We start from the raw sequence: 70,835 nt of genomic DNA, 5'->3' as shown, positions 1-70,835 counted from the left end.
TGGAAACATTTTGAATTTAATTTAGGGCTTTCTTTTTTTTTTGCAAGTCTGGTCAAGGATGGAAAAAGGAAATAGAGTGTTTTCTTTTTTATCCTTTTCTCACTCTTACTTCTTTACTTCTTTTTCTGTTTCTTTTCTTTCTTTTCTATTTTTATCTGTTTTCCTTATCTATTTCCATTTTTCCCTCCTTTCTTCCTTCCATTTTCCTTCCTTCCTTATTTTCTTTGCTTTTCCTTCTTCCCTTTATTCTTATATCTATAGAAAATGAATAATGGACTTTTGTAATAGATCAGAAATTAATTGGGAAATATACTAATGCTAATATCAGTATGGAAAAATGAGAAATGTGTACTTACAAAATGAGTAGAAGCCCAGATAGCTCTGTTCAGATAGCTCAGAACAGAGTTATCGGCTCTGTTCTGTCGTAGCTGCTTAGTATGTCATATTTCTCTGTTAATACGTATAAATAAATCCCGAACGTGAAGTCTGGGGTTTGAGATTTTTATGTCGACTGAATAAATTATGTTCCTGGCCACTTCTGTCTGGGATTCAAAAGCAGAGAAATCTGTTGAACCTTCCAAGAGCTGTATACTCAGTCTCGGCACAGATTGGCACAGAGGTGAGCTTTTTTTTCCCCCATTAACAGGTTGGACTCCCTCTGTGTTTCCTCTTGTCACCAGTCCAGTTTGTAGTATTCACGGACAGGATCTCAAGGCAGAGCAGGGAAGAGGAGGGCGTCTGGTCTTGGAAGGTCAGGGTCTCATCTTGGCTTTCTGTAAATGACGTTCACTCAGGCATCTTAAAACAGTGACCTTCTGTATGGGCTGGAGTGGTTCTCAACTGAGCCTGAAGCATGCGAGGTGAAAGTCAGCTCTTCTAAGTCTAAGGCCAAGGTTCTCGACCAGAAAAATGAAGTCTGGTTAAGTGGAGGTTCAGAGTTGACTGAATAAGTCAACTCTGATCTCCTGTAGCAGGAGATCCTGCTACATCGTGATCTCGTCTGAGGCTAAACAAGGGCTACTCTGATCTGTTGTGGTAAAGAGAGAGCTCTTTATCTCTCTTTATCATAGATGATAAAGAGAGAGCTCTTTATCATCTATGTTACAACCTTAATAAATGGTCAACACTGATTGCCCGACCGCAACTGGCTCAGATTAACTTCCTCTGGAGTTCAGTCTTAGGGATATCAAGGAGCTCCTTCATCCATAAGAAGCTCAAAGTAAAGCTGTTTATCCTCCACATTGAAAAGAGTCATATGAAGTGGTTCGGGCTTTTGGTTAAGGATGTGTTCTGATTGCTTCTTTTGGAGGTTTTAGATTTAAAGACCCCAGTGTAGACCCACATGTCCTGGAAGAACTATATATTCCATCTGGTCTAGGAAAACTTTGGGATCCTTTGGAGTCATCTGGACCTCTTGGACCTGTTGCTCCAATGACTAAATCTAGGGTAACCAGAAGACAGTGGATACATTGGCAGATGAAGGGTTTACTACCAAAATAGTTCAGATACAAGATCAGAGTTCAAGGTTTCCCCTAGAAAACTTGCTAAGCCCGGTGGTTGGGCCTCTAGGGCAGTCATTCATCCAGCGGTCCATCATGATTTTGAGCTAAAAATCACAGGACATTTGACAGGACATTTGATAATATCACTTGATAATTATGTATTATTGAAAGATTGGAAGATTAATACCTGAGCACCAACTATAAAGTGTGAAAAAATGCAAACATTTTAAAAAGACTTAAATAAATATGCAATGCTTAGCCTGGTGGGGGCACAAGTAAAGCCTGGTGGCCCACCAGGCTTATAGCACACTGAGGGAAACCCTGGGGTTGTTGCTCGAGCTGGATTCTAACAGGTTCTATTTGAAAAAAGTTAGGAACGGGTTTCGTTTCACTTCGGGACAGCCTCATTCTAAGTTTCTGTTGTCGTGGAGGAAGACAGTTCACACAAATCTCGATATTAGCAAGAGCAGAATCATATAGTTTATAAAGACAGTTTTTAAGCAAATGTCTGTGTTTATAACTTCCGTTTACAGCCAGATCAAGATCTGGACCATAGGTTTCAGCACAAGACATGTCAATGCAAAGGCTGATACTATAAGAATTGTCAATAAAGATCGATGGACAAACTGCCGTGCAAAGGCATTCAGCATTGTAGATGTGATATTTGCTCTTATTTTTAGATATCAAGCTATAAACTTTAATCAGCGACTAAGCTTCTAATCTTCATCTGGGAACTGTGTGCAAGAATGTTCTTGGGTTAACTTTGTTCAGCATGTTTCTGAAGTGGAAATTGATGTCACAAACCAGGATGCAACACAGAGCTGAGTAAATCTGCAAAGTGAGGTACTTTTTATTCATGGGTTTTTCACAAGTGGTCCTTTGTACATTGAATGAACACATGCTACTAAAATATATAGGGAGGCCCTCATTCTTATAGTCGGACTGAAAATTGTCCAAAGACACGTTTATCTAATATTTCAGCGTTTGGGTGAAATACTGGAGAGACATTAGAGTTGCATATTTTTAATCTGTCACCTGAAACCAGGGGCTCCTGTCCCTCTGCTGAACTTCTGGAGTCAGCGATGTCCCACCCAGCCAGCTGTGGAGACTTTTTGCAACATTATTTGAAGCTTTTAATTAGGTTCCCTCAACTAGTTGTATTTGGGGGAAGTTATGAGTGAGCACCAAACAGATGGCACCTGGGAGCACTACTGCACTTTCAACATGACATAAATGAGGCATGGAACATTATCAAAATGTTGAACATTGTCCTTCCTTTTTTTTTTTTTTTTCTTAACGTAATACTAGAATAAGATAAGATATGTTATTAATAATGATGTCTCAGAGTTCACTTTTATTGGGAAAAAGGTTTTATACAAAAAATAATTTTCTGGATTTGAAACAAATCCAATCAATAATTTGCATCTTTGTCTCATTCTATCAATGAAGATGCAAATGTAGTGGGGAGTTTGGTTTCGGTAGTGCCATCCTGCTATTTGTGTTCCTTAATGACTTTCTAATTCCTCATCAGTGGGTAGCTAGCCTCCACAGCAGGCAGACAGAGATCAATGGCAGGGTGCCATGCAGGAACAGGTGCTCCTCCATGTCCTGCTTATGGTGTCCGTAGGCCTCAATTACATCCTTTAGGATGCCTACAAATTAGGTGCATCCTCCGTTTCACATGTCTTCCTCCTTTAATTTTGTTTGTATTGTACGACAGGATCAGAAATGTGATTTTAAGACAACAGAAACCATGGCACATCATATAAAATGTCGACCTTTAGCCAGTAGATGTAATCTCAGTTTGAGTATTTGGTCATTTCTGTCCAAAATCATCAGTGTTACATCATTTGTGCTATATGAGACACACCTGCAGTTAATTAGTGTGCTCATTTCTCAAAGAATTTTCATTTTTTAATCTTTTTCTGGCTTAGCTTTACCGCTATAAGCTTTTGTTATTTGCTAAGCTGATGGGCTGTGGTTGATTTAGAAATTAGTTCGAACACCTGTTACTGGCTGCCATCATGTTAACTTGGTAGAATAATTTTTTGCAGATATCTTTTAAAATAGAGTCTGAATGTATTTCATGTACATTTATATAAGAAAAAATGTTTGCGAATAAAAACCAAGACAGAATTATGCATACAAAATCATAGATATCCTTGTCTTGAAAATGGAGAGCATTTTTATTTTGGAAACTGGAAATCTATTGTTCAGTTTTGCCCAGAGACATCGTCTAACATAAACTTCTACAACTTGGTCACGTTTCCATGTATAAAATTTTGCACACTAACAGAAAAAAATCAAGATGTTATTTTTTTTTTTTTTTTAAAGAGGAAATAAAAGACATAGACAGTGAATTATGGTAATTTGAAATGCTACGGCTGCGATGGACTGGCGACCTGTCCAGGGTGACCCCGCCTCTCACCCGAAACGTTAGCTGGAGATAGGCACCAGCACCCCTCCTGACCCCACTTGGGACAAGGGTGTAAGAAAATGGATGGATGAATTGTTCTGACTTTTTACTTACAAACAGTAAGCAATGAACATAAAGGGGACAGAGAACGTTGCCAAAAGCTCGTCAGAGAAAAAGGCTGAAGATGCTGGATCCAAACGCGTTTTTGTCTCCCTGAATAAGCTGTTACTGTGGAAGTAGCAAATATGTAAATCACTGTTAGATTTTGGCTTCTGAAATATAAAATTATTAACCCAGTCAAGGCTCTAAGCATTATATTCATCAGTGTTGGATTTCTGAAAGAAGGAGCTAAATATTCTTCCTCTGAAATCCTCTATGCAAAGATAAAACACTAATTTTAAAAGGTATTCGGCATTAGGTTATTCCTATTACTTCCATTTTGATCAAGCAAGTTACGTTATAAATGTAATGTTCAGTAGTTAAATTCTATCAACATTAGCTACCCACTGAAACATTTTGAAAACGTTTAGCTCATGTCACTTGTGTGCAGAGAACAGTGTGGCTGATATGTTAAAATTATTCATATTTTCAATCAATATAAAACTTAGTAAAGGTTATGAAGTGTCATAAGGGTTGTGGTTGAGAAAGTGTGGGAACAAGAATTTAGGTTGCAGCATTAGCTAGCTTAGCAACTCACTGCGCTAATGCCAAGGTTGTTAGCAAGCAGAGCTGAACTTCTGTATCAGGTTGTCATGGAAACAATTTACATGCCACATTGTTTAATCTGGTTTCAAAAGTGCATTTTTTTTTTTTTACCTAATGCTTTCTTTCTTCATCCTAAAGCAGCTCTTTTTTTAACATGTAGCCATATAAACTGGGATAAATTAATAGAGCAAAGTGGATTTATTAATTAGTTTGCTTTTATTTATTACTTTTTATAGAAACTACATCTGGTCTAGCCAGATGTCCCCCTCCACCTTTCAGGAGGGAGAAATCAGCTGAGCTACTGCTGTTGTATATCAGTTGTTACACAATTTCTACTCAGAAATAAATAGAAGTAACATCCATGCTAACACATGCAAACTGTTACACCAGATTAGTTAAATTCTAAGAGTTCGTTTAGCATTACATTCGCTTTTGAGGAAAACAGCTTGACTCTTTTGCACTTGCATTGTGATAAATCTCAGCAAGGACAAACTGATAGACACACACGTGTGGTGAAAGGGAATTACGATTCTCTCCCGCCACACTGGTCAGATCAGACTGCTGAGCGTCTGCCGGGCCTCCTCTGATCTCACCCAGGAAGAAGACAACACTTTCACATCAACAGCCTGTCATCTCTCAATGTGCCATCTTCCCCTTTGAAGGTGCGGCAGCATTGTTGCAGTCGCTCAGATGTGAAACTCCAGCTTTTATCATCCCTGTTTTCAGCAAGGAGAAGAGAAGCAGGAGATGAAGGAAGCGATTTCTTTTTAACCCGGGCCCACCAAAGTGGAGGGAAACAGCGTGTTGACAGGTGTGTGAAGGCAGTCCTGCTGGGTCAACTGGGATGCTTCAGAAACCGGCTTACAAGGCTTCATGATTCATCCCTGAAAAGGGGAACAATAGACTCTCCGGCAGCGGAGCAACTATTAGCGCTGGTTTACACTGATGGTGGGTTTCACTGCTCATCATTGTTTTCAATCTGAGCAGAACACTGAAAGGCTGCTCTATGTACTGCTTCCTTCACAATGACTCTCAGGACAGAAGCCAGAGAGATTAACTCCTTGTCCTAAATTACCAGCCAGCTGTAAACTACAAGTCCCATTCGACTGCAGGAGGATCATTCCTCCCATTAGCCCTGGCACAGAGCCGACTACAAATGGGAGGTTAGTCGTCGTAGTCGTCATGGAGGCCCGGCTGGGATGGGACCCTCTGTCACTCACCGCTACACGTGTCATAAACTCATTGTCTTGCCATCAATCGGAGGACCTAAGCACCTCCACAGCAGATGGAGGCCCAGCAGGACGACAGGAGGCCACGCCCGGAGCCCCCGCCCCACACAGAGAACACACGCCAGGAGGAAGAGGGGCCACAACTTTAGGGGTGCCCCATGGCCCAGACTGGCCCTCCTGTGGATACACCTCTGGATGAAGTCCTAATGTCTTCCATGATTAATCGGAGGCAAATATGAGTGAGCCTGTACTGTAAGACATCAGCTGGTTATGATCTGGAATCAGTAGCGTTTAGATCAAAACTAAAACTTTTAAGAAAGTCTCACTAAGCACTGAGACATCTCTGAGCTGTTTCTTTGGATTGCAGCTGAATTTGTCAGCGAATGCTCAGACTCTGCCCCTAAAACTAGGAGTGAAAACACTGATATACATGTTCTGCTAGGGATAAAGGTGTCTCGTCTCCTCTGAATGGGGCTATGTAATGATATTCATAAAGAAACCCCCCTACTGGGGGATGCAGGAGGAACAGTTCCTTAGCAACAACATACACACGCTTACAAGCCTCATCTTGGGAAATTTTGACCAACTTGGGATGCAAACAACAGGAACCCTTTAACTAGGCCATGTTATGAGGCTGCTCCCTATGGCGGGGTATCAGGGAGTCTCGTCTGGCACAAATCTCCTCCTAATGAAACATATTGCGCATTCATAAGGCACAATAAAGAGAACAATAGCCAGCTTGGTTTGGTTATCCAAACAGCAAAACTGTTTTTGTATTTTTTTTATTTTTTTTAGAATGATTACAGTTGAAGATGACAAATCAGGGAATAAATGCTTTAATGTTGCCCATCATTTAAATGTAAATTGCAACAATTTGAGTGTAAAAAAATGTAGCTGTAAATAATAATTGAACTACAATACATTAAATGACACAGTACAGAAAAACATTCAGGAGAATCCTACAATGAGGGCAGAATCAATACGCAATCAAATCATATGCATGAAATTTGATGCTTATTTTTGTAAATGATCAAAACTTGTTGCTTATGATTAAATGTGGCAGAATCCATGACGCGGCTAATCTTAATCCAGACCCATTAATTCTGTTATGCTATCTTTCTAGGGTGTTACTAATACCCTTTAAAAATTCATTTTTGAGTATATTAATTATTAATCATTAGAATAAATTATTTAAACATAATAGTGTGTAAGGGCAAAAGTCACTAGTGGTTAAATTATACCAACGTTAGCCACTTTACTTTGTCTTATTTTGATAAGAATTACTCATGTTGTTTCAATCAAATGTTAGCTAATCTCTCTTGTTCAGAAAACAGGAAGGCTGAAATTTTTACAAAGGTTGTGTGATAATAAACCAGTGTGTCATTTTGGAGCAAGGATTTAAATTTGTATCAAGCTTTAGCTAGCTTAGCAACAGCGCTAACGCTAAGGTAAATCTTCCTTACTAGTTTAGCCTCTTAACCCCAATGAATGGCACATTTCAGCGGTGATTGTCAGAAACAAGTCACCTTAAAAAAATAAACATCAACATTTTATTACTTTTGTAGTGCCTTAATCACAACTTGATTTTCTTTTTTTCTTTTTTCTTTTTTTGCTTCTTTTTAACCTGAGAGGACAAACATGAGACGGTACATGATCTTAATAATTAGCAAGTATTTTGCTAGTGAGTTTGTTTATTTTGGTTGTTAAATTTACATAGCTTCAACCCCAAAAAATAATGACAAAAATAGTTTTTATTAATGAAATTCCAACTGTTGTTTTAAAAGTGTGGGGATCCCAGTGGTATTTGAGTTCAGGCTGGAATTAATTTCAGAAAGCTAGAGAAAAAAGCTCATGAAAAAAAACTGCATACAGCAAAAAGGCTCAAAGAGTTCAGCAAACAATTAGCATCATCAACATGCTTCCAGGAAAATCAAAGAACAATGATGCGCTTATTCTTTAAAGAAATTTTATTTATACTGCGCTTTTGAAGACAGATCACAATGTGCTGCACAAAAACAAAACTAAAAACATTAATAATTATAACATATCAGTTATAAAAAGCAAAAAAAAGCAGTGAAAAATACTAAGATTATGTCATCATTTAGCGTTAACATTTAACAGCAGATAAAAATTGTTAGAATCAATTTAAATCAACCCATTTTTCCTACTTCCAAGACCAGAATGTATTTGTAAAAAGGATCCATGAACATAAAGGTTCTCCAGCACCTCTAAACCACACCAGTTTCTCACTGTCACCAAAGTGACAAGTCCTTGAACAATGTGTGTTTGGACCAAATACCAGTATGACTGAGCAGAAAGGCTTCATTGCCCTCTTGTGGTGGAAATATCATATTTGTCCCAATGAAGCCACAAACCTTCAGGGAATGTCATGTGTGTTGTCTGTGAGGAAGACAAAACAAGGTGGGAGAATACCTTCCTGCAGAGGAACAGAAAAATTTCTGTTTGTGATCTAAGGGGAATAAGGTACATCTCAGAAGAGGAGTGGGTTCGCTCAGGATTCAAGGAACATCGATTAGTTAGACTGAAGGTGAGACCTTTCAGGTAAACATTAAACGTTTAAAGGAAGTTAATACAGTTCAAGAAGTTTCAGCATACCTGAAGTCACAAGGACTAAGGACTCTTAAGGAATGTTAGCGACAGCCAGTACATTTCTGTTTAGTAGTTGAAGCCTTCAGAAGGGGACAGCAAGGTCTTTCAGTTCTGCGATGGACTGGAAACCTTTCCCAATGACCAACCCCCACAACCCCCCGCTCAGGATCATCAAGTCTTTTGACCTAGCTGGACGCCTGTGGACGATTTTCGAGAGGCTGGGTCATTACCAACGTTGAGTTTATTACGTGATCTCCGGATTAGGAAAGAGATTCTGCTGTGAAGACCTTATGGAGGGAGAAAACTAGGAATCAGACGCAGATTCCTGTAGTAACTGAAGGGGGAAAACATGTAGAGATTACGCTAATCAAAATGAAAAAACCTGTATGAAACTTCTTTCCAAAATGTCCAGAAAACAGTTTGAAGCCTGTACTAAGTACAGATTGCAAAAAATTAAACCAGAGTGTTAAGAAACAGAGCTTCACGACTACTGAAAGTAGCTTTTATTCTCTTCTAAATAATAGAAGAGAATATTCTATTATTCTACAATAGAATAGAGTTATTCTATTATAGAATAATTCTGTCCTAAATTCTGGTAATTTAGGACAAGGAGCTAATCTCTCTGGCTTCTACAGTCAGTCTTTCACATAAATAAAAGAAAAGAGGAAGACAATAAGAAATAAGCTAAAAGAAGCTCAAAGTATCTTCAAATAAATTTACAAGAGGGAGGTTTCCATTTTAGTCATTTCTTGCACATGGTAACATTAGATCTTCTTCAGATGTGCAAGAACATTTATGAAATCCCCCAAAGTAGAGCATCATCAACATGACATCAGAATTCTTAATGTAATGGCAAACCTCAACGTGTTTGAGTTAGTTTTTTGTCTTGTTGTTTTCATGCACTGGACATAAATGGTCGTATGTCCTATTCATACAAAGAATTGGTTTCAACCATGATGTAAAAGACAAAAATTACAAACATAGAGCAGAAATTGAATTTCTGAATTTAGTTATTAAATTGATTTAAAAAAACACTACAAGACATAGTGACAATTAGTAATTTCTTCAAATATGCTTTTAGAAAAGCATATTTGAAGAAATTACCCATCACCCACATTGTTCTTGTGTTTATTTCTGAAGCAGGCAGGGTCACATGCCAAATATTGTAGGTAACCTGATGAATTACAGCCACGAAGATGGGCATAATTGACCTTTGACCCCATGGGACTGTATTCCTGGCAAAGTAATTAAAACTCCCTTTTTCAGAAAGGTGAACTCAGTGCGGTGGGTGAAAATCACATATTAAACCGAAGAGAATTAGTCCAAAAGGAGTAGTTTAGGAGTATTCCTAAACTAATACTCCAAAAGGAGTATTAGTTTAGGAAATAATTTATTAAGCTGTCTAATAATACGCTAATTAAACTCTTGAAAGTGGTTATTACTCATATTTCAAGCTGCTTCTTCTCATCAGCCCAAGAGGCCTCCAGCATAATGTAACACCTGCAAATGTGAGAGAGGAAAAAAAACACAGGAAATAACTTCTGTTCACTAAAAGTATTTTTTCTCTAATGAATTTTTTTTTAAGAATTATCTCAACTTCAAACCATTATTTGATTTGTATTTAAGTAAGAAAGTTGAATAAATGCACAGTGATGGTTGATGGATAAATCAGCTGAAAATGGTGGGAAGTTTTAGTTTTGATGTATTTAATGAATAATTGAATATATATAGATTTTTCAGTTATTCAGCCATTGATCACCAACAAGTGCAGATCAAAGAAAATTCAGCTTGAGTTGGTTGATTTATATCTTAAATCAACCAAAGAAGTAAACAGAGATCAGAAGAAAGTATAAAGTGATTTTCTAAAACACAAAACAATACGACCGGATTAAATCTGAAGACTTTAGAGGGAAGCTGAAATATTAGCCAAACCTTTAACAACACACTTCAGAACAGAAATGAAACCATATTCCATATTTGTGTCTGCAAATTAATAAAAAAATATATTTAATATGCAACAAAGAAACAGTCTGAGTCGATCCTACAAGAATCCAGACAAGAACTGACAGACTTCTTACTTACATTACCTGAGCAAACTGATGTCAAATTGAACATCTATGGTCACGTTCATTTACATCCAGAATTAAACAAAAATGGGTACAAATCTAAATTCATTACAGCTGCAAACAAAAGACAATCTCCTTTTGAATTGCTGCAAGCCTGAGTGCTGAATAAATTACCAAATCCTAGAAAAAGTTCTGAAAGACTGTTTTACATCCCAACAACAAGCAGTAAGCCAAGGTAAATCAAATATGTGATTTGCATGAAATGGAAGTCACATGCAGCAACAGATCCTTTACCAAACAGATAAAGATTTAGAGTTGCATCAAGGATCATTTTCCTCTCTTAGTCTCTAATAAAACCAGTTTACAAGGGTGTTATTATGAGTTATGAAGCAGATCAGAGGAACTGTAGCACATTTTTCTTACTGGATGGTGCAGGTGATCAGAAAAGTAGATAATAGAAATAGGCATGTATTGGTTTTCATTCATATTATTAGCTTTTGGTATTTTCTGACAATTCCATAATTGACTTATTATTTTTATCAAACTTAATTTTATTTTTTCTTTTATTATTGATCTACCTGTGTTGTGATTGTTGAGAAGCACTATGGTCAGCAGAGGTTGTTATAGATGTGCTATATAAATAAATCTTGACTTGACTAACATGTTTCTATTTAACCTTTTCTAACCGCTAACATCGCCTGCTTGCCACTAGACTTCTTAATAACCTTAATAGAGGAGCAAAAAACTTGTCAGCAGTTCAGAAAGTTCATGGATTAACTAAACGGATGTAATGTTTGATAAATATCTATTCTAGGTGAAGTGTTGTCATTAAAAAAAGCTATTATTTTATTTCTGTGTTTTTTTCTTGTTTTTAAAATTAAAACACTTTAGCAAAAATAGGATATATACATTTTCTTCTGTGTGATTTTGGGATTTGTGAAGACCCCTGATTTAGTATAAAGGTGGATGAAGACGCATTGGCTAATTGTGGGCACTAGGTGGCAGTGTTTCTGTTAATTTACCTTTAAATATAAAACACACCATCATAAGATCATTCTTTAAATGTTTTTTTAATCGACTAATCAGCGAAACTAAATAATGATAAAATCAAATTATTCTGATACCTTATAAGTACTTTTCAAATTTGAAAACTGAGTCCAGCAGGTAACTAGTAAAAATGTCAGATTACAGTGTTTATTTGTTTTTACTATTATTGTACGTTATTCTCTTATTGGGCTTGAATGAAACAAGTGTGTTTGTTTACGAGCTTAAGCACACAATATAAGATAAATCACATGGCACCTAAATCACAAAAAGATCCTTTATTTTTAACCCTCAGTTAAAGGGAACTGAAACTTTTGAGTCCGCTCGTTTAATTTATTTACGGGTTTATTAATCGTTTATATCGATTGCGTGTTTATTTTTCCAATGTCTGCATTTTATTAGGGTTTTTTGTTTGTTTGTTTTTTGTTTGTTTTTTATTTTGGAGAGACGCAGCGTTTTAGGCAATCAGGTCTCCAGCCTCCAGCGATACAGAAAATTCGAGGCAGGCTGTAGTTTCTCCGGAGAAACCTGAACGCAGCACAGATAATGATGTATTGAGGGTTAGAACGGACGGTGACAACAAAAATGGACATCGACCGAAAATAGCCTGGTGAGACTAACACGTTGTTTATTCACATATGGAATCCGTTGGAGAATAATTGTGGTGAAAATGCGCGGTCAGAAAGGAACAATTTATGCGAAATTGGTGCATGTTTCCCGAGCAGTCGCTGCTAGTTTGGTTGCTAGGTTAGCCTCGGTAGCTTCGAGAAATCCTGCTAGCTGAAATATATCATTAACGGCGACTGCTGCTCGGAACGTTATTGTGTTGCAAGCTCACACAGTTGTTTAGATAACGTGGACGGCACGTCGTTTGTGTTTTAAAAGCTGTTGCTTGACGCCCCCTTTACTCTCTGCTGGGTCAGTCAGCTGTTAATGTTGTTAATCCTAAACCTAACAAGGCCGTCCGTGACTGTATCGTCATGTACACAGTTGCATTCGGGTTGTTAGAGTTGAAAACAAAGCAACCATTGCTGAAGAGAAAGCAAACGTTTTGTGCGCGTCTTTAAAGAATAGGCTGCACCCAGTTTGTTCTAGACACTGCTGTAGTTCTCTGAGCGGCCGCGGAGCGGCGCTGTTACGTGCCGACTGACTGGAGTGCTTTACTATATTCTGTTGAATATTTTAGCGTGTAGTGTAATTTCCACTTCTCTTATGAAACGCACTTAACGATTGGAGTTTGAGAATGTTTGAACTGAAACCAATGCCCAATAGCAGATTTTTTTTTTTTTTTTTAATAGCATAATCAACCACATTTGTAACATTCATGCCAATAATTAACAGGAGGAGCATTCAGTCTCAGAAATACTGTTAAGAATCTAAAGTTGAATTGTTGTGAAATCTAGGAAACGTGGCATGTTTTGCACCCAGTTTTTTATTTATTTTATTTATTTATTTTTTTTTTTTTATAGGTTATCGGTGTCAGATATTTGACTGGCACTTAATAATCAGCCTGAGTGCAGAAAGAGAACTGTCTTCATAGGCATGGAGGTCCGCTTTGGGAACATCGTGTTTAGCTCCAAGTTTGACTCTGGGAACCTGGCCCGAGTGGAGAAAGTAGAGAAGGGCAACTCAAGCCCTGTGTCTGATGGAGCCCAAGTTGGAAGTTCCCCCTCAGGGCTGCACCTCACCCCCGACTATGAGTTCAACGTGTGGACCCAGCCAGACTGTGCTGGCACAGAGTATGAGAATGGAAACAGGTGAGCTATCGTCAATAAAAATGCGTCGTCGTTGTCGTGTGGCGACTTGCTGTCTTGACGTTTATGACGTTTCCAGATCGTGGTTTTACTTCAGCGTGCGCGGTGCCGTGCCCGGGAGACTGCTGAAGATCAACGTGATGAACATGAACAATCAGCGGAAGCTTTACAGCCAGGGCATGGCTCCCTTCGTTCGCACCCCACCGGTCAAGAACCGCTGGGAGAGAATCCGGGACAGACCCACAGTGGAGGTATGAGGGCACCCGCCGCGTCCTTCTCTGAGGCTGTCGGTGTGACAATCTAGGAAAGAGGCAGTCGGCCTATTATTATCCTGCTAAAAATACGCCTCTCTGTCTCTCTCTTTCTCTCCCTCGCAGACTGTAAACAACCAGTTCATTCTGTCTTTCACTCACCGGCTGCTGGATGTGCGAGGAACAACCACCTACTTCTCCTTCTGCTACCCGTTCTCGTACAGCGAGTGCCAGGAGATGCTGCAGCAGCTGGACGAGAGCTACCCCAACGCTGCTCAGCTCAGTCCGAGCAGGTGAAGATGAACAGGGAACACCTGAAGCCACGACTACCCCTTCTCACCTCTGCCTTCTTTGAATCAAAGAAAAAAAAATTTTGTTTGTGATGCTATTATTTTAAAGATATTAATAAATGTTTCCAGAGGTCATCAAAGGTCACCAAGCTCAAGTTAACTGTTGCCAAAACAGCTAACTTGAGCTTCAAAAATTTTAGCTGCACAAACGGAGCAAAATGATTTAATATCGATTTTGTTTAGGGCTGAAACGATTAGTCAGATGAATCACAATGAATAGAATTATTGAAATAATCGTCAACTAATTTAGTAATCAATTAATCATTAATTGGAATATACAAACTCCAAAAAATGTCATTTTAAGATAAAAATTCAAGATATTGCCAGTGTGCCAATTTCGTGCCAATTTTCAATAATAATCAATAGATTAAATTAATTGTTTACTAGAATAATCATTAGTTGCAGCCCTTATTTTGTTTTTGTTAATATGGGGGGTGGAGGATAGCTTGATCTCTGGTGACATCAGCAAGTTTTTTTTTTTTGTAATATCTTAAAAATTATAACAGCACTAACTAACATTTTTGCTCCAAAAAAAGTTTGACACCAATTTCTTTTGTTCTTCTGTCTTGTTTTCAGCGCACCGGGCACTATATACTATCACAGGGAATTGCTGTGCAACTCTCTAGACGGCAACAGGGTGGACCTCCTCACTGTGACCAACTGCGCCGGCATGTGGGATGAGAGAGAAACCCGTCTACCCAAGCTGTTTCCTGACACCAACACCCCGCGACCGCATCGCTTCCCGGACAAGAGGGTAATATTTTCAGCTTTGATAAGAGCGCCACAGCTCTGGTCTGGTGTGTTCTTGCAACAGGAGCGGAGCTCATCCCGGCCTGGTGGTTTGCTCCTGCAGGTGTTTTTCCTCAGCAGCCGCGTGCACCCCGGAGAAACGCCATCTTCGTTCGTGTTCAACGGTTTCCTCAACTTCATTTTGCGGCGAGACGACCCGCGTGCGCACACGCTGCGCAGCATGTTCGTGTTCAAGCTCATTCCCATGCTGAACCCTGACGGTGTGGTCCGAGGACACTATAGGTGATGATTTGTCAAATGCATCTGTGTCCCGGGAACTTCTTCACATTTTGCCACATTACAACCACAAACCTCAATGGGGTTTTTTTGTGATAGACCAACACAAACTAGTGCTTTATTTTGCAAGGGTTTTTACAAAAAGTTTGACATTCTTCTATGATTAGTTTGATCTGAATTAATACGTTCTAGAACCACCATTTTCTTCACTGCAAAAACACAGAATCTTACCAAGAATATGTGGTCTGCTTTCTAGTGCAAATATCTTGAAATTAGATAAAATTAACTTACAAGTACCTTTTCAACATGATCTTGGGGCTTATTTTTAGTCAGTAGTTCCTTAATTTTGATGAAAAGTACTAGTTTCACTGGCAAATTATCCCACCTATAACTTTCTGCCAGTGGAACTAGTACTTTTCCATTGATATTAAGGAACTACTGACTTAAAACAAGCTCTTATGTCGTTCTGCAAATTTATGTGTACGTCAGTTTTGCTTTATTTCAAGTGTGCTAAGATATTTTAACTAGAAACTGGAGCAAAAACACCTAATAAGATTTTGTGTCTCTGCAGTGTTTAGTAAGGATAGGGTTAGGGTTAGGGTAACCCTAACCCCTAACCCTACCCTAACGGCAAAACAAAAAAACATTAGTGCCTTGCAAAGTATTCACAACCACACACCGGCACTAATGTTTTTTTGTTTTGCCGTTTTCTCTCCCCCTGACCTCCACAGAACTGACTCCAGAGGAGTGAACCTAAACAGACAGTACCTGAACCCCAACCCTGAACTCCACCCTTCCATCTATGCAGCTAAAGCTTTACTGCTGTACCACCACACACACAATCGCTTACACACCACACAACCAACCACACACAGCATAGGCACGCTCCAGACCCAGCCCACCCCTCTGAACAACAAGCCGACAAACCAGCACCCAACCAGCCACACAACTAACCAACCAACCAGACACCCAACCAACTAACCAGACACACAACCAACCACACACAGCATAGGCACGCTCCAGACCCAGCCCACCCCTCTGAACAACAAGCCGACAAACCAGCACCAGTCCCCTCCCCTGACGCCGCTGGAGATCAGCTTGAACCAGCGGAATGCGGAGAAAGGTGGGAGCTCTCCCCCTCCGGCCGAGGTTCCCATGGTGACGGAGGAGAACAGCTGGAACCCTACAGAGTTGGGGAAAGGGGACCAGAACTGCTCCGCCGAGTCTGTGGAGAAGGTGGTGTCCGGAACCGGGGACCGAGCCGATCCGGAGGTGGAGCAAAGCGAGTCTGTGCCGCCGCAGGAGGGAGGCGTGGCCTATTACGTGGACTTACACGGCCACGCCTCCAAACGGGGATGCTTCATGTATGGAAATAACCTGCCTGACGAGAACCAGCAGGTAGGAGGATCATTGTCCATTTGTATTATTTTTGTCAAAAAAAAAAAAAAGGAATATTTTGTGTCAAATAAGCCTGTGCTTTATTTCCCCTTCATTGATTCTTTCTCTCCAGGTGGAGAACATGCTGTATCCCAGACTGATCGCCATCAACTCGGCCCACTTTGATTTCTTGGGCTGTAACTTCTCTGAAAAAAATATGTACGCGCGGGACAAGCGGGACGGTCAGTCTAAAGAAGGCAGCGGTCGTGTGGCCGTCCACAAGGCGATAGGAGTGCTTCACAGGTTACTCTTCCTCAAATGTATCAGTGCAACACTTTTATGTTCACCGTTACTTTAGTCGAGTGGTGATAATTAGCTTTATGGAAGTCTTGCTGAAATCAACCAGCAGAAAGCTGCTGATGTATTTCTTTTAACAGACATGGTGTTAATCACTTCGCTCTCTTTTTGGTGCCCATCAGTTATACTTTGGAGTGCAACTATAACACAGGAAAAACCATGAACTCCATGCCACCCGCCTGCCACGACAACGGCCGGGCGACCCCGCCTCCACCCTCATCGTTTCCTCCCAAATACACTCCAGAGATATTTGAGCAGGTAGAAAGAAACATTGCAAAAGTATTAATAAATTCAACTTCAACGTATTCCATTGAAAAGAAGCCTCCTTTTATTTATTTATTTATTTATTTTTTACATAGAACGTACTCCTGGTAAACTTTTCCAAGGCGCTGTTGTTCATAGCTGTTTGGTTTTCCATAACTCTTGCTGATGTGCACCAGGTGGGCCGTGCCGTGGCCGTCTCTGCCCTGGACATGGCGGAGTGCAACCCGTGGCCGCGCCTGGTGCTGTCCGAGCACACCTGTCTCACCAACCTCCGAGCCTGGATCCTCAAGCACGTCCGCAACACTAAAGGCCTCAACACTCAAATCCACGCTCCCCCAAAAGTACAAAACAACGGCAGCAAGGTGTCGCCCCCGAAAAGTTTCAACAAGTGAGTCCTCTTCATAAGACTGTTTATCGTCGCTGCTTCCGGATAACAGTTTGGACCAACTGGTTTGTGTGTTTGTCCCGATCTCCAGCAGCTTTCTGTCTGGGTCGACATCAGAAAACACGAATGGCCGCGTTCGCTACAACAGCCAGAGCAGCAGCAGCCAGACTCCCTCTCCAAAAATCCAAAGCTCTCCGAGCTTCACCTTTGGCTGCACCCCGCCACCCCGGCCTTACACACACCACTACAGCACACATGCCAGCGGACGTGGAGGCAACAGGTCACTCGGACCTGTCAAAGGTAAGTTGATGTCGCCGTGTCACTGGAGGGGATTTTACCTCATAAACTCCGACTCGTGTTCATCCCTTTGTTTTCTGCTCATTTCTGGTTGATGTGTTTGGTGGATTTTTAAGTCTCAACATTAATATTCAACGAGTCATTTTAAATGTTTTCCTTCATGTTGTTTTTGGTTTTGCAGTTATTATGTTGTTTTTTTCATCCAGGATTATTGAGAGAAAGAAAATATGTTTTAGAAAAAAAATTGTTGCATTTGTATTCCGTAGTTTTGGTTTCTGTAAGCGGGTAAGGATATTTAATTTTTCCCTTTGGAGAAAGAGTTATTTTGCTTTTTTTCTCTTTACAGTCAGATTTATTTAAAATCAGCATACATGCTTATTTTCAAGGGTCCCTTTCTTAAGTTCATAGCCCCGATCTGACCTACACAAAATACTTTTATTTCATACATTCAAACAAATTGGAACACAAAACGGCAACTTTATCTTTGAATATCACAATGAAGATATTTATTCAGGGTGTCCATGCATCCTTAAAAAAATCTGAAATTCATTTATCTAAAATTAAGGCTTTAAAATGTCTTACTTTTTTTTTTTAAAACAAATTTAAGTTGGCCTTAAATAAATTAATCAAGTCTTTAATTTTGTTGTGGCAGGACTATTTAATATCGTATAATCTAGGTAGTTTATTTTTCTTTATGGTTTTTTTCTCTCAAAGCAAACATCGTAGTTCTACGCAGACGTTGTCATTCTGTTCTGACTTTAGGCGGTTGAGGCTACTGTTGACTAGCTGTTAATGTGCCCCTTTTTAGCTAGCAAGCTAGCTTCTTTTGCGTCTGTTATTTGAAAGTGTGAATTTATCGCCACTCGGCAGGATGACGCCGGACAACCCATACGATGTTACGTCCATTTTGTGAAAAAAACCTTGGCACTACTACAAGACAGAATATGCAGTTTTCTTTTGTAAATTTTTGTTGTGGTAAATTTGACTCATAATTGTCTTAACAAGGCCTTAAATTTGAGTTGATGAAACCCACAGAAACCCTGTTCTTGTGATTATCCAGATTTCATCTCCCCTCTTTCTTTTCCATCACCACAATGGCCCCCCTTCACCCTTCCTCAAGTAGAAAACTTGGAAATCATTTTACCTCTGTGTGTGTGTGTGTGAGCACAGTTCCCTGCATGTTTCTGAGCCGGGTGTACGTGTGTCTCTCTCTATCTTCCTCTCTCTCTCTCTTCAGACTCTAAGCCTCAGGAGAAGAGACGTCCCTCCCACAGTCGTTCTGTTCTCCGGTCTCCCAGCAACAGCCACAAACCCCCCCGCCACCCTCGCTCGCCCCCTTCCTCGTCGTCGTCCTCCTCCTCTTCCTCGGTGTGTGCGGCAGGTTCTTGTCCTCTACCCACTCCGGTCAATATAACAGGTCTGTACACCCTTCAGCCCCCCTGCCTGTCCACCTTGCTCCCCTCCCTCCAGGCTTTGCCTCGACCCGGCTTGCTCTCCAAGCTGAGCCCGCTGCTCCTCCAGAGCCTGCCGTCTGCCACCAGCTCCCCGACGGGGCCGAACTCGGACTAAATCTGACCTACCCCCAGTGAGACTGAGCGTGTGTCTGTGTGTGAATGGCAAATCATAAAACAAGGGTGTCGAGTTCCGTATAAAAACTTTGTGTGTGTGTGTGTTTCCGCGTGCTAAAACATCGACGGTGCTAGTTTTGTAGGCACATCAGTGCCGACTGCATTCCATTGTGGAAGTTTTGGAATGTCAACAGTGCATATACACTCACTGACAAAAACAATGTTAAACACCCTGAAGGAACGGTCTGGTTTAGATGTGTTTTGGCACCACATGCAGATCAGTGATGCTTTGACTTTCAAGAAGCAAAAGCTGGCACAAAGTGTAGAGCGTTACTGGTAGATGCAAGAGTACATGAAGGTCAAAACAGTGAGAGGTGTTTTCAGTGCTTTCTTTTGCAAAGATCACATGTTCAGTTTACGGGAGGTAAAATATATGATTACCTTGAGAAAAAAAAAAAACTTTTTTCCCATTTCTGAAGGATAAATATCTAAAAAATTTCTCCATAAATGCGGTTGTTTTTGTATTGATTTATATCAACTTGACATGTCAGCATGTTTCTAAGTCAGACATTGTTTTAACATTATGCTCATCAGTGCTGTAATTTCCAGACTATTGAGGGCACCTGAATATAACTTTGAAAAGAAAAAAAATGTACACAGATATAAGCTGTACTTGAATATGAGCCACAGGTTGCAACTTACAGACAAGTGTAGTTGGCTACAGTGGTGATTGCATAAACATTTAAATTCAGTAGTACCGTAGTCTTGAAGTTGCTTTAGCTTATTGTAGAAAAGTTTATCTTTTTTTTCCTTTTGTCTTTTAAGAGTGTGACAAGCTGTTAGCTGAATGGTTAGCTGGGCTTCCTGCACGTAGTTTACCAATTGTTCTATTTAAAACCAGCACTTTACCTAAATAAGAGTAACTGTTGTCGCAGTGTTCTAAAATACTTTGTAGTAAGGATGGATAGCATTAAAAGGATTTGGAACAGTAGGAATGGTATGGTGGGAAGTTTATGTCGTTTTGAAGATGTAACTTCTTAAAACCTTTCATTGCTAATTAAATTCTTGACGTAACCCATACCTGGTCTCCATGGGTACCAAATTATGTCCAAATTGGACCATTCCTTTGGGGTGCTTGTCGTGGTGCTTAACTTTTTTCTTTTTGTCCCTTTGTCAGTAAATGTAAATGTTGAAATTCTAATATGATAATATTCACTTTATTAACAAGTAATAAGCTACAAGAAATTAATGTAATTTACATTTTTAAGAGCTAATCTATCAGTTTCTATTTTCTTTACTTTCTGTTGGGTTTTAAAGGGAGTTCCTCATTACCACTCAGAGAACAGAGATGTTCCCATGTTGCACTTACACCTGTAGCATTATTATTATTTTTCTGTTAGACTGAACTTTTCCTGTTGTGTTTTAGTTCTTATTTATATGTTAAACAAGTGCAGGCTGCCTCCTAACAGTCATTTGCAATTGGTTTGTAGTAGACTTTAGGATTCTCTCAAGTCTCTGTTTTATCTGAATTTGATTTAAAAATGTGCTATATATATATATATATATATAAGTGTATGCAGTTAAGTAATTATTTGTTTTTCTATTAATCTCAAAGCTGTATCATTCCAGTGTCGGACCCAAACGGGTCGTGACATGATGTTCACTGAGTAGCCTAATGCCAAAATCCTCATCCAGACCGTCACTGGCTGAAATCCTCATAAGTGGTGCAATCATACAGTTGCTTGAAAGTAAGCAAGGGATGCCAACATTCAGTAATTTAAAAAAAAGGAGGAAAAAAAATCAAGTTTCACATATTTACTATAAAATGTCAGTATTGTAAATAAAATATATAGGTCATTATTTATTCAAGCCTTTTCAATGTTTTTTGGTGTAAACAGGACACCATACACCGCCACTGGATAATGTTTCTATATTTTTAGCAGCTAGAAACACCATAAGTGATGACCATTTTCAAAAATATATATATTTACATATATATATAAACGTCTTTATTCAGTTGTGGAATAAATACAGTGATCGTCTGCACTTTGGTTTTACGTGTCGTCCTCCTAGTACCTAGAAGTGGTGTGTGTTTTAGTTGGTGCCAAGGTGGAGTATCTGTGATATTAGAAGGGTTTATTAGCAGAAACATCGATGGGTTGATTTGGATCAAAGTAGTTTCTGACCTGGCTTTGCTGTAGCTGCCATCTGGTCCCTGTGCTGTGAGCTACTGTAGTTCTAGCGTGCCTTGCTTTGTTGTAAACTGTTTGTAAAGCTCTGTTCATGTTTCTGGTAACTTCTTTTCAGAGTTTTCATGGTACAACTTAACGTGAAATGAAAGGATGGGCAGCGCACGATGTTACAATGAAGGTTCTAGGAAAATCTGACTTTTAATTTGGGTTTATTTATTCAGCGGGAGGAGAAATAAAATCCCATTTTAAGAAATAACTTTTTTTTTCATATACATTTAATTTAAAACAGTCACGATACCATGCACTCTTAACACGGTTTTCAGGGGCTTCGGAAGACAAACAGGATTACAGGATCTCTACCATACCCAGCAGTTGCTATGGAGACTTGTTGAACCAAAAATAAGCCAGAGACACAAAAAGTAATTACTACACAGGAGTAGCTACAATCTGTAATCAATGTAAAAAAGTAAAATATAAATGTTGGTTTGGTTACATAAATATCCCAACAATTCTGCGGTTTGATTTTTTTTGTTGTTGTCAAATCAGTTGTTTCTTATTTTGGTATATTTTTCCTCACTTGAATATATTTACCACAATTAAAAGTTGTATTTTTCTCCACTTTTCTTTGTAATGTTACACTACTGCAATAAAAGAATTATTTATGTTAAAGCTTTTTACACATCTTTACAATGAATGAATCCAGAACCTGTATAAATTATGGTAACATATTATAACAACTTTAATCCTTATCTGTAAATGGCTTGAAGCAAAGTTTCAGCTTTTGAAGAGCAAATGAAGCAAACAACTAGAAGCAAGTTGGTGTTTGGGGAACGAACAAAAGTCTCATTTAATGCTCCCTTCAAATCTCTAAGCTGATTATTTTCATGTAGCCATTTTCTAGTGTTCAACCAAGTGGGGAGAGCCGTTCGGTGCGGCGAGTAACGAACGGGATTAGCATACTGTAGTCTTATTCTACTCTCACTGTGAATTTTGATGTCTTTGTCTGACTTGGTTCAACATTAACGTGCGCCCGCCTTTTTATTTGAAACGAGGAAAGCAGCTTAGTTACTTAGATGTTTATGCTTTATACTCTCTGTGAGAATCATGCCGTTTTCCTCAATGTGGTGCTAACCTCCTTCACCAAACAGATGTGTGCTTTGTCCTTGTAATGATTGGTTAATATCTTTCTTGACTGTGCTGCTGTCTTTTACCGCCTCACTGTTTGACTTCTGGAATAAAAAAAAAAGTCTCCCTACGAAGCAAATGTGTTGAGTCCTCTGATCTCTCTTTTATTGTAAAATAATAAAATAAGCTAGCTGTGAGTTAGAGTGCTAATAGCTGTAGAGATTGAACATGTTTTTGTTTTTTTTTAAGTGTTGTGCAGAAGATGTCTATGTATTCATGTCCCTTCCTGTTGTTGACAGGCGTCAGCTCCTCAGATTTTAGGCTTTATGGAGCCAGTTCAAGTAGCTGGCCCACAATCCCTCTGCACACACGCGCCGGGCGGCCGGGCCGAGGCCGCCGAAGCTTTGCGGGCTCTCATCACCCAGCAGACACCTGTAGAGAGGTTAGCTTATGTAGACCCTCAAAGTGAGGAGGAACTGTAAAAAAAAGTCTACTTGCAGCGTGAGGTTCCAGACTCGATTTATGACATTTTAATGTGTCGATCTGTCACAGAAATTTAAAGCCGTGGTGCCTGAACACATCCTGTCATCCATCAAATTCAGCAAGTAAGTCCAACCTTTTTGTAAATTGGGATTTTCAGCCACGAAGAAGTTACGTGGAGATTTGTCATCTTTAAAAAAAAATTATATATGCTATTTTTTTATTTTTTTTTATTTTAGTAATTTCTCTCTCGCCTGCATAGGTGTGAGCCTCAGTCTCATGGAAGCCGCATCCCGATTCGTCGAGCGGTGTCGGCTGAAGTTACTTTCCCACTCCTTAATACATCTCCCACCATGTCTGGAGTCAAGGAGGTGTCCACTTCCCTCACAGTGTTTAAGCTGTTCAAACCTCCTGGGATGCACCGACATATGACCATATCAGGCATGTATACCCACTTTTTGAATTTGTTTTTTTTTAAATGATCCAAATTGCTTCCATTTGCCTAAAGGTAAATTTCAAAACCTGAAGATGGAAGTGTCTTACAAAAGTGTTTAGTCTGAATGAGCTTGAGATATTTTGCAAAAAAAAAAAAAGTCCCAACTCCAGTCTCTGGGTGTGCAAAGCTGGTGAACAGGGCCAGATTTAGAAGATTAAGGGCCTCTGATTAACCCTTAGGAGTTAAAAATATCAATATTTTTTTCTACTCGGATTTTGTTTTTTTTGTGATTTTTGGTCCACTGTGATAATGCATTTTGTCAAAATGAAACAAACACTGTAAAATGATAAATTTGAGGTTGTGCTGAAAATAATGATGCCAAATAAGGCAAGGTAAATACTTTTTATGGTGAAAATATAGGATAAATTCAAAATTATACCAAAACGGCCATTTAGACCCAAGACTCCTAAGGGTTAAGCCAGTTTTGGTGGCATATTAAAAAAAAACAAAAACAAAAAAAAAGTTACTCATTTGAATTGCAGAACAGAACACTAATAAGTAGGTCTACATATTTGCAGGTATGAATTGATGGATGGCTGGTTTAAACATGTGGCAGGTGGCTCCATGTTGGTCCCAAAAAGATTATTTTGAGTGTTACTTTCAGTTAATAATCCAACAATATTTTAATAAAACACCACATGCAAAATGAGCCCATAACTTCAGTGTGAACATGCACAGTACACATAAAAATATATTTTTGGGGCCGCCCCCCAAAACTTGTGGCCCTGGGCTACTGCCCCTGTAAGCCCTTTCTTCCTTTTACTTTCATGAATTTCCTCATGTAATCCCTACAAATCACTCTAAAATATATTATGTGGTGAAAAGTTTTAATAGGTATGGTTACTTTGCAAGATTTTGCATTGATGTTTTTAATCCCTTAGTCAAATGGTAGATGAAAATATTAGTTTTCTGGCCGTACAGGTTTATCAAAGAAAGATGGCGGCGGCATCCAGCTGGCCTCTGCAACGCTGCTGGTGAAGAACGGAGACAACAGTCCAGACTACAAAACAGAAGCTATCACAGAGACAACAGCAGAGATGATTGAAACTGGAGAACAGGTGAGAAGCTACATATTAAGATTCAGGTAAAAAAATTAAAATAAAAGTTGAAAAGAAAAGGGCATATACATTTAAAACCTCACAAGTCTTTTCCTGTAAAGGCTGAGGAGAGGCCGGTTGTGCCGCCAGAGGTGATGAACGTGTGAGACAGTGACCCTGTGTGGAGAAGCCCAGAAACTCCACCAACTTGCAATTAAAGTACAGTATTTTTTATTTTTTTGCCAACTGTGAGCCTACATTTCCGTTTCAAAAAAGTTACTAGCATTTAGACTAAGAAGTGAGAGCGTCTTTTTCTAGAGTGTTTAACGTGCAATACAACTGTTTTGTTGACCTTTTCCAGTACCTGAGCAGCATTAACAAGTGTGCATTACAATCACTGAGCAACTGAGGATTAAGTGCCTTTCCTCCTGACTCTTAACAGCATCTGTGGCATAAATTATGCCCCTTCAGATTTTTTCAAGCTGCTCAAGAAAAAAAAACTTGAAAGATCCCTTTAACACTTCAGATCCCATCACTGTATTTCATATTTTGTCTTATTTTGTCTTTCCAGCAAAGTTTAAATATGCTCTGACCTGTACAGTTATGCATTGCTACATGTTTATTTAACTTGTATGGCTGATTTCTTTTTTTCTTTCAAAACTGAGCACAACAGCACCTTTTTAAGCATCATTCTTTAAAACATGAATGAAATCGACAACTGTTATGAAATGGACTGTATTGAGCAATGTGTGTTTTGTTGTGGTGTTTGTAAAATGATATTTCCCTCGTGTGAACTTGTTTTGTAGCAATGGTCCTTTTAATAAACATTGGGTCGTGTGACTTTTATATACATATCATCTCCAGAGTTTCTCACTGTTGTGTTCCATATACACATGAATGTCATGTTCCTTATTGCAGCTTATCGCAAATGAAATAAGTTGAAGTTTCTTTGGAAATTTTATTATAAGAGCAAGAGAAATTATTTTAATACAAAGTGTTAGTCATGAAGAATGTGGAAAACTTCAGTTTTTTTCTTTTTGTCCTGAAAACAATCATGTTGCAGCAAAGCCACAACAGGCTATTGCTTCAGAATCTGGCTAGCTGTATGCAGTGCAGCATGCATAAACTAATGGAAAGTTGAGTGAAAGGAAAGTGTTGTAGCATGTAATAAATCTACACTAATTTTGCTTTTTGAATTCGATAAGATTACACTCTTAAACATCTGTATATGTAAGGATCTCTAAACATATAGTCCTCTAAGTTCCTAGACACAGTTATAGCTGCCAAATTGTAGCTCTATCTGCTTTAACTTAAAGAATTTTATTTTCCATGTATAATCAAATAAATCACTTGAAAGTTAAAGTTCAACATGGTTTCATATTTTAGCCCTGATATTTCTGTTAATTTTCCCCTCTGGTGGCCCTCGTTCATATGAGGGTTAGTGTTTTAACTATTTGAAATAAAGCTGAATATTTAAGGAAAAAGACGGATCATGACTAATTGAATTCAGACATTTTTAATAGAAATAAAAAAGCATCATGCAACAGAACTTCATCTTCTTCAGAGGAAGATTAGGACTCCAACTATCTCACCTGAGGAGAAGAAAAACAATGTGTTAAGAGATTTCATTGCACTCTTCCCTCAAATCATGCACTTTATGGAATTAAAGAAAAAAAAACACTTAAATCAGGTGACATCATGCTGAAAGTGTGTCTTACACCCCAAAAAAAGGTCCTCCAGAAAAAGTTAAATAGAAATACACTCACTTCCCGGGTCATTGTAGTGAAACCTACTCCTGCTTCTTGGGGTTATTCACAGCAACATAATGGTAGAGCACAACCAGCAAGAATAACGACACGCCAAGCATGTTGGCAAAGATGGCCAGCTGGACGTCAGTCACCATCCTGGAGAAAAGAAACGGCAAGTCAGCTCAGGCCATGGATTTAGCGCAGGTTTGATCGCTGCATTACTTCACTTTGTAATGCATTTACATTCATTTAAAAACCATCGTTTAATTTAACCACATGTACATATGTCATGCTGTTACATAAGTGAACAGTTAAAGGTGTTAAAATTGCTTAAAGAAAAAAATGGGTATGGTTTTGCAGCGATAGATAGCGATAGTGATCTCTTATAATAAATTACATTGTTGTGATGGTACCGTTTTAGCTAACTTCGGTTCTATTCAAGCGACCAAGAGATATGACTATTTGTTAGAAGCTTAACATTTTGTAGCACGACATGCTTTAAGTTGGTGAAGCGTTCGTGCTGCATCCAAAAACACATCTGCATCCTAAAACGCAACTTAATTTAAATAATATTTTAAATAGAACATCTCTTAATGATCAAATTAGCTTGAATCATTTAAAGATAGAAATCTCAGTGCTAATGTTAGCTTAGCTTGTAGGCTAACTAGTGCAACTAATTGAATGAAGAAACGTAGGTGCAAACAAGTATAACCAATATAAAATGAAATGTATCCACTGTAGTCGTTACCTTATTCTTTAAATTAGGTTTCTTTTTTTAATCGCAAGTGACACTCCAGCTCCTCTCGGCATACGCAAATAAATCTGCCTTCTTCCGGGGATGCAACCTAAAGCCACGTCACATTTATTTCACTAGTTATAGAACGCACTTTCGACACAAATGAACAAATTTGAAAACCTTGTCTCAGAAATTTTTTATATTTTGTTTTCAAATATATATATCTATATATGTATATTATTATTACTACAAATATGATGTATCTGGTACGTATTATTCAAGAAACACATTTTATTCACTTTTCTTGCCGTTTTTAAAAACCTATCATCCAGATCTGAAGGGGGCGGTATTGAGCTCCACGAGCTGGGAGTGCTCGTTGGAGAAGGAGTGGCTCCGGTGGTTCGACTTGACATCACCTCACCCGGCGTGAAAGACAGCGGCTAAGCTAGATGGTACTCCGAATCGGCAGCTAGCGTGAAGGATTTGCACCTCCAGAGGAAGAGATACTGAGCATAACTGTACCGCTATGGCTCTTTACGAATATGTCACAAAGGAGCAGCTGGCGGGGTTCGACAGATATAAGGTAAGACAGAAAATGCTGGGCTGATAGCTGTCACGATCCTGTTCGCTGATGCTGGGGAATTACACATTTGCCGGATGTTAGTTTGGTCTTTCGCCTTGATAAAGCTTTTTATCAACTAAATGTAATCGGGATGTATGTATCTTCATTCGTCTCATGATAAAAATGTTTTTTGTTTAGTTGTCGATTCTAACTTTTATTAATTTTATAGAATATCCCTACTGCTTATAATTATTGTTTGTGGCTTACCCTTTATCGCCACTGAGCATTAAGGCGTGTTTCTCACTACACCTAACACAGTGTTCTTAATTAAACATCCTTTTTATATTGACCGGAAGTGTAGTGGCATGCAGCCTCCTGCTTTACAAAGGTGCAGAAGCTAATGGCTAGCCATTCTTTCTCTATCCGATTTGACAAAAAGCTCTTTTCAAAGTTTCCAGAGAGGTTTGGTTTGTATGGAAGGCTCATTTGGTATTTGTTGTTGTAGTATATCTGTCATAATACGCTAGTGAAGCAGAGGGAGGGATGGTAATTGTACACTAGCATAAAGCCGGGGGCTGTCTTACATTTTGTTTTAACTTAATCGGTTGAAAAATATCAAAAAACAACCAATTTCCTTTGCTTGTCGTCGTGATATTTCTATTTAGTTAGTTCCTAAGCAGAAATATCACAGTTCGGATATTTCTTACTTCCAGTTTGGACTAGAAGTGAATGTGTCCCAAATTTATTGATTATGCAGTTTGTCTCAAAAAATAAGAAGAGAAAATATGATTTAATGTAAAGTATGAGCTATATTTATAGTTGGTTAGCTCCTACAATTTCATTGTAAGCTCCACTTTCATTTTCTTAGTTGTGTTTTTGTATTTCTTGTTAGTCATGAGAGGCGTTTTGCTAATAATTGTCTTTTCATTGCCTTCCTCCACTTGCTACATCACTGTGTTCCAAGTAGGCATTCAGTTTTTGTTATAAACTTGCGTAAAAATCAACACAGTTGCAGAAATTTATATAAAACACACACACACACACACACACACACACACATACACATAATATCATCCGAGTGGTGCATCTATATAAAACAGAAAAATGACTCGATATTCCTAGTGCTTCTTATAAAAACAATGCATTGATTATGGCTGTCCGTTTAATGTTTTCTGGATTATTTTTATTGTTACTGTTCTAGTTTGAACACATAGACATCAAGCAGGGATAAGCAGTTGTTTGTCTTAATTGATGTAATGTTAAATTTAGATATTTAATGTCTGAAAAGGACCTAAAACGTCTTCAGTGAGGGGTGTCCAGACTTTGAATTGTAGAGTGGAATATGGCCCACAAAAAACTTGAGTTTTAAATAAAAACAAACACAAAAAAAATATTTAAATTTTCTCCTTCTTATATTTACATGCTTGACGATAAATTAAACATGATACTTTAATGACAGAAACAAATTGGCTTGATTTTTTGTGTGTGTGTGTGTGTGTGTGTGTGTGTGTAGAAACTAGATCTGTAATTCATGAGTCATTTGTAGCCTGCTTCTCACTAGTATTCAGAAACAGGTGGGGGTCACTCCACACCTCCTTGTATCTTTTTATAAAGCCTTTCAACAGGCAGAACAACACGATGGGAAGATTTTAATGTTTTTATTTTAAACCACGAGGTTTAAAACCTCTTTTTACCCAGCACTTTATTGCAGCCTCTGCTTGTGAAATAATTTATATTTTAGCTCCTTCAGACGTCTTGTTTATAACGAGAATCGATTTTCAAATAATTTACCAAGGCGTACAGATGAGTGTGTGTGTGTGCACTGTGCTTCTGTGGTTGGTATGCAGTTTTCTTCCTCTTTTGGAGATAAGAGTGCAAAGTGTTAGAAAAGTCTTACAGTGTGATTAAAGTGTAGAAATTCTCACTAACAGGAAGAAGAAAAACACAGCACTGATACAGCTGTATTGTAGTAACATTATGGGGTAACATTAGTGGGGTGTGGCTGCATTGTCTTGCTGCTTTACTGACAGTAAACACGGCTGTGGCTCCAGTGAAATATTTATTTTAAATAAAGTGGAAATGAAGATCCTGCTCCTCCTTTAAGGGATACAGATTGGAAAGATAGATTAAAAATCCACAGGAAATGGCCCGAGTTTACCAAAATGGTGACGTGACGAGCGGTGGACAGCGTGTACTCCTGACAGCTGCCACTGGGTCCGGCTACACTGGATCTCTTACGCGTGTTTGTCTTGCCAAGATAAAGTTACAGACACTGGAGCCGGGTTTGTTTTGGTCTCAAGACTCACTCGATGAGCCTGTAAACACGAAACACGTGTAAATGACATAGAAAATGAGTGCGAATTCTAATAGGTGTAAATAAAAAAATGACGGGATTTTTTTGTTTGTTTGTTTGTTTGTTTGTTTTTCGCAGTACAGCGCCGTGGACACGAATCCCCTGTCCGTCTACGTTATGCATCCTTTCTGGAACTTTTTAGTGAAGGTAAGAGTGAGACCTGTGGAGCGCTCCATCATTAATGAAGTTTCCAGCCGTCGGCGACAGCGGGAGACTTCGATAGAGCGTCCCAAAATATGCCTGACTAAAAAATAAAAAATACCGATTTTTAATTTGATTTGGAAAGTAGATTCATCTTTTTTTTTTTTTATCTTTACAACCCTTTCATTACTCACATATTTTCTGTCATTTATAGCTGCATATCTTCGCAAAAACGATAATAATGAGTAAGCAAATCTGATAAAGTGATATCAAAACACGATCCAAAGGTTGTCTACTGACGGCTGATTGCGCAGCGGGGTGAAAGCTATAAGGCTTCCGGCTCGAGTTACCGAGGCTGCGCACCTAAAGCTGCACCCAGAGAGCCGCGACTGGGGCAGACGGGGCGTTTAGGACGGGTTTCATTCCCAGTAAAAACAAGACGATAAGCCTAAAATGCTTTAATATTAACATACCATTGGTAGCAACACGTTGGAAGTCTTCGACCTCCAATTAGTCCCACTTTCTCTGGAGAGTGGCGTTTTTGGAAAAATGTCTCACCAGACTTTGCTGCGTTTCCACAAAACATTGCGATTCATTGTATTACATAAAGTAGTTTTGTTACATGCTCTTGAAAAAATTAAAAAACCTTTCCAATCATCGCCTTTTACCGACAAAATAAAAGCTTCACCTTGTGACATCATCGCCCGTAAATGGTAAGGTAGAGGCATTTTCCATATCCAGCCGGCAACGCAGAAAATAAAGTATTTTTTCTGACCCAAAATCATCCAAATTGAAGAAAAGTATTATTCATTCGAAAGGGAATCTGACAGATTTGCTTATTATATTAAAGTATTGTTTTTGTTTGTTTATTTTGGAGGTAAAAGTAATAATAATAATAATAATAAAAAGATTTTGCAATCGTGATTAAAAAGAAAAATACAAAACATTTTGAGGAACTTTACCATTTTTGGCCCCCATGCCAAAAAGTTTGGACTCTCAGCTTTCTTGTAGTGGAAAAAAAAATGAGGCAACACATTTATAAAGAGTTTTAATAAATAAGAGTAAAATGTAACTCAGATTAATCTCTCTGACCTGATTACAATAATTTTTTTAAGTACTTTGCTTCATCTATGCACAGAAATGTGTTTTACATTCTCTTTTCATTTTTGTGCTTCATTTCTAATGGATCAAACTGCATCATCTGCGTTTCTCTTTCTCTTCCAACAGTTTTTACCAACATGGCTGGCTCCGAACCTCATCACATTCACTGGTTTCATGTTCCTCGTGCTGAACTTCCTCATGTTGGCCTTCTACGACTTTGACTTCACTGCCTCTTGTAGGTCCATCACTTCGTTCCCGCTGGGCGTATTTTACCTTGACACACAACCATAGCCGCTGGGAGCAGCTCCGTCTTTGTTTATGTGGGGCCAAAGTGCGTCACTTATGGAAACAGGATCGACGCGTGTTGCTCAGGACAATTTTTAACTTATTAAATCTTTCACACACACACACACACACACACACAGATAATGTTATCAGTGTTGCCACATTGGTGCGTATCTGTAATGCAGAAATAAAGGCTAACACAGTCTGTGTTGACATTCTGTGTTTTGGTGTGTCATCTTACCACAGACACTTTGACCTCAAAAAAAAAAAATCACTGTATCTTAAATGGATTTATGTTCAATTAGAAAAGTAGAAACCAGATATTTTGTGTGTTTCTGACTGTAAATGTTTGGGTCGTGTGCTAACGTCACTCATGTCTCAGCTGCAGGAAACCAGCATGTGCCTAGCTGGGTGTGGGTGGCTGCTGGGATCTTCAACTTCTTAGCCTACACTCTTGGTGAGTTCTGACCTCATAGACCTCTGGATTTTTTTTTTTTTTTTTTCCCCTCCCCTCCTCTCTCTGACTTTCTGAGAAGATCAGAGGTGGGGAGCGTTTCTCAAAAATCTGTTTGGTGGTCAGTTTATTATTTTTGACTCGGAGTCTAGGAGGCACTCAGCAGTGCTGAGAGCGAGGGGTCACACGTAACGCAGGCGCATGGAAACCGGTCATGTGAGGAAGAGCAGGCAGTTTGTAACTCACAGCAGTCGGGTAACATTAGAGGTGCAGAAAGAAATCGATCATGTTGAGAATTGCAATTCCTAGTCCTGGAAAATGCTCAAAAATTGATATTAGTTTGTCAATTTTTTGGTAAAATAATATTTTGACAATTTTTTTAAACATATTTTTAAAACATTTTACTGATGGTGTCAGTGAGAACTTTGCATCCACTGTTCTTGAGCGTGAATCTCATTATTTTGGATTTTCTGTGATGGGTTTGGACCAGTATAAACATACAGCTTCAGCCATTTTTTAAGAGCTAGATTCAGTCACACAAGTTTTACTTTATTTTGGGTTCATTTAATCCGCACAGAGTCAAAAATATACACAACACAAATATCTGCCAATGACAGGCTAAACTCCTTCTGGATGAAATGTTCATGTCCAGATGAGACGCAGATTGACTTATCTGGACACAATCAGATACAAATACGTGAAGGATTCAAGGTGAGGCTTTCAGATTTAAGAATACAGTATCACCCATCAGACATGGCAGCGATTAGCATCCCTTGGGGCTGTTTCACAGTTGACAGTGAGATCTTGAGCGTGTAGATTGTACACAGTGAAAGACATTAGAACTGGTTTTGATCTGGATAAACCAGCTTCTGGAATGTTTCTTTAATTAGCTTCAACTTTAACCAAAGAAAGAAATTGTGGACTGTTTAAGCTTTTATTAAAAAAAATATTAAGAAATGTTTTGTTTTTTTTACATATTTGTCAAAACTGTCAGAGACAGAAAATCTCTGTCTTCTCCCAGAGCTCCTATTGGCATCTGCAATATACCGCTCGGTCAAAACCAACCAATCAGAGCCAGTTGGAGGGTCTTTGCGCTGTCAGTCAAGCTTGTGTACGTGCTTGCTCTCTACAGCTGGCACACAACAGCACAGCCTACCATGAATGCTAAGGCTAGTTAGCATGGCTACCAATAAGGTTAGATAAACAGTTTTTTTTTTTTTTTTGTTGTCGTTTCTCAGCCATTAGCATATTGAGCGATGCTAAGACCGACCTCCTGCCTCTGATTGGTTGTTTTTGCATTTTTCAGATGGCAGTAAGACCACAGGGAGGTGATAGAGGAGCTCAATTTGATTTATTTATGTATTTTTTCACAGATGATCTCTCATATTACACTGTCACAATATGGTGACCGTTTTTTAAATATGTAAAAAAAAAAAAAATTATTTTGTAAACGTTACATACTGCAACTTTAAAAGACAGGTCAATGACACAAAGCCAATCATTTTAACTCAATTCTAATTTAAGGGTTGATTAAATATCTATGCAAAATTATGAATTGTGAAGGCAACAAAAAAGGATGTAGTTTCTGTGTAAGCCTGTGTATTATTTAGCTTGTTTGAGACTGTTACATGTTTGGGTTATAGAAAATCCACCACAAATTCAACTTTCTTTTTATATATATATATATATATATATATATATATATATAATTCATAGAACGTTTTTGTGTTATTTCCATTCCGCTCTGCAAAACATGACACTTGAAACAAGTTAGTCCTTTTGACTTCAGTCACAACTTCTCGAGTTTAATTCCCAAAGACGCCGCCTTAATAATCATGTGGCTGTTAAGTTAAAGGGAAACCCAGTCAACTGTTTCTCCATAAGCACCTCTTTGTCCGGAGGTTTGCTCCATAAATCATATTAACCCATTTCCAGGGGACTCTTGGGTGGAAGTCCATATGTGCTGCAGCAGCAGTGGGACGTAGGAATGTGTGTCACTCTAAAGAATTTATTTGGAGTGGGCAGCAGCTTTATCCGGTCGGAGGTGTCACACATCTGCGCCTCTTTGTATCACTTGTCTGTAAACGCATAACGTTTCTCTTTCCTTTTTCACCAGACGGCGTCGACGGGAAACAGGCCCGCCGCACCAACTCCTCAACGCCACTGGGGGAGCTGTTCGACCACGGCCTGGACAGCTGGGCGTGCATCTTCTTCGTGGCCACCGTGTACTCCATATTCGGGCGCGGGGAGAGCGGCGTGGGCGTGGTCACGCTCTACTTCATCCTGTGGGTGGTGCTGTTCTCCTTCATCCTGTCCCACTGGGAGAAATACAACACGGGCATCTTGTTTTTGCCCTGGGGCTACGACATCAGCCAAGTGGTGAGGACCCCCAAACACACACACACACACACACACACATATGTAGAGATTATGGATTCAGTATGTTGGGCTCACAAAAGATTATTGTTCTTTTTGTCCCGTCTCCTTCTAGACGATCTCCCTTGTTTACTTGGTGACTGCTGTGGTGGGAGTGGAGACCTGGTACCAGCCAGTGATCTTTAACCTTCTCTACAGGGACCTCTTCACCTTCATGATCATAGGTGGGCTCTGATTGGTCGCTTTAAAATGTTTTGTTTGTGTTTTTGCTCCGGCTGCTTTTAACACGATCTTCTGCTGGTTTCCAGGCTGTTCGTTTACTGTGACGTTACCCATGAGCCTCTACAACGTCTTGAAGTGAGTATTTAATGCAAAATTATTCATGCTGCTTGAACTTTTTCACACTTTCTCACATTCCAACCATGAACTTCGTCATATTTTATTGAGATTTTTAGGTAATCAACACTAAGTAGCATGTAATTGACTGTCATGATAAATTTTGCTAGAATTGTCCCAGAAAGCATTGCGATAAACGATAATATTTTTATTTTGTGACCATTTTCAAATATTTTGTTGACAACAGCATAATAATGCACAATTGCCTTCTTAAAGATTAATCATACTTTCATTTTCTGCAGTACTCTTCACACTGGAACAGGAAAACATTTTAAATATGCAAAATAAAACACAATAACCAAAAAGAGTGGGTAGAAGGTACATAAAAACCACATATAGCCAAAACCATAAATAAAATGGATCAGGAAGCTTTTGAACACAACCTTAGTCAGAGTTGCTCCTACTTTCCCAGTTGATATTTTTTTCCAACTGGGAAGTCGGAATTTCCCAGTTCAGAGTATAACTGGAACGCAGCATAAATGCAGTCCTGAACAAAAACCTGTCAGAGGCTGGAAAAGACCCTTAAATATACAGCCAGAGCTCAAGTAGAATGGTTTATACCAGAGTACAGTCATGTGCTGGATTGGCCTAGTCAAAGTCTAGACCTCAATCCACATGATAATCTGTGGCAAGACCGAGATTTGCAAAGAATTGTCAGAACTTTCCTGTCGAGCTGTCAAAAGCTGATAGAAACCTGCCCCCTATTGGCTTGCATTGGTAATTGCATCAAAATGTGGTTCAGCAAAGTGTTGACTCAGGAGGCTGAATCCAAATGCACTCCACACTTTTCAGGTTTCATTTGTTAAAAACAAGAAAGAAGCGAAATCTTCCGTCTCCCAGTTGTTCGCTATTTCTTGCTCTCAAATGAAACCTCTGAATTCTGCGGTTGCCTTGCTACAACGTGACGACGTCTTGGCCTTGCGGATGTTTCAGGGCTTACAGGAGCAACACTCTGAAGCACAGCAGCCTGTACGAAGCCTTCCTGCCTTTCCTGTCCCCTGTCCTCCTCTTCGTCTTGTCCACTGCCTGGGTCATCTTCTCCCCGTCCAAGATCCTGGACCTGCAGCCCAGGATCTACTGCCTCATGGTGGGGACGGCGTTCGCCAATGTCACAGTGAGTACCAGGCGTAAGCTTTTTTGTTTTTCTGTTTTTCCATCAAATTTCTGTGTTTAATCATAATTGTATGTGTCTGTTTTCCAGTGTAAGCTGATTGTGTGTCAAATGAGTAACACCCGCTGCGAGCCGCTGACCTGGCTGCTGCTGCCGATGACGGTGGTGGTGGGCGGAGCCGTCACGGGGGTCTTCACCAACGAGACGCTGCTGCTTTACTTATGGACAGCCGCGGTCATCCTCACACACATACACTACGGTGTATCGGTGGTAAGAACTCACACACTTACTGCATTACAAGTGCGGATTAGATAAAAATGCAACGTTATTTCGTTATTTATTGTTGAGATGAAGAAGTCTGGCATCGGGTTTGGAGTGACCAATCAATGTTTTTGCTCTGAATTAAATTATGATGGATTGATTTATTCATCTGACTCATGGTCCATATGGAGATAAGAAAAAAGAACAAAGACATTCTTAACTTGTAAATGGCTGAAATCCAAGATTTCCATCTTAGCTCGGCTGAAATCTGTTGAAGTCTTCGTCCGTTTGACCAAACAGGAGCTTGTGTTAAGTCCATAATTCCATAATATTGATGGAAAAATTCCTGCTTGGAAGTGAAATAATCTGCCAGTGGAATAAGATATTTTTTGCAAATCATGGATTTCCCCAGAAAACCTGCTAAGCCCGATGCTCGGGGTGCCATGGCAGTCATTCATTCAGCGGCCCATCATGTTTTTTGAGTTAAAAAGTGTTTAAAGTTGACAGTAAATTTGAAAATATCACTTGATAATTATGTGTTATTAAAAGATTGGAAGATTGATACCTGAACACCAACTATAAAGTCTTAAAAAATGGAAACATTAAAAAAAAAAAAATTTAATAAGCAATGCTTAGCCTGGTGGGGGCACAAGTAAAGCCTGGTGGCCCGCAAGGCTTATAATACACTGGGGGAAACACTGAATATGATAAGTTAAAATGTGCTGTTCTACTGGCAGATTAACTAGTATTTTTTCCATCAATGTAGTGCCTCTTTGTCTTTTTTCTAATATTTCCACTAAAAACATGATCAAAACCTTTGGTAAGGTTTAGCAGTGTTGCAGCTTTGCAATATTTTGAATTTGGAGTTTGACGTTTGTTGTTGTCATCGGCAGGTGAAGCAGCTCAGCGACCATTTTAGCATCTTTGCCTTCTCACTGAAGAAGCCCAGCCGGGACTGACATGAGGAGGAACGAATCGGCCTGACGGCGGCAGAGGTCTAAGCTGCTCCTCTGTTCCACCTAACGACACTTCACCCTCACCGCGGAAACAGAGCCCCCTGCCCCCTCCACAAAAAGGACGCTGCAAGTGAAACGGACAGTGGGCCTCCTCTAACACACACACACGACAAACACAGTCACACTCGAACGCACATTCCCAAAGCGAACCAATCAGAGTCTGGTCACGGCGACGGGGTTGGGCCCCGGGGCCTCTGGCTTTTGTCACTGGTGATTGGCCGACTTTGTCGAGCCAATGAGGTGCTATTGTTTCCTACGGAAATGCGCTTCCGTCACGGTGGACGGAAGCCCGCAGGAGCCACGAGACTTTACCGGGGGGCCCCCCGTCATTACCAGGAGTATTCAGGATCTCTTCGTCCAAACCTCAATAATTAAACTGAAGCTAGTTTTCCGAGTCAAGACCTTTAACAGTCTGCTCCATCGGGTCGGCTCGCAAAGACGGACATGTGAGCTAAACACAGATTATATGGGTAATCTCTGAAGCCACATAGTATTATGAATGTATAGTAATGCCCTGGGAAAACGCCATTTCAGTTTAAATGTCTGAACAGGAATGTCTGACGGAGTGTTGTTGATCAAACCTGGGAACACTGGGAAACTGTAGCTCCTGTTTTGTCCAGAATTTAAACGTTTGGTCAATTCCCCCTCCCACCCCTTTTTTTTTTTTTTTTAATCTTCCAGTGACTCATCTGTGGTAAATGTTAATAACTTCTTGTATATATTCTAAAAACATTGTTTGGGGTGAAATTTCTGTAACGAAGCCTAAAAAAGTGTAAACATTTCCCTTCTAACTAATTATTGACTAACTGGGGCGAGACTCAAATCAGGTTGACCTCTACTAACCATTTCTTAGTTTTTACTCGAGTACCAGCTCTCCCTTCCCTCTGAGGTGTCGTGTTTTCACGCTGATTCGTTCTTTTACTTCTTCTTTATTTCATTTTTTTTTTTTCATTTCATGTTATTTTTTTTAATCCGTTTTGGCTATGCTTCTCTCTGCGGTAGTTGTTATGTTGCGCAGCGCTTGAATGAAGAGTGCGTCCAAAAACCGCCAGCGGAGCGGACTCACTCTGAGGGACCAAGCCTCCGCACAGGACAGCGCAAAACCTCTGAACGCCGCTGGTTGTCTTGGGTTTTCTTTTCATTTCTTTTTGTACAATGTGGCGTAGAGCTAGCGTCGCTTTTGTTGTTTTTCAGGATGTTAAACGCCACCCGTCTTTTTGTCTCCAAGTTGGCGGGGTTTTTATGTTTGACTTTTTCACAAAACACGGTTTAAGTTTGTTGAGGCGGACATTTCTCACAACTGAAGATGCACCAGTCGGGGCTTCCCTGGCCGATACCGATTTTTTTTTTTTAATATATATATTTTTTCTTTTTTTTTCTTGGAGGTTTGATTGCTACGCTTTCTTCTAAGGAATAAAGCAGAAATGTCTTCCACAGGTTCTCTAATAGAGATAGTAGTTTCGAATTTAACGGAGCATGAAGGAATGCTCAGTGGCATTTTCCTTTCATTTCTCTAATTTGTCTCAAAGTTTATGTTTATTACCTGAAACTGTTGGCATTTCATAGCTTTGATGCGCTTAAAGGACAGGTGGAGAAAAAAAAAATCGGATCGGATCCAGTTAGGGAAGAATCGTCCCAGTTCCTATTGCTGTGTGATCGATCGGTGCATCTGTACATGCAACTTGTCTCTGACGGGCTGAAAAGTCAGCAACGTAGCATCGTTTAATGTGTGTCTGTGTCAGAATCAGTTAGAATCACAAAATTAGAATATTATTAATGTTGTCCCAATACTTGTGATTAATGCAGCTGAATACAAATACCCATCCACGGTTCTGTTTATCTATACTGAGTGTAGGCTGGGTACCGGGATGCCGGGTTTTTAAAATGTCCTTCCGTCATCCCATATGTAAAGTTATTTTCTTTTCCCAACATGCCGGAACGGTTAGAATTTTCTCCAGTTGTATAAAGAATGGCCCTTCCCCCACCTGTTGCTGTGCACGTGTAAGATGTACAGATTTGGATGTTGGGAAGTAGCTACCTGAACAGGTAGCCTTACTAATTAACCAGCTGCTTGCATCTTGTTTTATCTGCATTTGTCCATGAAAAGCAGATAAGAAAAGGAATATTTTGTGAAATTAGCACTTGAAAACTACAGCTAAATTTAGAGGCGGTTTTATTAAAAATTTTCAGCTCAGATCTGTGTATCAGAATCCAAGAAATTATAAATAAATGTATATTACACTGTTTTGACATTAGTAATCTGTACGTTGTGTCATATAGAAATCATTTTTGCTCTTTTGTGGAGTTTAAAATAGAAATTGAGTCATGTTATACATTTCTCTTTTAAATCTGGGAGCAAATATTGCATGATTCATACAGTTAAAAGTTATAAACAAAAGTATATAACATGATTGTTTTATTTAAAACAGAAAAGCAAACATTTCCCTTCATCTACTAACTGCTCAGGCATCTACTGTTATAATATAAAAAAATTATTATGCCATTATATATAAACCTTTTTTAGATTTTGATACAATACAGAAATTTAGTAGAGTCGCACTCTAAATTTAGTGGTTTTAACCGATTATTTCAATTAATTTTATTTGTTCTGGGGTTTTTTTGTTTTTGTTTGGGTTTTTTTTGTTTGTTTTGTTTTTTAAATGGACAATAAAAATCTGATATTGTCATGTAAATTTTTTAAGAGGTAATCTCGAGTAGCTAGCCTGTTGCTAGCTGCTTAACCGCCATCTTTCTCATGGCTGCAGGTTTTGTGACCGGAAATATTAGCAAACTGCCGATTTAGCTTTCTTTTTTTTACCTCAAAAGTGCGGCAGCAGCAGGTGAGAAAGGGGCTTCACATACCAGCCGAAAACTCCAGCCGTTTGCTATCATAAAAATGACTTTAAACGCTAGGTTTGGTTTGACGGAATAACTGTGACCTTCCAAAAAGAAAAACCCGAGCCGTTCCCATACAGCCGTCTGTGGTCACGTTTAGGGAAAAGCGCCATAGGAAATATTGCTTTGAACGAGAGAAATAGCTAATAGCTCATGTTTGCAGGTGACTAAACGGTTACTAAGCAACGCCAAGCAGCTCGTTTTGGTTTACAGAGCTGCTGCACTGTATTGTGGGAAATCTGTAGTCCTTTAACAAACCCCCGCTGTGGGGACGCTAACGGCCGTCGTGATGTAATGGGTAAATGCACTGTCTGCTCTGTACAGCTCCGTGTCTACATGTCTATTCAGGAAGTACGATTGTATGTTTGAGTGTGTGTGTAAATACCTGTTTTATTATTTAATTTTATTTTTAAAACCAAGTGTTTAACGGTAGGCAGATTTTCTCCTGTGACTTGGACTCAATGCCAATCAGTACTGCAATCCACAAAGCTGTCTACACTGCAGCACTTAACACTGTTTATGTACTTTGTTTTGGTTTGTTTGAATGTTTCATTATTATTATTATTATTTTTCTGAGTTACCAACTGATTGGATCAAATCCATTTTTTTGTTCTTTTTTTCCCTCCTGTGGAATTTTCTGGGGGGGAAATGGTGGGAATTCCTGTTTTGTATGAACACTACAAGCACTGCTTGGATGCAGTGAGGGATCACCTGGGAGAGAACAACTGTGCCATTCAATAAAACAAAAATGAAATTTTCTTGCAGTTACAGTCCTTGCTCTAATGTTCCTTTATGTAAGCTTTGCTTTGTTTTGCTTGAAAAAAGAAAAAAAAAAGTCTCATCCCTGCCTGGGCTGTTGTGTACTGCAGCTCAAGCAAACACTCCAGTGTCATTGTGACTTTTTTTTTTCTTTCTTTTTTTGGTGGTGGTGTAGTTAACCAGTGAAGGATGGGATTGCTCAAACACAAATAAAAGATCGTTTTTATTAAAAACATTTTTGATCTATTCTTCTCAGATAGAACTGCACCTCTAGACCACTTGTATTTCCTTTTGTCTCCACATGTGGGCAGCAGAGGGCTGCAGTGAGCTAGTTGCTATAAGTTTGCAGTCTGATTATACTACGGTGAGGATGTATCAAATTTACAGTTAAGTCAAAAATTACTAGATTCATATTCAGTTTGTTTCTGAAAGAAGACAGAGAGGCATCCATCAAAATACTGGAAAAAAAATTAAATGTGCATCTATTTTGAAATATAGCCATGATTTAGTTACATTTTAATAGGAAACTGTATATTGAAATTTATATACTTCTCCGTGGGGAACACCACAGTGTAGGGGTGTTCAAAGTGTGGCCCGGGGGCCATTTGCAGCTTCTGAACTGATTGTTTGTGGTCTCCCGGCTATACTTCAAGAATGAATCAAATTTGTCCCCTCAGCACAGGTGTTTGATGTAGATGGAGACTTAATATTTTTAATGAGAACGAAATTATTATACACAAAATCAAATATTCTTACAAAAGAAAATGCTAGCAACAACACCAATTCCACATGTAGGCACCCAAAATCCATTTCAGTGTTCAGACTCCCTTTAAATAACCAGATTTTTATTTTTTGCATTTCCCATTGTAATCCAGTGACTTTAACTTAAAATAAGCAAGTTGTTGTGCACTCAAACCTGCTTTTAATTTATTTATTAAACGTTTCTAAATACAGCAAGCATTTTCCAAGAAAGACCTAAATCCTGATATTTTTTTCCCAACTGATGCCTAGAAAAATTGTGAAATTTATTTCAATAAGACAAACATGCAAAACCCTTTTAAAATTTTACGTCTATGATAATTTACACATCCCTCTCCACCAACAAATCTGACTACTTTTTTTTGTTTAATTAAAGTATTCAATAGTTATTTTACGGTTGAGTAAGGAGAGGGAAAACATCCAGTCCTTTTGACTTTATGATTTTGGCCCATGTGACAAAAGGTTTGGACTCTACTGCTGCAGGGAGTTGTCCTCAGTGTAAGATAAGACCTCAGCTGATTGTATTACCCTAATGCTATTTTGTAGAAAACTAACACGGGGTCAAGGTCAAAAGTTTGTGTGGCGTCATAAACTTTTGTCACAACAAACATAAAAACATGGTTTTATGAGGAACAACTGAAATAATACTGAAGGGTTTTTATGTGAAAAGTGGATTCACGGTTGATGATGACGCATCTTACTGCTTTTTGGAGTGAGTCACTACAGTTCAGCTCTTACGTAGATTTCCTGGCATCAAGTCAAAATTGTCTGATTTTTGAGCCATTATTTAGCACTTTTTTTTCTTCTTTTTTTCTTTTTACCGTACAGTGCTTCATAATGCTGGAAAATCCAACAATTATCACCGTATAATACCTAGGTTGCTAGCAAAAGTTGCTTATGAACAGCATTTTGATCCAACCTTTCGATGGCATTGTATTACAGTCATTGTTTTTCCCCACATTTTTTAATCAGTCTCATCATCATTCAGGACTTTAGTCTCTACTTGAAGTTTGTCATTGATGACATTAGGAAGGATCCAAATATATCTGCATTTTTTTATTTTTCTTTTGTTAACTTCATATTTTACTACAGACTACTAAAAACACTGACGAAAATAAAAACAAAACTAGATATACTGCAGAAATTATACGTGATAATCAGGATGTTATAATGCGTAAAACAAGAAAAAAAAAGTCATATTGCTAATTGAAAATAAAACCTGCACTTATGAGAACGTCCAGCAGATGGCGCTTCAGATCAGCAGATTTTTGATAACTGAAGCCGAGCACTTTAAAGTGGAAACCATTAAAGTCTTTTCAGCACCGTTTCCCCTCCACTGAACGAGTTTCACAGATAATGCAGCCGTTGGCATTTTTACAATCTTCTTCACAGTATGAACAACATGTGCTGAACTTAACACCTCTGACTCATGTGGCTCTGCTCTCTTTTACAGACTTCATTAGTAATTGATATGTATTTGTGCCTGCAAGCTTGTCTGGCAGCAAACATTTATTCTCCCTCCCTCCCCAATCCCAATTTTTTCCCCCCTTTTTTTCTTTTTATTGTCCTCATACAGAAACGTTTAAATCAGCCTCACTGGGAAGATATGAAAGGCCAGCAGAGAAAGTCGATGTGAAGATGAATACGATTCAGATAGAGAGGAGAGAGTTGGAGTCATCCCGAAGAACAATGAAGAGAAACTGGCGGCAGATGACTTGCAGGTTTGCTGTAAATAAGGGTTAGGGTTTTTATTATTAGCATTCAGAAATGCTTCGTTTGTTTGCGGATTCATCCAAACCAAAAGTTGTGATCAAGCCAGGAGGTTCCTGTGTGTGTGTGTGTGTGTGTGTGTGTGTGTTGGATTGATTTTCAGAGAAGGGGCTAATGCGTCATTGCGTCTAAGGAGTATCCATAACCCTTAGACTTCCTCTCACACAAAGTCCATCCATCCATATTCTGGCATTAGGAAACAAACAGTATGATGAAGATCAAGAAGCACAGCAGGTTGTGGAGATGTTTAAAGGAGAGTTAAGTTACATGATGATTAAAAGTAGAGCATGTGTAGCACAATTGCAACCCCATCAAGGCATGGACAGTATTTGTCAGAGAAGCTGCCAATAGCTGATAGCAGCAGAGAGTTCCAGAGTAAAGGAGATTTTCCAGAAGGACAACTTTTTCTCCTCTCCACAAACGTGGCCTTAATGGAGAAGTAGCAAGAAAAACATGGTAAAGTCCCATTTGAAGTTTGCTACAGGCCATTTGGGGAACATTATCAACGTGTGGAAGAAGATGCTTTGGTCAGCCGAAACCAGAATTCATCAAAATGACACTGTGGTGGTAAAAGGATGTGCTTTTCTTCTGCAGGGACAGGAAAGCTGGTCAGAGTGGACAGGAAGGCTCAAGGCGTTGAATACAGGACTGTTCTGGAACTTATTAGAAGATGCAAAAGAAAGCATATCTTATACAGTTTAGGTTAGAATGGTCTAGTCAAAGTCTAGATCTAAATCTATTGGAAAGACTTGAGAATTGATGTCCACTGACTCTCTCACTTTTTCTTCACAACAAAAACAAAATCCTACCAACTACAAACTACACCAAGTGTTTCTGGTGTAGTTTGTAATGCAAATGTCTTAGTACACTTGAATTAAAACAAAACTAACTAACAAGTCATTTTTTACCAACATATATAAGCTCGTATTAAGTAAGTAATTCCTTAACATTTACAAAAATGTGTCTGATTATTTCACTCATAGAAAGACACTTTTCCCATGTTATAACAAGCTCCTATATCTTTCTGGAAAGTCCCTTATAAGTTAGTTTTGTCTTATTTAGACACCAAAGTCCAGTCTGTGCTGTATGTTATAAACTCTGCTGTGTTTGGTGGTTTAAAGGAAGATACACACCTTTGTTCTCTGCCAGCTTGCTTTTCTTTTTGCTCACCACCCAGTTGAGTGCTTTGAGCAGTCATGTGTTGGGCTTCAAGCGCTTGCGTCCCACCCTTGGTCAGGCCGTCTTTTTAATGAATTGGCTGGTGTTGATCCTGAACTGACAGTTAATCAGACGTGGCATCTATTAAACAGCGCTGGGCTCGGGTTACTGTCCAGTGCTGCCGAACGTTTTGTGCGCCGCTGACCCCCCTGACGCAAACGCACCGTCCCGCCGAAGCCCAGTTAAATGCCATCCCACCCCACGCTGTGAGGCCGAACTCAATTATGGATGACCATCATTAGAAACCAGACACTCGCCAACACACGCTTGGCCACACAGACACATGCCCATGCAAACAATGCGATGGGCACGGCGATTATTCCCAGAGACACCCAAGACTATTGGAGTGCTAATAGAGTAACAGCTTCAGTTTCATTCTGCCGCTGCTCCTGTAACCTTCAGATGACCACCAGACTGTGTGCTACAAAAATAAAATCTTCCTTCTGTTAATATATATCTGTGCTTACATTGCCTGGAAAACATGGTCAGATCTTTATTTGTGTTAAACCAACACAAAGTAGCACATAATTGTGTAGTGGAAGGATAATAACTCATGCCTTGCAAACTTTAATGCAAAGAATCTGAAAAGCGACTGCTATGACAACCTTGAATAAAATGCTCTGCTTTCAGAAGTCATCCAATCAGTAAGGTCATCTGTGTGAAGAAAAACCAGCACTGTACATTGCCTTGATTACAACATCCCCACAGCGAAACATGGTGGTGGGAATATCATGATGTGGGAAAGCTGTTTTTAAAGCAGGCTGACAGTGGAAGAAAACCTGTTAGAAGCTGCAAAATGGGCTGCACAGTGGCGCAGTTGGTAGAACTGTTGCCTTGCAGCAAGAAGGTTCTGGGTTCGATTCCCAGTCCCAGTCTTTCTGCATGGAGTTTGCATGTTCTCCCTGTGCATGTGTGGGTTTTCTCTGGGTACTCCAGTTTCCTCCCACAGTCCAAAAACATGTCAGGTTAATTGGCCTCTCCAAATTGCCCCTAGGTGTGTGTGTGTGTGCATGGTTGCTTGTTTCTGTGTTGCCCTGCGACAGACTGGTGACCTGTCCAGGGTGACCCCGCCTCTCTCCTGGAACGTTAGCTGGAGATAGGCACCCCTCCCGACCCCACTGAGGGACAAGGGTGTAAAGACAATGGATGGATGGAAGCTGCAAAATGCCGATGGCAACCCTACAGCCAGAGCCTCACTAGCAGGGTTTAGATGTCTAGGCCTACATCAATCTAAGAATTGGAAGCTGGGCCTGAAAGCTAGCTTCCACGAGTAATTGGTTGCATTGGATTTTATTTAGAAAATACAAACACATCCTAATCATGTGTTGGTCTGTCACACAAAATGCTCAAAACACATTGACACTCATTCTTGGAATGGGATACGTAAAAATGTTTAGTGGGTGTGAATACTTTTATATCACTGAGACAATGGGCTAATCTCATTAGATGTGAAGGGTGATGATGAGGGCATGTGCCATGTTGAATCACCCTTTAACCCTGCATATGTTCCAGGTGAGTGTAGACAGAGGACGTCTCTCAACGGCCGTCAACACAAGGATTAAGCTGATGATGACAGAGGCCAACACTCTCGGACCAACAATGTATGACCCAGCACACACAAGCTTGTATGTCTATCTTTATTGGGACGTAGTATTAACTTCCTTTCATTTTACTGATCGTGTTTATGTGTAGCCCATACACATAACATTAACCTGAACCAATACACCACTAACCTGAAGATAAACTCAATTCCAACATTGGTCCTAACTTCAAAGTTGTTGATCCATAAGGCATATCTTTCTTCAGAGGGTTAGTTGTTATGGCAAGAAAGGTCCTAAAAGAGTAACAAAGACTCAAATTGAAGGCAATTATAGTTCACTAGTTAAGATGGGGAATTGGAGTACCAGTTTATGGTACATTTACCACAAAAATAACATAACTTTATATCTGAATACACTTTACTACTCTTTGTGGGGCATATTTGATTAAACAACAGGATCTTTTACCAAACTCAACAAAACAGCTGAACTTCTACCTCGAAGTTTTTCTGGGCTTGTTCTAATAAGTAATAAGTTATAACTAAATCCAAGCTAATCTAACATGAAACCAATCAGTTACCAGTAGACGAGTCCGGGCATGTTTAGTGTGACAGAGCAAACACAATTTAGTAACTTTACTAACAGCCTTTGTCTGTGTTTGACAAAGTGGAACACCATTAATCCTGTTGAAGTATCTCCACCTAAAGCTCCAAAACTGAGGTTGCTTGAAGATAAACGGTACAGGTGAGGATTATATGTAGAATATCATCTAAAAAAATGACAACATTTGTTGGGAGAACCCATGACTTTTTTTTTAGTTTGATGTCATTTTCTAAATGTACCAATCTATCTGCTTCCTATATCTGATTACTCCTGTCTGGGTGGCAGTGGTTCCTGTCGCGGAGGAGAGGTACATCTTGAAATTTTCATAGTAAAATTTCATCTCAATTTGACACCATTTCCCTACCGTCCTGTCAGAACGACTGAAATGGATTAGGACAGCATGAGCAAGATGATTATTACTTTTCTACGTGTTCATAGAAATATTAAACTAACTGAAGCAACATCTTAGGCCTAGCTAGCATCAGGGCAGCAGGTCAACCCACTGACACACTTTAAAAGGTTGATAAGTCAGTGTTGAAAGCACATCACGTCCGGGGAGAACAATAATCAATGTAGCGTGCACACAATGTTCTAGCAGTCGTGGACAGATCTTTATGCGCAACCTGCATTATTAATTGATTTTCCAAACCTTTTTTTTTTTCTTTCATGTATGTTCAGTTCAGATTAAGGCTAATCTTAGTTCTCGATTGCAGGACGGAGGCACAGAGGAAGGGTCATTAACACCGGCCGACATCTCCAGATTACAAACTAAATACATTTAGTAAATGCAAGATGCTAGCAGCAGATAGAGGCTGACTTCTCTTTAAGTGTACTTTAATTAAAAATGGCTGCCTCATACCCTTTAGAGAGCTACTTATCATGACATGCTTACTGATAGCATTGTGCTATATGGCTTGTGTTCATGTCTGATATAGTATCAGAGCTTAGCGGTTCATATCAGTGTTAAGTAGCCGAAGTGGTAACTGGAGTGGGAGATATATCCACCTGAGTGGGTTCAATCTGTCCTCATCGGGCAAGCGCCTCACCAAAACACACACACACACACAACTGAAAACATGGTGTCATGTAACAGAAGGTGAATTATTCAGCCGATGTGATGACTGCCACAAAGCCGCTACCAGATTCTTTCTCATCTTTGTGTCTAAATATTGATGATCCATAGAGCTCCACTTGAAGGGAGGGGGAAGTGACTGAAATGAGATTTAAGGGGAGCAACATGCCTGTTTTTATGTTACGTCACATAACACCCATCTGATGACTTTAGAGATTTCATGAGCAAAACTGAACTAAAACTGAAACAACAACTGAAGTTGTTTCACTGAACGCTTTTTTGTAAGATTGAATAATTAAAATAAAGAGAATGGATGTCATGTCAACAGTATTTTTAAGTTTTAAATTTACATTGTTTTTTTTATTAGAATTGTCACAACTATTGCCTTTCGTTCTCAGATTGTTGTTTATATATTTATAATGTGTATTTTTGTTATTTCTGTTTACTTGTCTTGTCATGATTTGTGCTGCTGCCTTTCTTGACCAGGTCACCCAAGTGAAAGAGATATCAATCTCAGTGGGATTTTATCTTGTTAAATAAAGGTTTAATAAAATAAATAAACAAATAATAATAATAATAATAATAATATGAAAACTGAGAAATGCTCAAACTGAGCACCAAACTGCTAACATGAAAGATTTATGAAAAAATAAAACTCCAAGCTTTCTCAAAACTAACAAGTTTACTTACTTATTTAATTACCATTTTTGCAAATCATATGTTATATTCGCATAATTGTGACAAATGTAGTGGCTTGAAATCAATTAAGTTGTGTTTTTATTTTTTTTTGTGATGACTTCCTGAAGGTGGAGCGTTGGAAAGAGGAGAACATTCTTAAAGCGACACAGGCTCAATTTCAAGCCATTAAGTCATATTTCATATATGCAAGATTTTTATGACAACTGAAGGTAGCAGTTACTTGATTGTGCTGTAAAATTATTCTATGTGGCTGGGAAACAAATAACACTGCCCCTTTAAAAGAAAACGGAGATACTGAGGTGGCTGTGGAAACTCACCCTTTGACCCCTGGAGATGGACACCTTCCCCTGAAATGGTTAGAACAGCTTCAGAAAGTGGGTGGATGATGCCATTCTGATAGGAAATGTTTTAGGCGACTTGACATTCTTTATTTTTCTTTTGTCATCTACTTTCTTATCTTCTGATTCTGTGAAAGGAAACCAAAAGGTCAGAACAAACTGAACTGCAGTCTGATGGGAAGAGGGAATGGAAACGCTGGAGACGTTTCCCATGATTTAAATCGAACCCGGTCTTTTAGAGACTGAACGCAGCAGTTGAGGTATGAGCTGAAGTATTTTTGGCACTGCAGCTGAAGACAAACAAACGGAATGGTGTTTATCTAGGATGGGCTCCTCTGAGTGTGGCATGAATAGAACAGTATAACAAGAACATAGCTTTAAGGCTGTACACTTCTATAGCTGCCATTTATGGTAGTTTGTTGCAGTTGTCTCTGACTGTACTGCTATTCACTACTGTTTTGACTTCCACCAGCTCTCCTTGAACTGTCCATGACTCTGCCGCTCCAGCCGGACTGAGTCTCAGTAGTCCATGCTATGAAGCTGGTTCTTCCTGATGTCTTTCCCCTGCAGCGCCACAGGAAGCAGTGGCAGGTTCAGGTCCGCCACCCGCCGTTGTTCAGAACGCAACTGAACAGAGTTCCTCTTGTCGCCGTCAATCCCTTCTCCCGCCGGTTCACCTTCCCCCACCGAGGCGAGCTCTTTCCTCCTTCCCCTCTCCTGCCTGAGGCTCTTTATGATCAACGTGTGTTGTCTCTGCGAAGGGAAAACCGGTGGTTTCGACCCATTCACCAGAAGCCTAGGTGGTCCAGGCCGACTCAGGCCCGTCCACGTCTCCTTCCTGCCTCGACCGTCTTTAGGCCCGACGTTGCGCAGGCGAGGCAGGCGAGCGGAGGGGGACGCCTGTGCGGTCTTGGTGGAACCCGGCTGCCCTCTGTCCACAGAGAGTATGGGTCCGGTCTCCAGGAGGATTCCCGGAGAGACGGTATTTTTCTCGGCAGAGTAAAACGCCTGCAGCTTCTCCAGCCGCTCGTTGACGCTGAGGCGGTGGGAGTTGTCCTGGTGGCACTTGTCCCGGAAGCAGTCCGACCCTGGGTCCGCCGCGCCGTCCGACTGCGTTGTCCTGAGCGGGTGGGAGTGTCGGATCGGTCTGGACGCGACACTTTCTCTGGTTGGCTCGGCTGGTAAGGGGACATGGCAGGGAGCGGAGTCACAGAGCTGCGATGTTGAGCTTTTCGGAGGGGAAGCGTGGACGAGTTCCCTGTCTCCAAACACCGACACTGGAACAGACATGCACACACAGAAGGCCACTGAGTACAGTGTCTAGCAAAAGGATTCACAGCCCTAAAATATTCTCATGTCATGTCACAACCATTTGGCATATTTTGTTGATATTCTAAAGGTGACCTATTGTGCTTTCTAGAACAAGTTAGGAAAGGTCTATGTCAACACACTTTTCAAGTTCTAATATACGTCAATGAAAACCATGCAGAATGTTGCTGCCACCTCACAATAATGACCAAGTCCTAACAAGATACCCTAAAATATATGTTAGTAAAAAGCTAAACGGGTTTGAATACTTTCACAGAACTCTTTACCTTCAGGAAACAACGTATCCCTGGTGTTGATAGAAATGGTCACCTCCTCATCAGTCGTCCCGTCTTCTGCGGACAGAGGTTCGGGGGAAGGAGGGTCAGAGGGCGAAGGGGGTGAAGTAGAGCGGGGAAGGTGGGGCAGAGCGGGAGAGGGTGGACAGTTCTCGTCATCCTCACGGTGGCCCTTCCTGTGCAAATCCGTGGTCTTCCTCTTGTTCTGACTTCTGCTTGTCTGCTGGACCTTCGGCGACTTGTTGAACTGCTTCAAGCTTTTCTCCATTTTTGGTGAGTTCTGCCAATGGGAAGGAGATGATTGTCAAACTCTGTGGTCAGAAGTCAATGAAGAAGGGAAACAAACGAGTAGACAACGCAAACAAATGTACTGTTCAGATTTCAATCAAATTGCGTGACATGGAATTGTGACCGTGTGATGGTCATAATTTAGCCTAAATAAAGATGTTAAGAGGCAGGCTTAGTTAGCCCGTCTGAACAACATTTCTACCACAATTGGTCATTAGTACACAACCTCACAAACTGGCGAACTCTATCAGTGGTTTGGGAACAGCACTGTTCAGGACAGGAAAGCTCTCCAGCATGTCATTAAAAAACAGCACATATCATCTGCGGAACCTCTCTTCACTCACTGCAGGACATCTACATCACCCGGGTCACAAACGGAGCTAAAAACTTCATCTGGGACTGAAACTCACCCACAGCACAACTTGTTCTCACTTCTGCCTTCTGGTAGTCGTTACAGAAAACAAGGACAAACAGCCTGAAAAATGGTTTTTATCTGCAGGCTATATCAGGCTTTTAAACTCGGTGTGACTTAATATTTTGAGTGTTTTTTAATGCATGTGACAAGTATGTTTTTTTAAACTTATTATTCTTCACTTATGTGACTTTAAAGGTGTTAAGTGGACCTTCTTGAGTGCAAATTTTGTTGCTTGTTTTTTTTTCTTTTTTTATCTGTTCTGACGGGGTTTCTTTTCAGTTTCTATTCTATTTCTTTAATTTTCATCTTTCAACCACAATAACAAGTTATTTAGAGAGAAGGCAATGTCGTCTTTTGAAATGTCTCCTGACAAACAATTTGCTTAGATGTATTTACCCCAACACCCCACAGGGACAGCTCTGATACCAGCTTCACCTGTTGCTGAGTCTTGGTTTCAGTGTTGCTTCTGTTTCTCCATGTCATTTTGCTTGGAGGTGTCCTGTCGTTGTTCTCGAGCTTCTGCAAAGTCAAACAAAAGGCATAGGAAATGTCAACAAATCTTCAATTTAGATAGGATATATCATTCTATGCAACAGGTCTAAGTTCATTGACCCAAACTGTTTATCCAACACCAGATGGATAATTGTTCAAATTACCCAAGGGAGTGAAGTCAAAGTATTTACCAATAGAAACAATGTTTTCCCAGTGGTAGATTTCAGTATGGGCCATGTAGGCAGTTGCCCAGGGTGTCATCAGAAAGGGTCATGCACAACAAAGATATGAAGCGCTCAAAGGCTGGGATGACAACAGACGATCTCACACTGAGTGAGTGCAGAGCAGGAGTTTATACAGTCAGCAGAACAGGTGGGAGCAATCAGCAGCCAGCAGGACGGGGTGGCAGGAACAGGGAATTCATGGCAACGAGGTCTGGTTAGTTTGGTTTGTTGAATCATTAAATGATTCATTTAGACTCTCTTCCTCTATGAACCATGGAGACAAACCTGGGGCCAAGCCCAGTAAAACGAATCTAGAGTGTCTCTCCCTTACCATGAGTAATTTGTTCTCACTGTGCACCCATCCATTCAGCTGGAACCACCTGACTGTCCCACAGCCTGTGACAGAACGTACAGTACGACCCTATCCAGCTCTTTTACCTTGTTTCCGCTGAGCGGTACGGCATGGGCCTGTGTGGTTTAGCGTGCCATTTCATGGCCCGCACAACACTGCGCCATACTGGTGCGACAGCTAAGACGACGACAAGCTAGCCAGCTAGCCATGGGCATATAAGTGAAGGCGACCCCGGAATGCCGTGTTACGGGTTGGTTGTATGGACCGTTTTAATCTTTCAGAATAATGTTTAAAAACGTTCTGAACCTGATCAGTCTATGAACAATAATAGAACATCAAGAAGCAATTGTGTTCCCTAATTTCACCATCATCTAAAAAAAAACAAAAAAAAACAAAAAAACACCATAACAAAATCCCTAAAATCTCTCATGATGAAAAGTCTTTGGTAGGTTAACTCAGCTAAATTTTCATGACATGTCCACACGCCGGTGTGTTTTTGTGTCCATGTGTTGCGAAGCATTAACCTTGCTAGCCTTGGCCCCCTTGTGACTCCTGTTGAACTTGTTGAGCAGCAGGTGATAGGAGGCCATGACAGCAGAGGGTCTGTTGCTGGTGACCGTGTTGATGACTTCAGAGAGGGAATAACCCAGTGTCTCTGTCATGTGAGCCAGCACAGATGAGTTAAGGTCTTCTGGACACAACCTGGGAAAATAAGAGCGTAGAAGGGTTGAAAACCGTCCTGAAAAACAAAGGAGAGAGAGCAGCCATGGGTCCACTGGGACTGGTAAGGAAGGACATGTCACTGGAGGATGTTGGTTGAGCGCAGACCAGAACTGGAAGGCTTCTGTTACTCAAGTGGGGCAGAGAGAACGGATTATTCCCAGCCGCAGCCATACATGATTGCATTTCCACAATGCGTAAAGTGACAAAAGGGTTTTAGTCATGCTATAATATTCAGAGCTGTCACAATGCAGACCATAAATTTTTTTTTTTTAAAAGTTCAATTTGTTGGAATACATTCAGTTCTTCTTATTGGTTCCTCTGCCCACATCCAAACACTGCTGCAAAACATTTCCAGAGCTAAAAGAGAGAACTCGTGTTTTCCCTTTTCTCGGTCACATTTAGAAAAGGAGTTAAACACTTCGCAGTTAGGTTTAAGTCAACTCTAAGGGTAACTGATGCCGTGTGGTACGACTACCTGTTTTTATGTGAGAGTGTGTATAGCGGTTTCTTGGCATATCCCTCGCTGATCCATCTCTCTTCCATCGCCTCTCTGATGCTGGGTCTCTTATCTGGGTCTGGCTCCAGGAGAAGCATCATGAATGACACGGCGTCTGCAGCATGAGCAAAGTCAAATCAGAACCTTTGATTAAATATCAAAAAGTATTTTTAAATTTTTTTTGTTGTTGTTGTTCTGGATGAGAAGCAGCAGAAGGGTAACCATGCAATTTAACAAAATAACTTGCTCAGTTATAAAGAGAAAACTCGAATAGTAATTATTACTTTTCAATAGTTCAAGAGAAAGAGAGCAAAGATTTATTGCTTTAATCAAATTATACAGTACTTAGAAATTTCAGTCAGCTAAGAAAAAAAATGAACAAGATGAGGTTTAAAAAGTAAATTACATGTCTGGGCTTCCTGTGTTTACCTCTACAACGTCACTGATTTGATCTCATCACAATAAAAGATCTGAGCCATGCTGAACTCCATCACTCAAAGAGGAATATCATGAGCTTAAATGTTATACAATGAGTGAAAAAAACAAACAAACAAAAAAAAACTTTGGTCATGGAATTTGTTTAATAAAAATGAAGAAAAAAATAATTACAGCAAACTAATAAAGCACTGCAGGTGTAGAAGTCAAACTTATGTAATATTGAATGAAGAGCATAAAAAGAATGGCTTAATTTGATTTTAATTAATATCAGAAACAATTATTATTTCAGAAGGCAGTAATGCTCTGACCTTTGCTGATGTCACCAGGGACGTTGCTAATGTCCTTATTGACCATCTTCTGGTGCAGCTGCTTGATGTTGAAAGGTTCGACAGTGAAGGGCAGGGTTCCCGTTAGCATCGCAAACATGCTCACGCCTCTGTACGACAGCAAGGCGAAACAAAAATACGAGATAACATTATTGTTTCTATGACAGCAGAAGGAAAAGTGAGCTGGTTTTGACACGGTTGGGACAAACACAGTGAGAATTTGTCACATACATGGACCAGACGTCCACTTTGGAGTCGTACTTCTTGTGAGCCAGCAGCTCAGGCGCGGCGTAGGCAGGACTTCCGCACTGCGTGTTGAGGAGCTCCAGGGATAAAGAGTCCGACTTCAGAGTGTTGCTCAGGCCAAAGTCTGTGGGGAATCGGTATTTATGCAGCAATGCAGTAAACAAAGAGTTCAATTTCTGGATGTGGGACGTGAACACGTTTCAACATACCTACAATTTTTATGTTATTATGCTCGTCCAGGAGGAAGTTTTCAATCTTTAAATCTCTAGAAAAGAAGAAGAAGAAAAAAAAACACACCTTTTTTTTAAGGAATCAAAAGAATACATTTATATATTATTGTATTTTTTGAAACGGTTTGTCCATAATTTTGTTGGGAAGACGCAAGGAAAAAATGGTTTATGATGAGACAATTTTCAGCTTAAAGCTTATGATGTTTATAGAAATCCATTTCTAAAACTGTCACTGTGTCTTGACTGTGTAATATCAGACAATCTGTTAAAATAAATTCAGCTCCTCTGTCTTCTCTCAGGAGTCTACTTTTCTTGGGAACACACATGGTGAGTCCTGGTGTGGTAGTACTGGTTGTGCTAAGCTGCTCAAATTGCTAAGACATGATGCTAGCAACAGTCTCTACAATGTTTTTGCCTTTGTTTGAAACATTACTAATACACTGTTCCTGTTTCTTATGCTACATTTCTGAACTGGAATCGGTTAGGATCTGTGTCGACATGTTAAACTTTAGAAGATTGGAAATCAGCCACTAAATTCTGATTGGTTTAGCTGTAAAATTCTGGAGTTTTCCGTCAGTATTTTCTGCTAAAGGAACCAGTCTGACGACACTGGTTTGGCCTTACTCAACTTTATCTGTGTATTTATGGAGATCTGATTGAACAGGACTGTTAGCAGCAGCAGCAGCAGCAAGAAAGCTAAGCTGCTAAATTTGGGTCTTGGGTAGAACTCAGGTCTATTTTCCCATTTGGTAATTTAGGAAATTAGTTTGCTCAAACCGTTAAATCGCTTTTTAAAAAACCCTCCAAACTGAGCGATTTTCAAGTTGGGATAACCAGCTGATGTTCTGGATTTATTTTCAACCATCAGCAGAGAACGGTCTCTGCATCTAGTTGATAAAAAGTTGTATTACTCCCCTCATTGTGCCCCAGCCTCGTCGCCATCAGGCAAGGCTTCGAGCTATAAAACTACTGGCTAAATGAAAATCTGCGGTTAGGAGTGAGAGAGACCCCATAAACTGTAGCCTGGGAATCTGCCATGTTTCTTTCATCTGCCTTCATCTAAGCAGCAGACACTCAAAAATCCAGAAATCCTTGCTTGAGCAGCCCGAGGGAGGTTCAAAGAGAATAAGAGGAAGAAAGAGAGAAAAAAAGAGAGAAAGAAAACCAGCAAGAAGGAGAAGGAGAAGGAGAAGGAGCGAGATCGCACAATGTCGTAAAGCAGAAAAATGTATGTGGTGAACTTATTGAATGTGGGTGGCAGGAGGTGTGTTTAAGTGCAAAATTTCCCTCCATTTCCAGTGTGATCATCTCTACAGCACTGTAGTGTCGAGAGAGAGAGTGTGTGTGCGTGTGTGTGTGCGTGTGCATGTGTGTGGATGCGTGGGTGGGTTTGACAGGGAGAGGTGCTGTTCAGGAGTTGAAAGCGATGTCGTTCGGGGACTTCATTAGAGAGGAAGTCCATGATGTTGTGATGATGTGTGAATCATGGCGCCGGATCAGGATGATGAAGTCACCGCCTGGTAATCACATTCCCACCTTGAGAAGAGCCAAGGATCCAAACTGAAGCAAAATGTGTGTGTGGATGTGAAAGTGTGAGAGTAATGGTTACCTGACACCGACTCCATGTCTTACTCTGAAGGCTGTTAATGCCCTGCAAACTACTACGATGTGTGTGTGTGTGTGTGTGTATGTGTGTTTTCTGACAAATATGACTTAACAGGTTTGTTCCACTGTGATCTTGTCTTTATGATAACCTTAAGTAAAATATCACATTTTCACAGTGACATTGTAGTTAAGTTATGTACATAAGTTAGCAGATTGGTCCCATAGTTTATCACGGGACTCATAGTTAAAACCAGTCAAATTAAGGGAAGGGGAGAATTTGTTTTCCTTCCTCTTGATTTACCTCTGTTCCAAATTAAAAGGACAGAAATATTTTACCATTTCTCTCGACCTCTCAATTAGATCTTGATCAGATTTATATCCAGACTTTGACTAGGTCACTCCAAAACCATTTTGTTTCTGCTACAAAGGCTCAACATTCACCTTCAGCACTTTATGGCTCCATCAAACCAAAACTTTGTCCAAAACTGGAAGCAACAAAGTAGTCCAAGACCATGAGACTACCTCCGCCATGTTTGACAACCTATATGATGTGCATTGATATACTGTATTAATTTACACTACATGCAATAGAAATCTGCACAATGGGATTCACTTTGTCATAAAATAAATATAAAATAAATGAGCTTTTCAATGATATTCAACTTAATTTTTCCAATGGGTTTTGTAAATCTTTAAGATATATTTTTAATTTGAATGAAAATAATGTGAAAAATTCTTGTGATGTTAGTTTATATGGAAATTTTTATGATTTTGTTTTTTATTGTATATATTTTTAACCTGAATAAGTTGTGTTAAAGAGGCAGTATTGTGTGTTTTCCAGACACAGCATGCCATTTTAAAGCACAATCAGGCAGCTAACTGAAGGCAACTATGTTGCCTTCAGTTGTTATGAAAATGCCGTATGAGTCAAATATGACTTAAAAGTAATTTAACTTTGTAATTTAAGGCCTTGAAATTGGGCATCTGTCTCTTTAAGAAACTCCGGCTCTTTCTGCAGTTCCACGTTCAGGAAGTTCACAACGTCTATTAACCCTTTAACAAAGTTTTTAAAAGAATTTCACTGAAAAGTAGATGCACAGTTCCACCAGGTGTTTGCTAGTTGTTGCTGGCTAGTCTGAAGGAGCTCACAGAGTCAGTCACAGGGGAGGCCTGCTTTAAAATGCAGATGCCCGGAAGCTTGGAGGAGCAGCTTCTTTCTCGAAGGCAGAGCTAAGTCCATCCAGGCGTTCTGCACAGCTGAATGGTTGCCATGGAAGATTAAAGGATTTCTCAAACATGCACAAAAGGATTAAAGCCAAACTCCAGGTATGTTTTTGGTAAGGAAATCACTTTATAACATGATGTAAAGCTAAAAAAAAGTACATTTTACATAATACTGCCTCTTTAAAAGCAGACTGGATGTCAGACACTTTGTGTTTCTCCTAGTGTGTGTGGGTGCGGGTGTGTGTGTGTGTGTGTAGTGACCTGTGCACAATGCCGTGTCTGTGCAGGTGCTCCACCGCGGAGAGGATCTGGCGGGTGTAGCGCCGCACCTCCCTCTCTCCCAGCCTCCTCCGGTCGCAGATCCTGTCCATCAGGTCTCCTCCCGCACACAGCTCCATGGCCATGTAGTAACTATTCTCCGTCTCCAGGGTCTGACACGCAGGATTTACACGGTACATTAACGTTCAGACACTTATTAACAAGAAGGTGTTGTTTTTAGGAGCGTTTGTTCCTTTTACCTCCAGAAGAACCACAATGTGAGGGTGTCGGACCATTTGATGGATTCGAGGTTCCCTTTTCATGTTTTTCAGGACGTAGGAGTCTTGGCGTGCTTTTTTCTTGTCTATCACCTTAATGGCCACCTGCACACATGATGGCAAACAGTTAGACAAGACTTTCAACACAGTTGCATTCATAGTCCCTTATCTTTCAAAGTTTATATGAGTTATTGGGTGAAAAGTGAGCCAAAAAAGTGAGTGAGGACACAATTAATCCTCCAAAGTAGAACATGCAACTTTTTGTTACTCTTCAGATTTAAAGGAGATGTTTTTGTTTATGTCTTGGCAATATAAGCAGTTTCTAAGATGCAACCAAGATTACATTTTGATATCCAAAGGCCTCTGAAATGTAAACAAAGAAAAGCAAATAAAAAATTGCAGGGAATTTGATTTTTTAAAAATTTATAATACCTTATTTGAAGGGGTGTGCATAAGACTCACATGACACTGTCATAAACATGACATAACACCTGTCATGAACATGAAGGAGTCTTTATGAATGTCTTTAAAAGTGTCATTGTTATTAAAAGTGTCATAATAATGACACTAGGATTTTATTTGTCAATAAAGTCTGAAAAATGTTGGCAATGTTACATTTAGGCATTATGTTGTGTCTGGTTATCACATGTAATCCACATAAAACTAATTCAAGTCTGTGGTTATATTCAAGGAGCATTGCTACTTTTGCAAGACTACAAGAAGAGCAAAATTAGCACATGTAAAGTTGCTCAATTTCAAGCTCAAATTGATTTTTAAAAGCGGGACAATTTGTATGAATGAACATTAACATGTAAATACATGAGAATTTCCATCTCTAAGCCCCATTGGCAGGTTGATGATAAAGCACAATAATAAATAACACTACAGAATAAGAAGTACATAAACCAACCTTAAAATCTACATGTCTTTGCGTTCACTCAGTGTTGGCATTAAACTGCAAGGAGAATGGGTATTTAGATTATTTTAACATGCTTTGGCCTTAAAATTGCGCAAACTGAAATTACAAGACATATGCACACGGATTTCACTACAAAGTTATTGCCCAACTTTGAGTTGGTATCAGAATGAGTCTATTTCACCAATGCAAAAGCTCTTTTTGTCGGCCAATCCCGTGATCAACAACCGGATGTTGCTGCTGGAGGAAAAGATGAAGAAGACAACAGGAAGTGGAAGAAAGCGCAGTGTGTTTTTTAAACAGTGTATTGCATGAACAAATGTATTATTGAGTGATTGTAATTGCGTTTCTTATGTAACGGAAACATGGCAATTGCAAAATTGTGGGGTTTTTTCACATTAGCGGAATATTGACAAAGGAAACTCGGCTAAAATCTTTGTTTCTGTTCTCTTATCGCAACATTTTATAAAAAACAGATGGTAAATCAGTTCTTTAGTTAATGTTTTTGTACTAATATAATGTTATTGTAACAATATACATGCTGTAGAAGTACAGCACAGATCTATTAACTCTGCTGATTGAGCAGTTGTTCATAAAATAGCCAAGTGTTGATGGATCTGACACATTTCTGCAAACATTACAAGGCTATAATAACAGGCCACTGACTCCCTTCAGACTCTTCTGTGTGTAATTATCTGCCACCAAACTCTGGGTGATACCATGTAATCATCATTTTAAAGTGTGTGAGATCTTTCATTAGACAGGGTGCCACCCTGCCAGAGTGTGCAGCTTCCACACCACTAGGAAAGCACCCACCTTCTCGCCGGTGCCGATATGCAGCCCCTCCATCACCTTGGCAAAGGAGCCTTTGTTGATCATCTTTCCGATCAGGTAGGACCCGACCCGCTTGGTGTGAGGGAAGCTCCTCAGCAGCTCCCTGGTGAACGTCAGGGAGGGTAGGGGCAGCCCCGAGGCTTCCCGCCGGGACTCGCCGACCCCCCCTCCTTCTGGGACTATCTCCTCCAGAGTGGGCTTCACTGCTGCAGCTGGCATCCCAGGCGAGGCCGGGCCCCCGCGCGGCTCCCTCTCACAGCCATGGTTGGGTCCACAAGCAGAACGGCTCTTGCAGAGGGTGCATATCACCAAAGAAAACAAACAAACCCCGAAAGACAGGAGGAGTTTCAGGAGTTTCAGGCCTCGGACACAGATCTGTGTGTGTTCCACGCTCAGGTGTAGGTCCCCAAATCCGAACTGCCCAGTGGATCCTTCCTCACATTATTCAGCTTTGACTCAACTGCTGGTTTCTTCAGGTGGCGGATCCGTCCTGTGTCTCTCTACCGGTTAGTGGATGATTAACCGGTGTGTTCTCAGGTCAGCTCTGGTGATGAGATGGACATTCTACACCCTAATCACCCTCCTCCCTGCCCCTGCCACAGTACACACACGCACACCCACACACACACACACAGGTACGCACAGTTACTCAGTAACCATTTGTAACGGCTTCATTTACTTCCTGAAGCCACTTTTTTTTTTTTTTTTTTTTTTACACAAGGATGGATTTAAAATGTATTATTAGCTTAAACAGTTTCATACTTTTGTCATGTTGCAACCAAAAACGTTATGGTTTTGCGTAATACACTGCAGATCTTCTTAAGTGTGAAGAGGAAGCAAGATGGTGCCTCAGTTTTAAGTTTTTTTCTTTTCTTTTTTTTTTTTACAAATAAAACTTTCAAAAGTGTCTTTTGGTGACACTTTTTAACTGAAAACCCTCTGAGGGATTTTAATGCACAAAAAGTAAAAAAAATAAATAAATAATAAAATAAAAAATAAAAGCCAACTAGGAATAAGTATTCTGCCATCATTTTGGCGCCCTCTGTAGCATGGCGCCCTGAGGCGTCACTTATTGTCCGTATCCACATCGTTGTTGGTTTATGATTCACAAACTGGAAACAGCATTTTAAAGTCTATTCTTTGAGCTGCTGGGAGCCAGTGGAAGGACTTTAGAACTGCTGTGATGTGCCCTGTCCTCCTGGTTTTAGTGAGGATGCCGGCGGCAGCGTTCTGGATCAGTGAATCTGTGACGACACTGTTGCAGTTAACAATGCGACTAAAGATAAATGCATGAATGAGTTTCTCTAGATCTTGCTTAGACATTAGTCCGTTGATCCTGGAAACGTTCTTCAGGTGATAGAAGGCCGACTTTGTAACAGTCTTTATGTGGCTCTGGAGGTTCAGGTCACATTTTTATCTTTATTTCATAAACTTAACCTGGCCACCAGTCTCCTGGTGGTTTTCTGACCACATGCATGCTGTGTCCCCTACAATAGTTAACATTTCTGCTTAACACAGGCAGCAACAACAGCAAACACATTCATTTTAACTCACGTATTTGTAAGTATTGTCATTTGTGGTTTCTAACATGCATTTCTGTTATCAATTTAATTAGTTTGATTTCTGAGGATGATGTCAGGACCTCACCCTTTTGTTTTGTAAGGTAAGGTAATTTAATTTATATAGCATATTTTCAGCAACAAGGCATTTAAAAGTGCTTTACATGAACTGGAGTAAATACAAACAAAACAAAAAACAGAAGAAAAACAAAATGACAACAAAGTACTTCACAATTATAACCTAACAGGAGTTTCTCTAAGTAATAAGAATAAGTAGTTTGTGTTTGTGACCCCAAGTGGCGAATCAAACTGCAGCTCTACTCGTCTTCAGGCTTTCTTTCAGCAGACGCTCTATTACTGCCACTCATTCATAAAGGTAGGGTTAGGGTTAAGGTTTCTAGAGGATTTGTGGAGTGCAAGCTAATAGTTGTCCCCTCAACCCACCAGAGTTATGGATCTGTGCAGCTCCTCCACTGATTCTCTAAATAACACTTCCCTTGCCAGAGCCAATAATACCCCGAACCTCTCAGTACTGAAGTGTGTTGTCTGTTTTGCTCCCATGTCTGTGTGGACCTGAGGCTCAGATTGCACCACGCTGGAGGGCGCTTTTCCCTCGCTCAGCTGATGAAAGGAAGGACAGAGCCCTGTATCCTGCATGTAACCCAATACAATCACACACACACATGAACACACACACATGAACACACACACACGCAGACACACACACGCACACACAAACACACATACACTCTTACACAACCTTTAAAGGTGACCTATTATTCTTCGTTGAGCAGGTCAGAATGGGCTATGCAAAACTTGTTCGCTACATTTGCACAAAATCATTCTTTGGATAATGACATTTTGGTCCGGTCAGTTTCGGAATTTTACAACGGTTCATCTTTGACAGGCAGAAGTAGAGCCTCCTGCACAACCGACAAGAAAGCAACAAGGAGTTTCTGCACAACAACTTTTCCAGCAGCCATTGTACAGAACATACTGTGGTAAAATCAGCTGGCTAAATGTGCTAGAGCTCCGCTTGGGTTGCTAGGTGACGGGCGGGGCTTCACTGGTGTTGTTAGGTGAGTGGCAGTGCCTGCGGATTTGGGACTTAACAACCGGGAAGCTTTTGAAAAGGGTCATTTTCCAGATACCAAAAAACATTTATTTATTGCCAAATAAAATGTCTGGGTGTTTTTTGAAGCGCTTGTGTCGTTTTTAGAAGCAGTTGAGACGGAAATGGGAGCATAAAAAAAAAAACGTGCAAACAAGCCACTGCAGCTGCCGGCCGAGTCCTGAAGTCACCGTGTTTAGAGGATGGTCGCACTCTTCAGTTAGACTTTAGCAGCAGCCGAATCCAAATCCAAACACGTTTCAGATGAGAAACAGACCAACCGAGATCTGTTGGTGTTGGAAAAGGAAAAGAAATAAAAAAAAATATAGCTTGGGTTTATTTCCAAAAAAATGTAATTGCTCTTGAATGCAGGTTGGGAGACACAGGTGTGTTAAAGCTCAGGGACATCCACAGGTGGACAGTAGGTGGTGCTAGAGAGCATCTGGCCTTTTTTCTTCTGGACAAAAAGTGCCCTTCAGAAATAATCTATTTGTATTTATTTATTTTTTACAGCGTTGTGTGTTTCCTGCAGTAAATCTCACGCTGATAATGCAGCTAGCAGTTCCAAGTGGCACACAAGGTGCCCTTTTTTTCTTCTTTTTAATACTCAATCACCCGAATGCCTGTGCATGCCTCTGCTGCCGTCCATGTGGGAGAAGGTGTTAACAGATCCACCCTAATGCCGCGGAAGGGTGTCAGGCTTTACCTGGGGTCCACACCGGACAGACACGGGAAGAAAGGAAGGAAATAAGAGGGTAGAGAGAGAGAGAAGAAGAGAAAGAGAGAGAGTGTGCTGGATGAGGCAGAAGTCGCCTGCTGCATCCAGGGCGAGGGACGATCAGATGGAGGAAAGTGAAAAACAAGTCCAGTAATGTGATCGGCATGCTGAGTGAGAAGGAGAGAAACCGAGCTTTGCAACTGCAAAACAAATGTGAATTAATAAGACCTCAGGAGATGTTTTTTTACATATATATATAACCCCAGCTTTTCCTCGCTTAAATGTTTTGCAGGGGTTGTTCAGTCTCTCTCTCTCTCTCTCTGTTTCCATGGTTCAGAAAAGGTCATTCTCACTGCCAGAGACCACAGTCTATTTGTGTGAGCAGCTTTCATGCCTGCACATATATTTGTAAACTGTTTCCTACGGCTCTGCGGTCCGTGTTTGTTGTCGAGATTATGTTTTTCCATCGATACGCATGCATAAAAAAAAAGAAAAAAAAAGAAAAAAATCTTCTTTTGAATGATTCAAGAAATATAATTATGAGCTTGCACATATTCGGCGTGTGTGCACGCAGAGAAGAATGCTGGCCAGCCTTGTAGGACTTGGCGAGCTTCTCGGCGGTCGCATTAAATGAGAAGAGAAACCCCCTTCTGCTTCCTGCCTGTAATAAATGGATCCCCAGCAACCATTAAGGCATATTTTAACACCAAATAACTCCCCGAAACCACACTAAGGCAGACTTGGCCGACCCCGGGCCTCCAACCAGCCCCTTTGCTCTCGTTTCCACTACTTTCCTGTCATTTAGCTCAAAAGAAGAAGAAAAAGAAAAAAAGGGATCAAATATGAAAATTAAAGGTTCTTTTAATGGCACGGCTCAATGGTGGAATGGTTTTTACACAGATTTGCAACAAAAAAAGAAAAATAAAGAAAGGCTGTAAAACAAAACAGTATCTCCTTTAAGTGTTTTGAGGTCTTTCTTTGCTCTTGCACGCAACTAATGAGAGTGGAAGAAGTTATTAATCACAACCTGAAGTCTTTAACTCATTACTTCTGATGATAAAAAAGAGAATATTTGCTAGGAACAAGTGAGTGTTCTGATAAGACTGGCACTAAAAACAAAGAGATGTATGGTTGTGTAAAACGGCAATAAGAGATTAAAGGTTTGGATTTTTTTTTAGTATAAATAATTCAATATCTAAAAAAAAAAATCTGTTTTGTAGATGACAATTTACAAAACAAAGTATTTCCCAGTACTTCCAAAAGAACCAGAGTAACCAGATTTATATATTCAGACCAATCTAGAAATAGTGACACAGTTTTTTCTTTTTGTTCTGTTTCAACCTCAATCTTAAATGTAGATCTGCTTTCTTGGTTTTATGTGGCTGATCCTAGGCTACTATGAATAGCGGTAGAGGCACAGGTTTTCAAAATTATCACAAGACTCGGCCATCTACTTAAAGCTAACGTATCGGACAGCTCTGGAGGAGCTGCAGTGATTCACCTCGATTAGATGGAAGAAGAAGATGTTGGAACCAGCAAAATACTTTAAGCAGGGGAAAAAGTTTGACTTTCCAGTGGGAAACAAACCACAATCAAACAACCAGAGTTACAATGGAGCAGATAAGATAAAGTATTTTATCAAAGTCCAGATAGAAAGGCAATTGAGAATTTGTGACAAACTTGAGCTACTTTGCGAAAGAATAACATGCACAAATGTCAGTTTCTAGAAGTTTAAGCAATACCACAATGCAGCTTTAATTGCAGCATTTTTATTTATTTTTTGTCTATTATGGTTTAGTAAGCCAACAGTTTAACAAGAAAAAATATCCTACAAAGCTTGCGGTTGTGCTGTGTCTCCATATTAGATACGGAACAAACAACACTGGCAGAAATGTTCCAGATTTGCAGATAGGAAACAGATTTATGCTCAATTCTCTTGACTTAGAAATTTCCTAAGTGGTTCACGAAGAAGGAAAGCAGAGTTTCAGCCTTTACATAAAACGTTGTGGTGAAAACATTGTAATCTCTCTGATGTTTTCTCCGCGGCAGCTGTCACTTCCTGCCCTCTGGTGGATAAAATATAACACTGCAAGTTTAATTCTGCAAAAAAAATAAATAAATAAATACAATCAAAAAGGCAGCAGGTTGAAGGTGAAAATAAAAGGCCTTTGTGTTTGCGTCCTTATTCCTTATTTAACCTTTCTGTTCTTCCCCCCTCCCCCACCCACAGCTTTTCACGGACCTTCCAAAGGTCCTCGTTGTTCCCACAATTTCCTTGCAAAATGTAAAGGGCCAGACCAAAAAAACCGAAAACCATAGCAGCCAGGTTCGTCACCATCCCACAGCCAAAACGAAGCGTACGGAATATTTGGAGTTGTCGTGTCGTCAGGTCATCGTTCAGATTCAGAAGCGATTTGATAACGTGACGGAACTCAGTTTAACGCTGCAGCTTCAGCAAAACCTCCTGCTTAATGTGATTGAACTGACGACACACGGATACAATGAAAACAAGCGCTCCTTCGTATGTGTTCAATTACTGCCTCAACAAAGACGTTTCCCTTTTCCTGGATTAAACTCTGCTAATCTTTGCTGATCTCACTATCTCTCCGTAAATCACCACGGCTCTAGTTTTGTCGTTCTGCCTGGATGTGGTCGACCCCTCGCTCCCCGGAGACCTTATCGGAGGCTGCGGCCTCCTTCGCAAGTCCCCAATCAGTCAGCCGCACTCACCGCCGAGGACTTAACCGTGTCATCATCAGTCAGAACCGGGCCGGGCGGCCGGGCCGGGCAGCAGTTGTCAGAGTCGTTTCCCTGCATGTTCCTGTGGTTGAGATCTTTGAGATCTTTGTGTTTTGTGGTCTCGGCTGCCGTGTTGTTGATTAGATATGGTTCTGTTGGTTATTTTATTCTTTCTTTCTTTCTTTATTTATTTATTTATTTTTTTAGACAGACAAACAGCGAGCCGATCTCGGGGTCCGTCTCCAGCGTTAGACGCCGTGGCAACAGGATGCGGCCCAAAACCATCGCTGCTGCCCGCAGAAACCTTCTGCTAAAGTCAGGCTGCTTCAGCGCTGAGATCCACCAGAAACGGAGCCGAGTCCGTCTGGAAACAGCAGGAGGATGTGGGTCTGGTGAAAACATCATGTTCTGACATAAACTGAGGTATAAACAATTCAGCAACACTAATTGGATTGTTAAAACACGCCTTTTTATTAGGGGGAGGAGGGAATATTTAAAAATGCAAGAGAGAAGCCATTCTGCTCAACATTGATCGCACTTAATCATTAAATATTTAATTTGAAACAAAAGAAGTATGCTTTTGTATTTTCTGCCCACATTGTGTCTCTTTGGGGGCATCGAAACGCCTTTCAACAAGCTAACACATTTTAAATTGTACTTGGTGCAATGTCTAAATAGTTAATCAAATCTCAAAACGTGTAGATTTGAATTAAAGTCCAATAAAAACACTTTTCACTGCCATGATGTCACGTTTTTGGGGGAAGTTCTCCATCAGTTTCTTGCGTCTTACTAAAAAAAAAATTGGCCATTCTTCTTTGCAAAATGGTTCAAGTCCAATTAGACTAAACAGAAAAAGCACATGTGAGGATGTCGATTTTCAAAGTGAACTGAATTGTGCGGTGAGGCGTTTTGTTACTCGTCTTAGAACAAATGATGAAATTTAGCTAACTGCTAACTCCTGCATATTCACGCCGCCATGAATTGCGGCAATGTTGACTAATGTGCACCGTCCTAATCGAATCAAATTAAAAGCCTTGTTACAGATTCTCAGTTATGTTTAGGCCTGGACTTTGACTAGGCTGTCCCAACATGAACACGGTTTGAGCTAAAGCAGCTTTTTCTTCCGAGTTTTTCCTCAGGATCACCCTGCATTTAGTTCCCTTTGTCCTTCCAGGAATTTTGAGCAGCTTCTCCGTCCTTGCTGAAGAAGAGTAACCCCACATCATGATGCTTCCACCACCATGTTTAATGATGATGTGTTCAGAATCAGTGGCGGGAACAACGAAGTGGCTGTTCTTTCAGCTGATTTTTCCACTTGAGCTCTGGATCTCCACAGTTCCTCCAGAGCAGCCGGAGTTAAATTCCACACCAAATTCATCTCCGTTCACCGATCAGGTAACGTCTGATTTTATTAACTGGCATCAGAATTAAAAGAGGTTGAATACATTCTCATGGCACACTTTTCAGATTCCTACTAAAATGTTGCCGCAGTTGCCTTCCACTACAGTTATGCACAGACTGATATAAAGACCCAATAATTATGATTTTAATGTCAGAAGGTTTGAAACCTTCTGATATTAAAGCACAGATTTCATTTTTCACTGCCTATAAAGTTCAGTTGCGCTGCCTTTTAACCTTGTGCTGTGGCTCAAAACCAAACCATAAAAAACATCGAAATCCTCCTGTGAAACGCCACAGAAATAAGAATAAGCCCACCTTTCTGAGTCTCTGAAAACGGAGCTCTCCGACGGCCCCGCCACTCCTAATTTGGACCTGGTGTGTGTCTGTGCCCAGATGTGCGTCCTTGTGTGGCTGCGTGTGTGTGTGTGTCTGCAATGCGCAGATGTGTGTTTATGTGCTGTAGTGGCCTGCTGTGCCGCTCCCAAATTGAAATGTGAAAGAAACGTGTTGGAAGGTGATGACAAGAGTGAAGTGAACCAGTCATTTCCTGAAGGCCCGGGCCAGATGTGTCGCACACAGAGCCTCAGAAAATCCGCGGCACATTGCTGCCTAATAACCAGGTTATTCAGCCGGGCGGAGGAGGGAAGATGGCGGGGCAGGAAGTGAGGGAGCTGTTTTTCGGAGCGCGTGCTTACCTGTCCGCACACAAATTGCGTGTGCTGTTTGCCTTCGCGCGCGCCTCAGCCGCCGACGCTCGATCTAATTGGACCAGAAAGACATGAAGGAGACACGAGGAGAAAGCCAGACAGATTGATGCCACACCTCTAATCGCCACATAGAAACACACACTAGATTTATTTCATACTGTATTCACCCTCTGACCACAATGTCTGCCACTTCCTCTCGTAGCAAGGCCTGGCGCCTGGAATAACAAAGAGAAATATTCAGCTTTATGTTGTCTAATATTTCCAAGTCCCTCCGTTCACATGTACACACATGCATGACTCATGAATCACGACTGAAAAATACATTTTGATCTTGCTTCGTATTGTTTTTGCCAATTCGAGGACGCTTACTGAGTGAGGAAATAATGTAGTGCAGTCATTGTTTGCTCCCACTCTTTGTGTTTTTCAGTGGAAAGACGGTAAATGCACAGATTGGAACCTCAGTGACTTTTTGAAATACAGCTACCACTACGGTTGTTTACCTCACCAAACCTTTGTCCAATTGTCCAATGCCTCGCTTCGACTGATCAGTACGGTTAGGGTTCGCTACACTATTTTTTCTGCTTCCATCATAAAAGCGACCCATAAACCCGAACCGTACCACACCATTCCTAGGCCTTCTTCAATTGTAGGGCCAAAGGATAATGGTACGATTAGAGCGGACCTGCTGGCTTCATATACAAACACAATCCATTGATTAGGGGACAGAAAAACATCACTGCTTGTGACAAGCATGAGACGCATTAGTGAGTCACGTAGAAGTTCTGGTTTAGCGCCACCTGTCCACTGAGAGTCCAACTGGCATTGAACACACACTCTTGAATATTTTCGACCATAAAATAGCGTGCCCAAAGCACTGACCCATGCCATGCTGCTCAGTGGAAACAAGGACTTTTATGTAGTGGAAAATTGGTAAGATACGTTGAGCAGTGGCAGGCTTTGGTTTGGGCTCATCCCCTGTGGTGTATTTGCTAATCCTTCCTTTCCCCCTGATGTACAAATACTTCTGGCTTTTAATTTCAAGAGTGGCCTTGTTACATGACGATCCTTTGTCTGATTTTGGTACCTGAATCCCAAATTCAAGTTTGGGATTCAGCCTTGGGCCGTTTCAAGGCTGATGTTATTTTGTATTTTGTGTTTTACTAATTAACCCCATACAAACACAAAATTAGAGTTTAGAAAATATTTTAAAGATGCATATTACCACAATAAAGCACCAAAGGATCATAATGGGGCACCAAAGATTCGCTTCACCAAGTCTCGATTCACGCAAAGTTTAAGTTACTGACACAAATTAATATTTATTTTTAAAAAATTGAGTCAATCAGTGCCAGTCTTTCTATTGGTTCCTGTCTAATTTTTTCCCACCTATAAGCTATGCAGTGGAGGAGTTTTTAGTGGTTCTTAAACAAATATACGAGGGAAATCCGTTCTAAAAGGAAACCATGCCAGACAGCAAACAGTCAGCTAATATCCATCATTTCTACAGTTTTTTTTTTTTTTGCATAGAATTATAATTAGGTCATTATCCATTACTCAGTAAGGACCCATTAGTATTAAAAAATCTTCAATAAGTAACACCAATGTTTACTGCTTAGGTCTAGAAGCAAACATTAGCTAACTGTTGCTAACCTTAAAGTTAGCACTGTAAATCCACTATATGTGAGACTTTAAATTAAATTACTTAATTAGCTGGAGATTTTGTGGTTATTTTTTTTTATAAATACCTTTTTTAAAAAAAATCAAATAGTAACATTTAAGGAAAGTTTTTCAGTTCAAATTAATTTTGGTTGGCCATTCAAATACTAAATAATCACTTCAGAGTCTTTGATGTCTTTAATGCTAGTAGCAATATAAGCCTATATATTTCTCTCTGTTTCATCTACTCAAACATCAGAGTACTATGGTAACAAATAGTACTATGTATGAGTAACAACTTAATGTGAAATAAACCATCAGAAGTTCTGGTAAAATATTTTATATTGGCAACTTTCTCTTAATGTTTGTATGTAGCTACATGGAATGCTAACCTCGAGGCTGGGCATCTTCTTGATGGCTGGCGAATTAACTTTAGGCACATCGCTTACCCCTTGTGGGCAGGAGTGTGTGCCTTGTGTGTGTGGGTGTGTGTGTGTGTGTGCGCGCGTGTGTATGCGTGTGTGTGTCAGTGTTGCTGGTGCCCAAGAAATAAGCAAAATGTTTTCTGTTATACATGAAGTTAACGTAGCAAGCTAACGGTCCTAAATTAAGCAAATTTTTGTTATTCTGAGTTTGTCAAAGCTTCTTGCCTGAGCCTGTGTCTCAAATAGTCAATGTAATATTTTCAGTCCCACAAATCCGTCTTAATGGGTTTGAAATAGCCGGACTGTGCATTCTTCAGATGAAGTGCAGTTTGTTCCAGCAGGAGCTGCAGGCTGCTGTTTACTCAAAAGGTGTCAGAGCAGCACTGCATTTCTTGCGAGCGCAACGACAAAGTGTTTAGCTGTGCAAGCAAACATAATTGCCTGTGATATACAACGCCACGGTTGTTTGGTAATAGCCATGTTTTAAGAACAGCCATTAATGCAGCTTGTAAAATATTCCTAACACTAAGCCAAGCGCGCCTGCTTCAGTTTCACCTCCTTCTCCCAAACTAATCTACCTCTCTCCATTTTCCCCTGCCCTGCTCTGCTTCCCTCACCTCATTTGTGGTGAAATTTATTAAACTCGTTAAAAACAATTCAGTGAATATTCCCAGCTATGTGACCAGGCTTCCGTTTCCCCTCACCCCAACCTCTTCTTCCTCCTCTCTCCCTCTTTTTTTTTTAATCCTACGACTTTGTTCCACAAACCCTCTTTTCCTAAACCAACCTGTATAATGTTGTCAGAACTGCTTGAGAATGAAGTGCTAACTGTTGCTTTTTATGGGGAG

The 70,835-nt window shown here is 40.1% G+C and overlaps 4 protein-coding genes across 6 annotated transcripts; 2 read left to right on the top strand and 2 right to left on the bottom strand.

The window, feature by feature from the left end:
• Window positions 1-12,074: 12,074 nt before the first annotated feature.
• Window positions 12,075-25,383, top strand: agbl5 (AGBL carboxypeptidase 5). 3 transcript variants are annotated; one of them, XM_016666520.1, is made up of 18 exons: window positions 12,075-12,182; window positions 13,042-13,329; window positions 13,406-13,577; window positions 13,704-13,870; window positions 14,504-14,681; window positions 14,781-14,959; window positions 15,685-15,833; window positions 15,966-16,351; window positions 16,464-16,633; window positions 16,810-16,945; window positions 17,128-17,339; window positions 17,431-17,636; window positions 18,871-19,050; window positions 22,818-22,960; window positions 23,071-23,123; window positions 23,261-23,439; window positions 24,416-24,552; window positions 24,654-25,383. In XM_016666520.1, the coding sequence occupies exons 2-18, from the start codon at window positions 13,115-13,117 to the stop codon at window positions 24,696-24,698; spliced, it is 2,907 nt and encodes a 968-aa protein (XP_016522006.1). In that variant the 5' UTR covers window positions 12,075-12,182; window positions 13,042-13,114; the 3' UTR covers window positions 24,699-25,383. The 3 variants fall into 3 exon arrangements, with proteins under 3 accessions (XP_016522006.1, XP_016522005.1, XP_016522004.1); XM_016666519.1 differs by having other exon boundaries at window positions 12,076-12,182; window positions 17,428-17,636; XM_016666518.1 differs by having other exon boundaries at window positions 12,076-12,182; window positions 15,685-15,880; window positions 16,013-16,351; window positions 17,428-17,636.
• A 648-nt stretch (window positions 25,384-26,031) lies between these two features.
• Window positions 26,032-27,138, bottom strand: ost4 (oligosaccharyltransferase complex subunit 4 (non-catalytic)). Its single transcript, XM_007542846.2, has 3 exons — window positions 27,028-27,138; window positions 26,298-26,435; window positions 26,032-26,123 (listed from the first exon to the last, which is right to left on the bottom strand). The coding sequence occupies exon 2, from the start codon at window positions 26,432-26,434 to the stop codon at window positions 26,321-26,323; it is 114 nt and encodes a 37-aa protein (XP_007542908.1). The 5' UTR covers window position 26,435; window positions 27,028-27,138; the 3' UTR covers window positions 26,032-26,123; window positions 26,298-26,320.
• A 242-nt stretch (window positions 27,139-27,380) lies between these two features.
• On the top strand, window positions 27,381-40,883 carry selenoi (selenoprotein I). Its single transcript, XM_016666521.1, has 10 exons — window positions 27,381-27,598; window positions 30,009-30,077; window positions 31,299-31,407; window positions 31,840-31,914; window positions 34,028-34,290; window positions 34,403-34,511; window positions 34,596-34,644; window positions 35,617-35,797; window positions 35,885-36,064; window positions 36,949-40,883. The coding sequence occupies exons 1-10, from the start codon at window positions 27,542-27,544 to the stop codon at window positions 37,012-37,014; spliced, it is 1,158 nt and encodes a 385-aa protein (XP_016522007.1). The 5' UTR covers window positions 27,381-27,541; the 3' UTR covers window positions 37,015-40,883.
• A 7,898-nt stretch (window positions 40,884-48,781) lies between these two features.
• LOC103131250 (hormonally up-regulated neu tumor-associated kinase homolog) lies at window positions 48,782-60,245 on the bottom strand. Its single transcript, XM_007542845.2, has 11 exons — window positions 59,654-60,245; window positions 57,904-58,026; window positions 57,647-57,816; window positions 54,536-54,591; window positions 54,312-54,450; window positions 54,063-54,190; window positions 53,296-53,431; window positions 52,622-52,799; window positions 51,465-51,548; window positions 50,318-50,606; window positions 48,782-49,999 (listed from the first exon to the last, which is right to left on the bottom strand). Exons 1-11 carry the CDS (start codon window positions 59,888-59,890, stop codon window positions 49,242-49,244), a joined length of 2,298 nt encoding a protein of 765 aa, XP_007542907.1. The 5' UTR covers window positions 59,891-60,245; the 3' UTR covers window positions 48,782-49,241.
• Window positions 60,246-70,835: the final 10,590 nt, after the last annotated feature.

This window comes from Poecilia formosa, unplaced genomic scaffold, assembly GCF_000485575.1.
Source record: "Poecilia formosa unplaced genomic scaffold, Poecilia_formosa-5.1.2 Scaffold734, whole genome shotgun sequence".
Classification (NCBI taxonomy): Eukaryota; Metazoa; Chordata; class Actinopteri; order Cyprinodontiformes; family Poeciliidae; genus Poecilia; species Poecilia formosa.
This window is presented reverse-complemented; position numbering and strand designations above follow the sequence as displayed.

Bases quoted from the DNA above. Each gene is read 5' to 3' on its own strand.
- agbl5 (XM_016666519.1), top strand. From the start codon at position 13,115: ATGGAGGTCCGCTTTGGGAACATCGTGTTTAGCTCCAAGTTTGACTCT. The intron at 13,871-14,503 runs GTGAAGATGAAC...TCTTGTTTTCAG, and splicing joins GCTCAGCTCAGTCCGAGCAG to CGCACCGGGCACTATATACT. The intron at 14,682-14,780 runs GTAATATTTTCA...TTGCTCCTGCAG, and splicing joins ATCGCTTCCCGGACAAGAGG to GTGTTTTTCCTCAGCAGCCG.
- ost4 (XM_007542846.2), bottom strand. From the start codon at position 26,434: ATGGTGACTGACGTCCAGCTGGCCATCTTTGCCAACATGCTTGGCGTG.
- selenoi (XM_016666521.1), top strand. From the start codon at position 27,542: ATGGCTCTTTACGAATATGTCACAAAGGAGCAGCTGGCGGGGTTCGAC. The intron at 31,408-31,839 runs GTAGGTCCATCA...CTCATGTCTCAG, and splicing joins CTTTGACTTCACTGCCTCTT to CTGCAGGAAACCAGCATGTG. The intron at 34,512-34,595 runs GTGGGCTCTGAT...GCTGGTTTCCAG, and splicing joins CTTCACCTTCATGATCATAG to GCTGTTCGTTTACTGTGACG.
- LOC103131250 (XM_007542845.2), bottom strand. From the start codon at position 59,890: ATGCCAGCTGCAGCAGTGAAGCCCACTCTGGAGGAGATAGTCCCAGAA. The intron at 57,817-57,903 runs GTAAAAGGAACA...CCTGCGTGTCAG, and splicing joins ACATTGTGGTTCTTCTGGAG to ACCCTGGAGACGGAGAATAG. The intron at 54,592-57,646 runs GTCACTACACAC...CTTCTTTTCTAG, and splicing joins AGACACGGCATTGTGCACAG to AGATTTAAAGATTGAAAACT.